The 72,089-nt window shown below is 33.7% G+C and overlaps 5 protein-coding genes across 6 annotated transcripts in view; all 5 read left to right on the forward strand.

Annotated features, from left to right (window-relative positions):
- The first annotated feature begins 14,074 nt into the window (after positions 1-14,074).
- Positions 14,075-36,567, forward strand: LOC111989557 (3beta-hydroxysteroid-dehydrogenase/decarboxylase). 2 transcript variants are annotated; one of them, XM_065772510.1, is made up of 14 exons: positions 14,075-14,294; positions 14,423-14,672; positions 14,779-14,802; positions 15,523-15,588; positions 15,729-15,862; positions 16,178-16,348; positions 16,838-16,963; positions 18,333-18,412; positions 19,566-19,764; positions 20,688-20,793; positions 26,027-26,201; positions 26,377-26,533; positions 31,099-31,165; positions 36,057-36,567. In XM_065772510.1, the coding sequence occupies exons 2-14, from the start codon at positions 14,429-14,431 to the stop codon at positions 36,206-36,208; spliced, it is 1,701 nt and encodes a 566-aa protein (XP_065628582.1). In that variant the 5' UTR covers positions 14,075-14,294; positions 14,423-14,428; the 3' UTR covers positions 36,209-36,567. The 2 variants fall into 2 exon arrangements, with proteins under 2 accessions (XP_065628582.1, XP_023877121.2); XM_024021353.2 differs by lacking the exon at positions 31,099-31,165 and adding an exon at positions 34,232-34,298 and having other exon boundaries at positions 14,078-14,294.
- Positions 36,568-40,940: 4,373 nt separating this feature from the next.
- Positions 40,941-42,904, forward strand: LOC136067146 (actin-depolymerizing factor 2). Its single transcript, XM_065772511.1, has 3 exons — positions 40,941-41,052; positions 42,225-42,490; positions 42,574-42,904. The coding sequence occupies exons 1-3, from the start codon at positions 41,050-41,052 to the stop codon at positions 42,722-42,724; spliced, it is 420 nt and encodes a 139-aa protein (XP_065628583.1). The 5' UTR covers positions 40,941-41,049; the 3' UTR covers positions 42,725-42,904.
- A 7,978-nt stretch (positions 42,905-50,882) lies between these two features.
- LOC111989512 (pentatricopeptide repeat-containing protein At3g53700, chloroplastic) lies at positions 50,883-53,925 on the forward strand. The gene has a single exon (XM_024021304.2). The coding sequence runs from the start codon at positions 51,014-51,016 to the stop codon at positions 53,330-53,332; it is 2,319 nt and encodes a 772-aa protein (XP_023877072.1). The 5' UTR covers positions 50,883-51,013; the 3' UTR covers positions 53,333-53,925.
- Positions 53,926-58,673: 4,748 nt separating this feature from the next.
- Positions 58,674-61,094, forward strand: LOC111989531 (uncharacterized). The gene is made up of 2 exons (XM_065772488.1): positions 58,674-59,020; positions 59,105-61,094. The coding sequence occupies exons 1-2, from the start codon at positions 58,674-58,676 to the stop codon at positions 61,092-61,094; spliced, it is 2,337 nt and encodes a 778-aa protein (XP_065628560.1).
- Positions 61,095-67,671: 6,577 nt separating this feature from the next.
- The window catches only part of LOC111989523 (eukaryotic translation initiation factor 3 subunit A), a 12,894-nt gene continuing 8,476 nt past the window's right edge, over positions 67,672-72,089 (forward strand). The window contains exons 1-3 of the mRNA XM_024021317.2: positions 67,672-67,850; positions 70,176-70,253; positions 71,498-71,979. Of these exons, the coding sequence (XP_023877085.2) occupies positions 70,208-70,253; positions 71,498-71,979 (528 nt within the window). The 5' untranslated portion in view covers positions 67,672-67,850; positions 70,176-70,207. The remainder of the gene's footprint in view (positions 67,851-70,175; positions 70,254-71,497; positions 71,980-72,089) is intronic.

Here is a 72,089-nt window from a genome sequence, read left to right on the forward strand (position 1 = left end):
AAAAAGGAGGAAAAAAAAGCACCAATGCCTTGTAGGGGCATTTATGCCATTATGAATTTTTTTTAATGTTTCATTGAAAATATTAATATGGTCCGATCTCGGAGAAATTATAATATCTACATGATGGACAAGTGATGTGATCCACCATTCTACTAAAAAACTTTCACCTGTTTAAAATTGTTAGTTAAAAATTTTTTTAAACAGAAATTAATTACTAACTTAGTAATTTTAAATAAGTGGAAGTTTTTCAGTATAATGGTGGACAAATGATGTGATCCACCAGAAGACTCTATAATTTCTTCCGATCTTAGTGCATGATATTTATCTTCCACTCAAAATAATAACTTATTTTTTTGTTTCTCTTTTAAATAGGGAGAGTTTGACCGGATTTAAGATACATAAATGAAGCATCACAAAGTCTATCACTTTAACCCAAAATAATAAATTAGGAATCTTATAAAGTGAGAGCTTTATACAAAGAAAATATATGTTTGGTGGATTCCGCTTCATGGGCGAAGTGCTTAGGAGTTTAAGGGTTAAAATATCTGACATTAAATATATGTGTTTCTAACAACCCCGAGGGAAAGGGAAAAAAAAGGATTATCAAGACGTTAAATGTTCATGCTTTGCAATTTGGAATTATTGCATCTTGTGCAAGATATTGCCCACGAATCTCGGTGCATATTGGATAACCCTTTTAAGACATTACCATATACAAAAGAAGTCAACTATGTATTGTGCAATATAAATCTAGTGAACCCCCACCGTCTCTCTCATCAGCCTCTCTTGCTTTCCTTCCTCAAACTCCCATATTTGTTTCTGTGATTCTTACCAGTTTGCTTGAAGAAAAAAATAAGAAGAAGAAGAAAAATGTCTCAGAAAGTAGGTCGCCACCAAAGGAAGCCATCACAGAGTGTGTTCATTTCCCTTGAAGACCTCTCAGCTCCTTCTTCGGACAATGCTGATGCAGACAAGGCTGTTCCACCTCCACCACCCCATCAGGCTCTGCCACCGCAGCAGACTCTTGCTCCTCCTCCAAGCACTCCGGCTCCACCATCGGCATCGACCGAGTCTTTGCCAAAAAATGATACCAAACCAGCAGATTTGGGAAACTAAAACTAGTATTGTGCTTTATTTTGAATGAATACAAACTAGCATTTGATTTGGGTTATGGAAGTATCTACACAGTTGGGAACGCTCATAGTGGTTAGCTTTAAACTTTGATGGTATAATACACAGTTGGAAATGTATTTCCTTTTCTATGTTTTGTTCTCTTTGCTGAAAGAAAAATCTGTGTTTGTTTTAGTACTGCTAACATATATATATATATATATATTGCTTGCTTAATTAGAATCATGCGTACGTTGTTTGTTTGGTTTTTATTTTTCCGAATAAACTCATATTATTAACGAAAAACATATATATAACAGATCTCAATCATTCCCCTTAAGCTTACAAAATCACGGGCTAAGAAATTGACTTCTCTTACAACATGACTAAAGGCCAGAGAGGAGAGAACCAAAAAATAAAAAATAACCAATCTAGTATCATCAACGTGGTACGTTGTTTAATGGTTCACGGCCGTACCTGTTTAATCTAACAATAGATGATGGTCAATGGAGACACAGATGATAATAATGATGATGATGATGATGATGTCCATATTGACTAAAGTACGATAGCAAGGATGTACAAGAGCAATTACCCTAATAAAAATTTTAAAAAGTTAATGTCTATTAATAATATTCGAAGACAGCAAATTTTTTTTTTTTTTTAAATTATTGATAACATAAAATATCGTTAAGACAAGATCGATCCTTTGAACCCATCCTTATATTTAAGTATATTATATCATACAATAAGGGTATTGGATCTATAAAATCAAGTCTTACTAATGTATGAACTCTTTAAGCTTTTAAGCTTTTGACATGATATGCGGTGTCAAAAAAAATGTCATTATGTTTTTATTTTTAGAAGAAGACGTGTTAAGTTAGTATAGGAAAAAAATTAAAAGATTGAAAATAAATCAAAGTGAATGTCTATTAATAACATTCAAAGACAACACGTTTTTATAATATTTTATTTTAATTTTGAATTATTGATGACCTAAAATATCGTTAAGACAAAATTCTTTGAACCCATCCTTATAGTTAAGTATATTATATCATACAAGAAGGGTCTTGGACCTATCATGTCCCATTAGTAATGCATGAACTCTTTAAGTTTTTGACATGAAAATATGTTGTTTCATAAAAAATATCATGATATTTTATTCTTTTTAGAAGTAGATGTGTTAAGTTAGTATACAGAAAAAATAGAAGATTGAAAATAAATTAAAGTTCCTTATATTATGTACTTATTATATAATAAAAGTTAAGTCTTAGAAGTTGTAGTTACATCTGTTGAATATCTTATTTGGTGTGGGTTCCAATTAGTTCAATTGGTAAAGTTTCTAATGGTTATATAAGAGATCTAGAGTTCAATCCTCGCTTACACCAAAAATTGATTGGTGTCTTGGTCTGATGATAAAGAGTTATCATAAGAAACGGAAGCCATAGGTTGAAACTCTCTAAAAAAAATATCTTATTTGATTACAGGAAAATTACTAGGTACTTCCGAAGTACCATAAATACGTAGTCCCCCTCTCACATGAATGATGGGTCTCACCATGAATTTAATTAGTGAGACTCACCATTCATGTGAGAGGAGGAAGTACACATTTATGGTACTCCGAGAGTATACAATAATTTCCCTTGATTATCATACCATTGCGCCGAATTGCAACAATTTTTTGGGATAAAATAACTGCTTAATTGTTTTATCAATTTTTGGATAAGTACAAAAGTTTAATTATTGTTTTGAAAGCTCACTACTTTGAGGTTAGATGCCAATATATATGGTATTACTTTGTTTTTGGTCATTAGTTATATGTCGAGATTTTGAATTATATATGGCTAGATTTTGTTGTTTGGAGATGCCTAATTTGGAGTTTTGAGAGTTTTGATACCATCTAGAAGACTAGAATACGTAAATTATGGTATGTTATGAATCACTGATAATCTTTTAGTGATTTTTTTTTTTTTTTTGAGAAGAAGTAGTGAAGGACTGATCATATTATTAGGGGATTGAGGCTGTCAAATCAGCTTTTGTAGTGATTTTTATTTGTTGAATTTTTCTCGCCCAATCATCTAATGTGGCCAAAAAAAAATCAGAGAGTAATCAATTTGTTGTTTGTCTATACTCTATATATATATATATGACTCGCTAGCTGAAGAGGTTATTATTTAGTATTTACTATTTGTATTACATATTTACATGTAGCTTGTGTATTTTGGAATAGGCAGTCATATATTAAAGAAAAATAATAATTAAATACTATCTAAAACAAAAGGAAAGACTCACGCTCACATAATTTGTTTTTCTCACATATTTACTTTTTTTTTTCAAAAAAAAAAAAAATTTAATGCTTCAATTCGCGACTTACTTTGTGTTTTGAGACTTTCATCAATTTCTCTGTATGTATATTAAAAATACTTGTATTCTTAAAAAAAAAAAAAAAAAAAAAAAAAAAAAAAAAAACTTACTTTTTGTGCAAGAATGAACTTTGTCCCTTGCCTCAAGATTTTTAGTTAAACTTGCTCCAGCATGCTCATCCATTGTGAGATAGTGCATTATTACAATAGAGTACAATTTTAGACTACATATATATAGTTATATTTCACCAAAAATCTTTTAATTCAACTAGTATCTCATAATATTTTTAATAGAAATGTACATGGCTCAACTCTCTCTCATGTCCTAATTGTTGTAACTATCAAAATTAAATAATAATAAAAACTTTAGTTATAATTCAATTGTTTTATGCATATTATCACGCAAAAATTGGTTGTAGGAAGTAACGTAATGTAACATTTTGATACATATTTGGTCATACAAAATACATTTCATCATATCACCAATAGACTATGTTTGGTAGTTTATAGAGAAATAAAATGGAAAAATTTGTGTTTGGAAATTTATAAGAGGTGTGCTACATCTACAACATTTTTATAATATTTTCACAACAAATTATAGATGGTTAGTTGTTATTAGTTCAAATTTGAACTTAACACTAAGATCATTTTTTTGCCTTAACAATAACAACTAGTAACAACCAGCCACTTATGATTTGTTATAAAAATGTTGTGGACATATTATTTCTCAATTTATAAATAAATACTTCTTTGGGTTAATTTTTGCTTTCCATGTTAAACTATATTGTATTTATAATGTGTATCCAAAATTTTAAAATCTTACGGCCAATATCCCAAATTAAGAATAATTTGTGATATACACCCTCCATCCAAAATTATGGCTTAAATCAATTATGCACATTACAATGCCCTCTACAACATGTAACCATTTTGTTAATTTTTTACACTAATTTATATTTGAGGTAGAAATTATAAATTAACATCAAATTAGGAAATGTATTGTAAAATTTAGAAATTTAGTCTACACATTGAAAATACCCTTATAGTTTAGGGTTGATTATTATAATGAACCCTATGTAGTTTAATTGTAGTCAATTACGCAATGTTTGTTTCAATGGAAAACTTTGTATATAAATAGTTTTTCATATTTTCCAGTATTTGGTAGCATCTAAAAAATGGAGTCAAAGGAAAATTATATTTAATTAACATAAAAACTATGGTTTATTTTTAGAGATTGTTTTCCACAAATATTTTTGGAAAAGCAACTCTATTTCAAAGCAAGATAAAATAAGGGAAGTTGAGAGTTTCTTTTTTTTTTTTTTTTTTTTTTAACCCATTTAAGGTTGCTACAAAATATAGGGAAGTTAGATATTTTATAGAAAATGTTTTTTGAAAAATGATTCATTTTCTATGAAACATTATTACTAAAACAAACAAAGCATTATTCATCTATTAAAGAAATGAGAATAAAAACATAATTTCATAGCAAATAATGAGAGGAATGATTCACTTTGCCAACATTTTGGATGTAACACATATAAAATAATAAAATGAATGGGTACTAATGCATAACCGTTATATTTCTTCCTACAAAACTCCCAAACAAGAGGAGATTTCTGAAATGTCTCTTATAAATTTATTCGATTTACCTCCCAAACATATGGCTCAAATATTTCTAATCGGTTTTCAAAGATTAAAAAAAGCTCATGGTAGGCTGAAGTTCACTATATGTATGACCTCTTTGGACCTTTTAGAACACAGTCTAGCTAAGTTTTATATGACCCAACTGTGGGCTAGATCCAAATCAGGTGACCATATTTAACCTATAGGCGGATGGATTGAACATGAAGGGATTGAATTGTAAGGAAATTGTTTCGATTGATGAAACATTTTTTAGCTGCTACTGATACGCCTTTCTTTCTGTACGGAACAAAAATCCCTTAATGTGACATGGATCCCTTAATGTGACATGGGCAAGTTGGGGTGGAAGCTAGCTAAAGATACTTTGATAAGTACTAAGGGCTTGTTTGGATTGAGGGGGGAAGGAGGGGGAGTGGAGGAGAGTAGAGTAGAGTTAGTTAAAAATAAGTTAATTTTGGGCTAATTCTACTATACTTTACTTTAATCCCCCTCAATTCAAACGGACCATAAGTTTTACAATATTTTTTTTTTGCACTAAATTCCTCAAAATAATAGTGATCATAATTGGCTTGTCTTAGCCAATGGCCCAATAGGACTGGTGGGTTTTTATAGGGTGTGTTTGGAAAACTTTTGGCAGGAATCATGCTTCAAAAGTAGGTTTTATGAGTGTGCTAGAGATTGTTTCCTTTGGTGGACTAATGGGATATACTCTAGAATGGTGTGCATGAGGTAATATGTGGGGGTCAGTTTCAATTGCAAATTTGTATGCAATTAAAAGTTGGTGAGGTACGGTAAATATTGATGTGAAGGGAGGTTGACACTTGATAGTGCTTGACAAGCTTTCTCTTTATGGAAAGTTGTACAAATCGATTGAAGGAAAGATTTCCTCAAGCACCTAGTTGATTTGTTACGAGTGATAGTGTGAAAATTTGGTTGATAAGGTGGTGGGGGAAGGTGATGGAGGCCAAACATTGTAGAGGTAATTTTGAATATTATAATGGTGCTCGATCCAAACCTTGTGGGGCTCAATATTGGGCTTATTGAACGACCCTTTCCCTTACTCCAATCATAATGATATATATATCGAACACCATATGACTTTGTTCATTAACATAAATAATTTATTGTTGTAAAATGGACTATTGCTTAAAGAATATTTTGCTTTAGTGACAAAAGATAATAGGTGTACCATGTAGCCAATGGCATTTATGGTAGAACCTTCTCTTCATTTTTGTTGTTGTCCAATAATGAATGAAGTATCTTTTTCCTTTTTCCTCTTAAATGTACCATTTCACCTATGAATGGCAAAAATTCTCCATCTTGATTAACTCACCCTGCCCTACCCTACACGGATTTTTCCTACCCTAAAAAGGTGATAGGGAAGGGATGGGTTGCCAACCCATGTAGTCCTGAATGTGCATACATATGTTTTTAGGCCAAAATATTGTTTTCATCCCTAAAGTTTGCATGATTTTTTTTTTTTTTTCATTCCTAATCTATCGAAAATGTTACATTTTCTATTTTTAGACTAAAGTATTTTCGTTATTGGTTTTATCCCTAGACTATTAAAAATTAAGTTATTTTTTCGTCCTCATTTGCTCCTAAATTATTGGGAAAAAAAATCCAAAATATTACAGGAGCAAAAAACAAACTTTTTAAAGTTACCTTTTTTTTCTTTTTTCTTTTTTTTTTTCTTTTTTTTTTATTTAGTATAATTTAATATTTTTATTTATTTATTATAACATATTCTATTACCATCCAAAAACACTTGCTTCATCTCTTTCGTATCACTCTCAAGATTGTTCCTCCCATTTTTATCTCATCACTACCTTGTTAATGTTGAAGTCATCTCATTAGGCATGACAAAAATACTTCCAACCCATCTCGAGCCTAGTTTGCCCCACTTCTACCTCACACGAGTTTCCCTATCCCAAAAAAGCTACGAAACACCCCTAATTTGACATACTTTTCATTTAATTAAATTATTGAAAACACTTGCAATTCAATAAAACTTTCAAAATTAGGTGATCACATGAAAGAACATGCTTGCAATATAATTAAAGTTAAATATTTGTATTTGGTAGTGTTTTTTTTGTTTTGTTTTGGTGAGAGTTACTAATTATTATTATTAACATATTATGTTATTTATTATCAAAATTCAATATTCTATTGTGTTGGGTCGATGCAGAAAAATAATCTTGATGGGCCCTCGCCCAAGCCAAGTTTGAAGGAAGTATCCAAAATTTTAGGATCACGATCAGTTCTACACCTCTTTTAATAATTTTTTCAATCGATATGTAGTATTTTCTCAAACTTATGATGTATGATGTAGGTAATTAGTTCTACACCCGTTTTAATAATTTTTTTAATAGATACATAGAATTCTCACACTTATGATGTGTGATGTAGGTGATTGTGAATTTTTGAATAAAAAAAAAAAAATTAGGAGCACAATCAATTCACAAAAAATCAAGACAAGATTCTAAGAATTGCCCTAAAAAAGGGCATTATGTTTTCTCAACAAATCAATGTTTCTTGGTGCTAGGAAAGATTCAGTCCTAAGCGCTTTTTAAGGGGTGAAGACCAGGAGGTGTTCAAAGAGGTTATTTGGCCTTGGTAGCAATGTGCTCCCCAGGTAGTTGCCATGGCCTTCGAGGGGTCCCAAGGGCATGCCAAGGCCTTGGCAATCCACCCACAGGGCACATAGCCTAAGCCATGGCGTGCCTCACGTGTGCACGCAGTCAAGGCCCTGGCATATACGCTGCCTAGGCAATGGTAGCCCAACATGGGCACGCGGCACACTTGTTTAAATAATTTTTTTAATAGATACGTAGTATTTCTCAAACTTATGATGTATGATGAGATGATTGTGAATTTTTGAAAAAAAAAATTAGGAGCACAATCAGTTCTACACCCGTTTTAATAAATTTTCAGTAGATACATTTATTTCTCAAACTTATGATGTATGACGTAGGTGGTTGTAAATTAAAAAAAAAATTTAGGACCACAATCCGTTCTACACTCATTTTAATAATTTTAATAAATACTTATTATTTCTCAAACTTATGAGGTATATACGATGTAAGTTGTGAATTTTTGAAAAATAATAATTTTAGGAGCATTTTTAGTTCTACACCCATCTATATATCTATATATATAATAATATGTGAAGCTGAGAGAAAATCCAATTAAATTTCAATTTTGCACTATGTGTTTTTTTTTTTTTTTTTTTTTTTTTTTTTTAACACATTTAAGGTTGCTACCAAATATAGGAAAGTTAGATAATTTTATAGAAAATGTTTTTTGAAAAATGATTCATTTTCTATGAAACATTAATACTAAAACAAACAAAGCATTATTCATCTATTAAAGAAATGAGAATAAAAACATAATTTCATAGCAAATAATGAGAGGAATGATTTACTTTGCCAACATTTTGGATGTAACACGTATAAAATAATAAAATGAATGGGTACTAATGCATAACCGTTATATTTCTTCCTACAAAACTCCCAAACAAGAGGAGGTTTCTGAAATGTCTCTTATAAATTTATTCGATTTACCTCCCAAACATATGGCTCAAATATTTCTAATCAATTTTCAAAGATTAAAAAAAGCTCATGGTAGGCTGAATTTCACTATATGTATGACCTCTTTGGACCTTTTAGAACACAGTCCAGCTAAGTTTTATATGACCCAACTGTGGGCTAGATCCAAATCAGGTGACCATATTTAACCTTTAGGTGGATGGATTGAACATGAAGAGATTGAATTGCAAGGAAATTGTTTCGATTGATGAAACATGTTTTAGCTGCTACTGATAGGCCTTTCTTTCTGCACGAAAGAAAAATCCCTTAATGTGACATGGATCCCTTAATGTGACATGGGCAAGTTGGGGTGGAAGCTAGCTAAAGATACTTCGATAAGTACTAAGGGCTTGTTTGGATTGAGGGGGGAAGGAGGGGGAGTGGAGGAGAGTAGAGTAGAGTTAGTTAAAAATAGGTTAGTTTTGGGCTAATTCTACTATACTTTACTCTACTCTCCCTCAATCCAAATGGACCATAAGTTTTACAATATTTTTTTTGCACTAAATTCCTCAAAATAATAGTGATCATAATTGGCTTGTCTTAGCCAATGGCCCAACAAAACTGGTGGGTTTTTATAGGGTGCATTTGGAAAACTTTTGGCAGGAATCATGCTTCAAAAGTAGGTTTTATGAGTGTGCTAGAGATTGTTTCCTTTGGTGGACTAATGGGATATACTCTAGAATGGTGTGCATGAGGTAATATGTGGGGGTCAGTTTCAATTGTAAATTTGTATGCAATTAAAAGTTGGTGAGGCACAATAAATATTGATGTGAAGGGAGGTTGACACTTGATAGTGCTTGACAAGCTTTCTCTTTATGGAAAGTTGTACAAATCGATTGAAGGAAAGATTTCCTCAAGCACCTAGTTGATTTGTTACAAGTGATAGTGTGAAAATTTGGTTAATAAGGTGGTGGGGGAAGGTGATGGAGGCCAAACATTGTAGAGGTAATTTTGAATATTATAATGGTGCTCGATCCAAACCTTGTGGGGCTCAATATTGGGATTATTGAACGACCCTTTCCCTTACTCCAACCATAATGATATATATATCGAATACCATATGACTTTGTTCATTAACATAAATAATTTATTATTGTAAAATGGACTATTGCTTAAAGAATATTTTGCTTTAGTGACAAAAGATAATAGGTGTACCATGTAGCCAGTGGCATTTATGGTAGAACCTTCTCTTCATTTTTGTTGTTGTCCAATAATGAATGAAGTATCTTTTTCCTTTTTCCTCTTAAATGTACCATTTCACCTATGAATGGCAAAAATTCTCCATCTCAATTGACTCACCCTGCCTTACCCTACGTGGATTTTTCCTACCCTAAAGAGGTGACAGGGAAGGGATGGGTTGCCAACCCATGTAGTCCTGAATGTGCACACTTATGTTTTTAGGCCAAAATATTGTTTTCATCCCTAAAGTTTGCATGAAATTTTTTTTTTCATTCCCAATCTATCGAAAATGTTACATTTTCTATTTTTAGACTAAAGTATTTTCTTTATTGGTTTTATCCCTAGACTATTAAAAATTAAGTTATTTTTTCGTCCTCATTTTGCTCTTAAATTATTGGGAAAAAAAAAATCCAAAATATTACAGGAGTAAAAAACAAACTTTTTAAAGTTACCTTTTTTTTTTTTTTTTTTTTATTTTATATATAATTAAAAATCTAGTATAATTTAATATTTTTATTTATTTATTATAACATATTCTATTACCATCCAAAAACACTTGCTTCATCTCTTTCGTATCACTCTCAAGATTGTTCCTCCCATTTTTATCTCATCACTACCTTGTTAATGTTGAAGTCATCTCATTAGGCATGACAAAAATACTTCCAACCCATCTCGAGCCTAGTTTGCCCCACTTCTACCTCACACGAGTTTCCCTATCCAAAAAAGCTACGAAACACCCCTAATTTGACATACTTTTCATTTAATTAAATTATTGAAAACACTTGCAATTCAATAAAACTTTCAAAATTAGGTGATCACATGAAAGAACATGCTTGCAATATAATTAAAGTTAAATATCTGTATTTGGTAGTGTTTTTTTTTTTTTTTTTTTTTTTTTTTTTTTTTTTGTGAGAGTTACTAATTATTATTATTAACTTATTATGTTATTTATTATCAAAATTCAATATTCTATTGTGTTGGGTCGATGCAGAAAAATAATCTTGATGGGCCCTCGCCCAAGCCAAGTTTGAAGGAAGTATCCAAAATTTTAGGATCACGATCAGTTCTACACCTCTTTTAATAATTTTTTCAATCAATATGTAGTATTTTCTCAAACTTATGATGTATGATGTAGGTAATTAGTTCTACACCTGTTTTAATACTTTTTTTAATAGATACATAGAATTCTCACACTTATGATGTGTGATGTAGGTGATTGTGAATTTTTGAATTAAAAAAAAAAATTGGAGCACAATCAATTCACAAAAAATCAAGACAAGATTCTAAGAATTGCCCTAAAAAAGGGCATTATGTTTTCTCAACAAATCAATGTTTCTTGGTGCTAGGAAAGATTCAATCCTAAGCGCTTTTTAAGGGGTGAAGACCAGGAGGTGTTCAAAGAGGTTATTTGGCCTTGGTAGCAGTGTGCTCCCCAGGTAGTTGCAATGGCCTTTGAGGGGTCCCAAGGGCATGCCAAGGCCTTGGCAATCCACCCATGGGGCACATAGCCTAAGCCATGGCATGCCTCGCGTGTGCACGCAGTCAAGGCCCTGGCATATACGCTGCCTAGGCAATGGTAGCCCAACATGGGCACGTGGCACACTTGTTTAAATAATTTTTTTAATAGATTCATAGTATTTCTCAAACTTATGATGTATGATGAGATGATTGTGAATTTTTGAAAAAAAAAAAATAGGAGCATAATCAGTTCTACACCCGTTTTAATAAATTTTCAGTAGATACATTTATTTCTCAAACTTATGATGTATGACGTAGGTGGTTGTAAATTTAAAAAAAAAAAAATTTAGGACCACAATCCGTTCTACACTCATTTTAATAATTTTTTAATAAATACTTATTATTTCTCAAACTTATGATGTATGATGTTAGTGATTGTAAATTTTTGAAAAAAAAAAAATTTAGGAGCAAATCAATTCTACACTAGTTTTAGTATATCTTTTTTAATTATAGATATGTAGTATTTCTCAAACTTATGAGGTATATATGATGTAAGTTGTGAATTTTTGTAAAAAAATAATTTTAGGAGCATTTTTAGTTCTACACCCATCTATATATCAATATATATATATAATAATAGGTGAAGCTGAGAGAAAATCCAATTAAATTTCAATTTTGCCTATGTGTTTTTTTTTTTGGTTAAGTGAGTTAATTAGATTCTCAATTTTGCGCCATGTGTCCTATCTAAATTTTTAAAATTGTTGTGCCAAAATAAATAATACATTAACACCTAATACAAAACCAAGAAAATCACAAATATAACCTAAACAAGAACATTTCACCTGGACACTTCTATGTAGACTCTCAACCTCCTCTCTCTCTCTCTCTTAAATGTTTCTCTAAATATAATATCAACCCCTAACCACCTGCTACCATCAACAAACAATTATTAACAACAAACCGGCAACCCCCCAAATGCACAACAAACATATTTGTAAGTAAACTTGCAGCCCATTTTCTCTTAATATTCATTGACTTATGAAACATTGTCAATTCCTTTTTTCACATTTTTTATTTTTTTTAATATTTTTTTACGGTTTACAACTCTTTTAGTTCATAACTAACCATTGAATTTAACAATATAAATATTCAAATGTATAAATGAAACTTAAATCCCGTATGAGGATTAAAATAATCAACCATACAAATTCAAAAAATATGGCTTTTGGAAACAATACTTCATTATAATGCAGTTTAAAATCATGAGTTGTTTTCCTTATACTATTTCTTACTATTACGTGGCTTTTATATATATAATAATAAGTAAAGCTAAGAGAAAATCCAATTAGATTTCAATTGAATTCTCAATTTTGTGCCACATGTTTTTTTTTTTTGGTCAAGTGAGTTAATTAGATTCTCAATTTTGCGCCATGTGTCTTATCTAAATTTTTAAAATTGTTGTGCCAAAAAAAAAAATAATACAACCTAATACAAAAACCAAGAAACCCACAAAAATAACCTAAACAAGAACATTTCACTTGGACACTTCTATGTAGACTCTCAACCTCCTCTCTCTCTCTCTCTCTTAAATGTTTCTCTAAATATAATCTCGACCCCTAACCACCTGCTACCATCAGCAAACAATTATTAATAACAAACCGGCAACCCCCCAATGCACAACAAACAGATTTGTAAGTAAACTTGCAGCCCCTTTTCTATTCATATTCATTGACTTATGAAACATTGTCAATTTATTTTCTTACATACATATATATATATATATATTTACAGTTTACAACTCTTTTGCTTCATAATTAATCATTGAATTTAACAATATCAATATTCAAATGTATAAATGAAACTTAAATCCCGTATGAGGATTAAAATAAGCAACCATACAAATTCGAAAAATATGGCTTTTGGAAACAATACTTCATTATAATGCAGTTTAAAATCATGAGCTGTTTTCCTTCTACTATTTCTTACTATTACGTGGCTTCTATATATATATATATATATAATAATAGGCGAAGCCGAGAGAAAATCCAATTAGATTTCAATTGAATTCTCAATTTTACGCCACATGTTTTTTTTTTTTGGGTCAAGTGAGTTAATTAGATTCTCAATTTTGCGCCATGTGTCCTATCTAAATTTTTTAAATTGTTGTGCCAAAATAAATAATACATTAACACCTAATACAAAAACTAAGAAGACCACAAAAATAACCTAAACAAGAACATTTTACATGGACACTTCTATGTAGACTCTCAAGCTCCTCTCTTTCTCTCTCTCTCTCTCTCTCTCTCTTAAATGTTTCTCTAAATATAGTCTCAACCTCTAACCACCAGCTACCATCAGCAAACAATTATTAATAACAAACCGGTAACCCCCCAATGCACAACAAACATGATTGGGTGTATAAGAATGCTAACAAAGCTACACGTCTTAGTAAGATGGTCTTTCAGTCTTTGTCAAACTTTTTTTCAAGTTATTTTGGTGAAAGAATTGGTCCCTTAAGAAATGTTGTCTTGGCATGACTAATTCTATTTTTACGTTTATTATTCTAAATGTTAATTTCAATTTATTTTTTAATTCATAATTAGTAAGTAAATAATTTTTAAATATATATATATATATATATTTGTGATTATGTTTAAATGCACTATGCATATACACAGAGTTACACGTTACTTTATATTCCCAAATTTATGATGTATGATGCAGCCATGCAGGTGATTGTGAATTTTTGAAAAAAAGAAAAGAAAAAAGAAAAAGAGTGATTTTATGTGAAAGTGAATTACTTTAGTGACTACAAAAACTCAAATTTTATACTACCAAATCCAAAGCCAACGACCACCTAATATCAGTCTGTGCAAATAGTACATCGACACTAGCTGAACTCGCTAAGCCAGCCCAGAATCAATTAAGATCCCATCGATCACTCCCTCACTGAAAGGTTTCTTCATAATTCTTCTTCCTTATCAAGATCTATGAAGCACATTACAAATACACACAATTAATGCTTTAGTCAGTCGGGTTTTTTTATTTTTATTTATTTATTTATTTATTTTTATGGTTTTGCAGAGAGAAATGGCATCTGGGGATGGTGGTACTGAGAGATGGTGCGTGGTGACAGGAGGTCGTGGTTTTGCTGCTCGTCATTTGGTTGAAAAGCTCATCTCATATAACATGTTCCTCGTCCGAATTGCCGATATGGGTCCCACCATTAGCCTTGACCCTCATGAGGAGAATGGAACTCTCGGCCAAGCCTTGCGCTCTGCTCAAGCTGTTTATGTTTCCATGGATCTTCGAAACAAGGCTCAAGTTCTCAAAGGTTTGCTCACCCCTTCCAACTGTTTGATAAAATGCCTAGCTGAAAATTTTTCTGCATAAGTTTTGAATTTTTTTTTTGTTTTTGTTTTAATAATGATAATAAACAGCATTGGAAGGAGCTGAGGTTGTGTTCCACATGGCTGCACCGAATTCTTCGTTATAACTGGGTTTTGGCAGGTTTGTTAAATGGAGATTGGTTTTGCAGGCATATTTTATTACCAACATGGAACGCATGAAATTTTGGGAGTTTGTCTCGATTGTCCTGGAAGGTCTTGGCTATGAAAGGTATTGCTTTTAATTAATACCTTTTCATTTTGTGCAAATGTGCTGTCATAATGTTGGTCCTCGTCTTCTTCTTCTTCTTTGATCTTTGTCTCATTTATGGTCAACTCAACCAGTTCTTTGTTATGTTAAATCTTCAACTTGTCATCTGCAGGTCAACATGACAAAGGTCATTTAGTTAGTTATGTTACATTTTTAAAGCTGTCATTTCTGTGTTAGAAGCAACAGATGCATCCTTATCCACTGCTATAAGGAAGAAAAAATTTATCCAAAGCTATAAGGAAGAAAAAACAAAACAAGTTAAAAATGAAACTGGTTCTATTTTCTATCAAGTTTGTCTAGATTAATGAATCATTTGTTTTAGTGGAAAATGTTCCACTCATTTTCCGGGATTTGGTATGGCAAAAAACTTTGGTCAATAGGAAACTAGTCAACTGAAAAAAGCGGAAAATGTTTTCCACCCTTTTACCTAAGCTGTCAGAGATAAAACACTAAAACAATTTCCATTTTGACATGTACTATTTTTATAGTTATTTAGATGGGGCAGAGCTAGGGGGTTTCCGCCCCCNTCCACATGGCTGCACCGAATTCTTCGATCAACAATTACCAGCTACATTATTCGGTCAATGTGGAAGGTACAGAGTGCTAGGCGTGATGGGTGTTTGCCTATTGGCTTTTTTTGATGTGCTTTTGGACTTTGTTGAATCTTTCTTTGTTTTGGGTGTTTGAGTTTGTTTGTCTTATTATGCTGTGGTTGGTTTATGATTTATTATAGGGACCAAGAATGTTATTGATGCTTGTATTGAGCATAAAGTGAAGAGACTGATCTATACTAGCTCTCCTAGTGTGGTCTTTGATGGGGTTCATGGCATTTTGGATGGGGATGAATCAGTGCCCTACCCGGCTAAGGTACTCACTTCACTTTAAAAGTGTTGAGTTTGTTGTTGTTGCTGCTGCTAACCCATACATGGCACCAAAAAGTTTGTCAAAAAATTTTAAATCTATTACTTATATTAGAATAAATCTAAAAATAAATAAAAATTAAAAGCTTTCAATTTATATTATTATGCTATTACTTATGAACATCGAACAATCTCTTTGCTTGTGTCTGTTTTTTGTGCTGATCTTGTAAACTTTAGTAATATTATCTATCCTCAATTTATAATGTCCTTTCTGTTGGTTAGAATGTCTACACAATGCTTATATTGTCTTCACCTGTTTCAGCACAATGATTCATATTCAGCAACTAAATCTGAAGGAGAGGCATTGGTTATCAAATCGAATGGGACTAATGGACTTTTAACATGCTGCATACGTCCTAGCAGCATTTTTGGTCCTGGAGATAAGTTGTTTGTTCCATCTTTAGTTGATGCTGCAAGGGCAGGGAAATTGAAGGTATGTATATATTCATTGTTCTTCTTAGTGATGAATTTGTCTCCATTTTTGTTTTCTGGTTGCGCATGTGATATACAACAAATTGGACATTATGATGGGTTCAGTCATCCACATCTATGATGTGATACGTGAATGACACAGATTTTGACTAAGACATTGATCAAATAATTATTTGACAAGAAATTTGACCACTAAAAACATTGATCAAATCATCATTTGATCATTTAATTGTGCCTCTCTGCTTGGTAGGAAGTTCAAGGTTTGGGTACAAGAATCTTCTAAATCATATAAAATTTGGGGTACTGAGTGGTGAATACATTTGGGCTAAATGTATGTAAATGTATACAAATGCAGACACTCACACACATACACATATTACGCTTGTCAAAAAAGAAGAAGATTATATTACACAGAAACACACACATAAGTGCATTACATTAACATTCAATAAAATCTATTATTGATTCCTTTCTTTTCTAAAATGATCAGTTCATTGTTGGAGATGGCAACAACATTTATGACTTCACTTATGTTGAAAATGTGGCACATGCCCATATATGTGCTGAGCGAGCTCTTGCATCAGAAGGGATGGTTGCAGAAAAAGCATCAGGCCAGGTTCATATATGTGTGTGTGTGTGTGTAGATAGAGAGAGCTTCTTCCATCAAATCCAATTGTCATCTATGGGGAAGATTTGAAAAGCAAAGTTACTGTTGGGGGGGGGGGTGGATTCTAAGTTTGAATGCATTTATTTTTTGTTCTCAAATGGGTTGTACTTCTTTGCTTATTCTGGTTGTGCTAGAACCAATTTTGATTTATCCAATTTATTGCATGTGACTATATTGTTGGAATCTTTGAGACTTAAAATATGAGATAGGCTGTATTGTCAAATATCCATAGATATAACAATGCAGTGTAGTGATAGGCTTTAGGTGGAGATGTATCATGCATCACTTAAAATGATTTGATGGTTGAAAAACACCAATTTGAGAGGAGAATTGACTGACCTGAGGAAGAAACTGGGAGGAGGCAGTTGAATGGGACCAAGGGGTAGCTTGGACCCATTGACTTGTGTGAGCGAGAACATGGCCTGAACAGACTCTAACTTCCGTAATTTATGGGGTGCATATGCTTGGTTTGGTGAGCTTATGGTGAAGCCCAAAGGCAAGAAAACCTCATTGGGGGTGGACTGGTGGAGGCAGTCTTGGTGACTTCCTGCACCATGATAGGTACTTTGAAGCTTTATGGTCCCTGTTCTGGATAGGCATTAGGCATAACAGTGCATTCTTTGCATCCTTAAGCAACTTTAAGATTGAACAAAGGTTTTTGCTTTAACTTTCTGTGTATGCAACCGCCTTCAATGGTATTTTATTTTTGGGCCGGCAAGGGACCGCCCCGGGGGGGTGGGGGGAGGGGATGGTTGTTTGTAATTCACTGTTGGAACTTTACTTGCAGCTAGAATTTTATTTTTATAGTTCTCTGTCAATTCCATTGAATTCTCTGATGGAATCATATCTTCTCAAAAATGGGTATACACTTATAGTGCCCCCCCTCCCCTTTTATCATCTGTACCAAGGCCCAGATGGCATGTTCTTGGGATTTTTAATGCATTTCGCAGGTGATGAAACAAAAATAGAATGCCAATGTGCAAGCTTTATGATTTGGAATCAACCTGCAAAAGGATTTATGCTGGACGGGTTCAAACATTTTTATTCAGATACTTATAAGAGAAGAAATTTGAAGTTTTTGGGGGATGATTATCAAAAAAACGTGTCAATATGTCTGAGTTAGTTTAGAGGCATACATCAATTTAATATTCTGTTTCATGGCATTTTCTTTACAATTGCAGATTTATGCCTCAAAATTTAATTGGAATGTCTCCTAGGAAAGTTAAACAAGAAGATAAATATATGAGTGAGGACATGTCCAACTAGGATATTATAACTGGGTTTTGGCAGGTTTGTTAAATGGAGATTGGTTTTGCAGGCATATTTTATTACCAACATGGAACGCTTGAAATTTTGGGAGTTTGTCTCGATTGTCCTGGAAGGTCTTGGCTATGAAAGGTATTGCTTTTAATTAATACCTTTTCATTTTGTGCAAATGTGCTGTCATAATGTTGGTCCTCGTCTTCTTCTTCTTCTTTGATCTTTGTCTCATTTATGGTCAACTCAACCAGTTCTTTGTTATGTTAAATCTTCAACTTGTCATCTGCAGGTCAACATGACAAAGGTCATTTAAGTTAGTTATGTTACATTTTTAAAGCTGTCATTTCTGTTTAGAAGCAACAGAAGGGGGGGGGGGGGGGGGGGTTGCCCCTCCCTGCCAAAGTTAAAAGAATACCTCTTAGGGTATAAGCAATTAAATATGGAAATAATTATATAACAAACTCCATAATTTGATATTGTTTTTGAGTTAAACTCTATTTTTTTAGCTTAAATATTTATGATATTGTTTAAATTGTTACAATTTGATCTTTTTCTGAGTTCAACAAAAAGTGATGTAATCCAATTACTAAGATAATTCCACGAGAATTGTAGAATTTTGATGCTGAAAAAATTGCAACACAACATATTCATATGCAAAATATTCCTAACAAATAAACTTAATATAACGGATATGCTATATTTTTATGGATTTTATAACGTCAAAATTCTGTTTAGTATTCTCATTAGTGGCGATATATATCATCTAGTATAGGCCAATGTTTTGGTTGGGACGGAACTAAGGGGTTCTTGTACCAGTTTGAGAATTAGTACTAAAAAATCTGGCCATATTGGTGATTGGGGAATGTTACTTATAACAAGGAAGCTTGGCTCAAGTGCTTAAGCCTTAAACAACTAATGATTACTCTTATCTGATTCACATTTTATGTTTCTTGCCCTAATAGTCCAGTCCCTTGGAAAGTTGCTCTTCCAACTATATGGCAAGAAAGGAATAGCAGGACCTTTGTTGGTGCTGAATGTTCCATTCACTTTATTGAACAATGCTTTTTATATTCTTTATATGATTGTATGAATGAATTAGGAAACATTTCTGTTGTATCTTTTCTTAGATTTACTAGACTCTGAAATTTCAGATTGTAACTGGTTAGGCTACTTAATACACACTCCATGTGATCCGACTAGTTCTTTATTTTATCCATTAAAAAGGAATAAAACATAGTTATTTAATTGTCGATTTCCCTTCATGTTTTGTCTGAACCAATGTAGTTTGCAGGCCAAGAATAAAGATTCCTGCCTTTGTGGTGATGCCAATTGCACATATGGTAGAGTGGGCATATAGGCTGTTAGGTCCATATGGGATGAAAGTTCCACAGTTGACACCTTCAAGAATAAGACTCCTCTCCTGCAGCAGATCTTTTAATTGTTCAAAAGCAAAGGATCTACTTGGCTATGCGCCTGTTGTACCACTTCAGGTTCTTTTTTGTTTCATTAGAAAAGATTAGTAAGTTGCTAAGAGAAAAAAAAAGGGATAGAAAAGAAAAGAAAAGACAAGAAAAGAGGTCGGGGGGGGGGGGTAAGAGTGAAGATACATTTGTTTTTCCATTATTAGAAAAGATTAGTAAGTTGCTAAGAGAAAAAAAAAGGGATAGAAAAGAAAAGAAAAGACAAGAAAAGAGGTCGGGGGGGGGGGGTAAGAGTGAAGATACATTTGTTTTTCCATGTGGAAATATTTTCTTGATTGTTTTGAATCTAGTTGCTTAATTCTTTGGTATTGGATGAAGTTGTATAAGGATTTACCAAAGTTCTCTGTTTAGTATATGTCATGTCTGCTGAACCTCATAACCCCTAGAGTTAACACAATTAGTTGGGGATCATGCCTGATGAACCAGCACTCACTCGTTTGAGTCTTCCCTTTCCTTCCCCTCATCTTGGGGCCAAAAAAAATTTATATATATGTATATATGTGTGTGTGTGTGTGTGTGTGTGTATGTATGTATGTATGTATAAGGAAATGTTTTTTGCTGATCCACATGGGTTAAGTAGCTATGGCCCCATGGTTTATCTTTGAACTCAACATCAAGGATTTGCTCTCATGAGCTGTGCAACCCTTATAATTGCTTGGCAATAACCTTTTAAAAAGAAATTTTTGGATTGCTGATGTAAATTTCCCATAATGATTTGTCTTCTACATATTTAGATAATTGTGATGTGGTCTATTTTTGTTGTCCGAGTCTTGAGTACATTATAAACTCTGGATAGTTCTGCTTGATAAACACTTACCAATAACACTGAGAAAGATCCATTCACCATTTATATTCCAAGTTAAGTCCTTGTGTTGGTATAATACATGTCACAATTAGATTATTATTATTATTATTATTTTTTTTTCCTGTAGGAGGGTCTAAAGAGGACAATTGAGTCATACTCACACTTGAGGGCTGAACATCTACCCAAAAGAGAGGGGCCTTCTAAAGCTTCCATATATCTTGGAAAAGGAATGGGTAAAAATCATCAATTTATATTCATGTTACTACGTTTTGGTATATTTGGCTATGTTGCATTCCCATATGCTATTCTTTGGACGTTCTGCTTATATTGGGTTGCAGAATGCAGTCATTCTGGGTTAACTTGAGTTGTAAATATGGATGATAGTTTACTTATAAAAAAATATAGATACAATTTTTTTGATAACATAACTCTATTAATGTAAAATAGAAGCCCATACACGCAAACTCTCCAGGTAAAATGGTTAATCATATAGAAGAGAGAAGTAAAAGAAAAGGATTTCAAATCTAGCAACCAATCAAACTTCAGATCAAGAATGGTCCATTCACAACCTTCGAAACTTATAGCATTTCATTCCTTCCAAATGCCCCACAGTAAACAATGAGGCACAACTTTCCAAATTGCTATGTTCTGATGAGGACCAAATCAGCAACCTTGCCAAGAAGCTAGTATATCCAAAACTCTTTTCGGCATAACCCAGTGATCTCCGAACCAAATACAATAGTCCACATCTTAGTAGCTAAGGGACAATGCATAAATAAATGGTCCAGTTTCCCCATTACATTTCACACATATAGCACCAATCTATCACACTAATACGTCTCCTTTGTAGATTGTCAATAAGTCAGAATTTTCCCCAAAGCTGCTGTCCAAGGAAAAAAGAAACTCTAGGTGGTACCCTTGATCTCCAAATAATTTTCCAGGGAAAAAACGCGTCAATTTTAGACATTAAAGATCAATAGTACCCTCCAACAGACACACCCTGATCCTTGGCCGCTTCCAGCAAGGATATTAAACTTATGCATAACTGCATAAGCAAGTTCCCATGAAAAGGTAACCATCATGGATAGAAAAGTCTAAATATTGTGCTTGTTGCCCACTCAATAATTCAGTGTATATGATGCTGACATCCTTACACAAAGGATCAAATCCAATCACTTGTACAGCCAATGAAGTACGGATATAGACCACCCGACTTAACGCATCTGCTACCCTATTCCCAATTCCAGCTTTGTGCTTGAGAACAAAAGTGTATTCTTGCAAAATGGAAACCCACTTTTCATGCCAATAATTCAACTTCTTTTGAGAGTAGATATATTTCAAATCTTCATAATTTGAGTAGAAAAACATTGGAATTGATTCTCTATTCATAAAAGAGCCTGCAAAGGTGGCTAAAATCTGATCCTCTGTCCTCTCCACATCCTCAAACACACGCCTATTATTTTGTGGAGCCTATGGCGGAAATGTGATAGGCAGACATTTGAGGATGTGTTTCTTGAGGTGTTGTAGTGACTGGATTGCTCTTTTATTTGGCCATAACAGCAAATACAACTCTACTTTTTTAACTCTTGCGTTCAAACTTTTATTGTTAAGAATGAAGAGATGCTTATTTTGAGTTTCAGCAATATTCTTGAGTTTTTTTATTTTATTTTATTTTATTATTTATTTATTATTTATTTTTTTATTTAGTTTCAGCAATATCCTTAGGCTTGACCACTTGTTTTAGAAATATGGTTACATTTTCAAGGGAACTAGCTTATGTTAGTTAAGAAGATGACAAAGAATAGATTTTGGATAGTGAAGAATTGGTGAAAAAGAGCACGTTTTGTCTTGCATACTTTTTATGGTTGGATGTCTGTGGCGAGTGACTTCTCATTTTCTTTGCTTATTGATTTTTAGATTTGTGTCCTTTTTGTTGATTTTCTTTGCCCTACCTAGTACACTACCGGTGTATATGGGGAGTGGTCTGTAATTTTTTTTTTCTCTCTGTTTTTAATAAAGTTCACATTGCTTGTAAAAACAATGGTGAAAAAGAATACTTCTGGCTGACCAACCCTGATTAGTCTGTTTAGAATCCGTAGTTGTGATCCCAAAATTTTGGGATTAAGGCTTGTTTGTTGTATCATACTCCTATTCTGTTGTATTTTAGTTTTTCTAGAATAACTATCTTACAATGTTTGTATCGTATTAGGCCAGGACTGTATCCATATTGGTGCTTCATAGCCTGTCATAATCTTGAGGCAACTAACAAGGAATCCATTCCATGTTATCACCATCGATTCTATGGCACCTACCTCATGTTCTTGTTATGTAAGCTAAAGGGTTTATTCAAGGTTCAAACGTCCAAAGGGATATTATATTCAATCTAGTTGTTGTGCAACGTTGTTCATGGACAATTTTTTTTTTTTTTTTTCCAAATGCCCCACATTAAACAATGAGGCACAACTTTCCAAATTGCTATGTTCTGATGAGGACCAAAGCAGCAACCTTGCCAAGAAGCTAGTATATCCAAAACTCTTTTCGGCATAACCCGGTGATCTCCGAACCAAATACAATAGTCCACATCTTAGTAGCTAAGGGGCAATGCATAAATAAATGGTCCAGTTTCCCCATTACATTTCACACATATAGCACCAATCTATCACACTAATACGTCTCCTTTGTAGATTGTCAATAAGTCAGAATTTTCCCCAAAGCTGCTGTCCAAGGAAAAAAGAAACTCTAGGTGGTACCCTCGATCTCCAAATAATTTTCCAGGGAAAAAATGCGTCAATTTTAGACATTAAAGATCAATAGTACCCTCCAACAGACACACCCTGATCCTTGGCCGCTTCCAGCAAGGATATTAAACTTATGCATAAGCAAGTTCCCATGAAAAGGTAACCATCATGGATAGAAAAGTCTAAATATTGTGCTCGTTGCCCACTCAATAATTCAGTGTATACGATGCTGACATCCTTACACAAAGGATCAAATCCAATCACTCGTACAGCCAATGAAGTACGGATATAGACCACCCGACTTAATGCATCTGCTACCCTATTCCCAATTCCAGCTTTGTGCTTGAGAACAAAAGTGTATTCTTGCAAAATGGAAACCCACTTTTCATGCCAATAATTCAACTTCTTTTGAGAGTAGATATATTTCAAAGCTTCATAATTTGAGTATAAAAACATTGGAATTGATTCTCTATTCATAAAAGAGCCTGCAAAGGTGGCTAAAATCTGATCCTCTGTCCTCTCCACATCCTCAAACACACGCCTATTATTTTGTGGAGCATATGGCGGAAATGTGATAGGCATACATTTGAGGATGTGTTTCTTGAGGTGTTGTAGTGATTGGATTGCTCTTTTATTTGGCCATAACAGCAAATACAACTCTACTTTTTTAACTCTTGCGTTCAAACTTTTATTGTTAAGAATGAAGAGATGCTTATTTTGAGTTTCAGCAATATTCTTGAGTTTTTTTTTTTTTTTTAGTTTCAGCAATATCCTTAGGCTTGACCTCTTGTTTTAGAAATATGGTTACATTTTCAAGGGAACTAGCTTATGTTAGTTAAGAAGATGACAAAGAATAGATTTTGGATAGTGAAGAATTGGTGAAAAAGAGCACGTTTTGTCTTGCATACTTTTTATGGTTGGATGTCTGTGGCGAGTGACCTCTCATTTTCTTTGCTTATTGATTTTTAGATTTGTGTTCTTTTTGTTGATTTTCTTGGCCCTTCCTAGTACACTACCGGTGTATATGGGGAGTGGTCTGTAATTTTTTTTTTTCTCTCTGTTTTTAATAAAGTTCACATTGCTTGTAAAAACAATGGTGAAAAAGAATACTTCTGGCTGACCAACCCTGATTTGTCTGTTTAGAATCCGTAGTTGTGATCCCAAAATTTTGGGATTAAGGCTTGTTTGTTGTATCATACTCCTATTCTGTTGTATTTTAGTTTTTCTAGAATAACTATCTTGCAATGTTTGTATCGTATTAGGCCAGGACTGTATCCATATTGGTGCTTCATAGCCCGTCATAATCTTGAGGCAACTAACAAGGAATCCATTCCATGTTATCACCATCGATTCTATGGCACCTACCTCATGTTCTTGTTATGTAAGCTAAAGGGTTTATTCAAGGTTCAAACGTCCAAAGGGATATTATATTCAATCTAGTTGTTGTGCAACGTTGTTCATGGACAATTTTTTTTTTTTTTTTTTAAAAAAGAAAAATCTGAAGAAGGCCCAATTTATCGATTTGGGTTTTCATATGACCTTAAATTAGGGGGTTTGAAGACTTAAAGATGGACAAGCCAACCCTGCGGATGTTGCAATTGAGTTGAAAAGAAAAGCATATAAAACTTGTATCTCTAATATGACCTGAAATTTGGGGATTTGATCAAAATGAACAGGCAAACTCTAAGGAGGTTTCAATTGAGTTCATAAAACAAAAGGCATATAGGAATTTGTTTCTAACATATATACGTGCAAGCATCCACATGCATATGAACATGTATGTATGCACTCTAGCGGAAGTAGTGAAAAACTTGCTACAAGTACATCCCAAGCCTTAGCCTTCTTAAGCCTTTCCTTCCTATGAGCTATACTCTAGATTACCGTAGCACGTGCAGCGAGAAAAATTTATTTAAGACCTTATTATTTTAGATTTTGTCATTTGAGATACCAAATTCACGTTTTGAATTATGAAATTGGGCTTTATTGCGGTTGTGGATTTCATGGATTGTTGTTAAGGATTTTATGAGATGTAATTGTGACTTGATTGGGAGTCCCCTTGTTGATGTAATCCTTGAAGCCTATTAAAAGAGGCTTCAGCAATAGTTTGGAATGGTGCAAGTTGAATACAATTTTTCCCAAGTTTGAGTTTTTCTACAGCTTGGTGGTGATTCCAAGTACCTCTAGATGGTGAAGCCTAAGGTTTTGGGCAGGGTAGTGAAGCCTAGGGTTGTTCAATTTTTCTAATTCTTTCTTATTCTCAGTCTCGTGCTCCATCAAAGACCTCCCTTCTTTCAAATGGAGAGATATAGACTTGGCAACAAGGACTGGTATAAACACATACATTTTAGTGTTTTCAAAATTCAACACAGTATGATTGTTGACAATTGACATGTCAAATGCTGACGCATTTAGCTGTCTGACAAACAGTACATATGTGCATTGAAAAGTGCTCAGATACCTTATTTATTTATTTCTTATGGTTTACAATATCAGATGCTGATGCATGTTGGAAATAAGTGCTTATATTTCTTATTAAGTTTATAAATTCTATTGTGTTTGGACATCTAGAGGAAACATAAGGATATTCTTATTTTATGGGACTTATGATTGTTGTACTTTTGTCAAAACATAGTTTTTAGCCCAAACATTGGGATTGAAGTTGTAATATACATCAATTCATTTAAATTTAATGATGAAGTAATCCATTAACTGCTATATCCTTTTGCAGTTGCTGACACATTACTCTGGAGGGACAAAAAAAGGACACTTACTGCATTGTTAGTTTTGGTTGCTATTTACTACAACTTCATTGCATCTGGATTCACCCTCCTGACTACCCTTTCAAAACTTCTCTTGGCAACATCAGTTTTCTTGTTTATCCATGGCATTTTACCAGAAAAAGTGTATGTCTGGCTATTCTCTTCTTGGACGTGTCAATATTCCATTTAACATGATTACTGCTGTTTAACATGTTTCACCCATGGTTGAAACTTGTTAATGTGTTCTGACTGGATGGGAGGCTGTCAGAACGTAGAAGCATATAACTGATGTTATTAAACGCATTGTCTACTATGGCAGATTGGGATATACAGTTGAGAAAATACCCCGGTCACGTTTTCACTTGTCAGAAGAGATGTCAAGAAGAGTTGCTTTGTCAGTGGCTTCATCTTGGAATGTTGCTGTTGATGTTTTAAAATCTCTTTCAACAGGACATGACTGGACTCTGTTCCTTAAGGTATTTAGCACTCTTTGTATGTTTACTTGCTATTTATCTCAACTAGCCGATGGATTGTGTGGTGCATCTTGAAATACTTTGTAAGAAATTATCTTATGACCCATGTATGATATTTATTATGTATGATAATGTTTGTGGAATTCACTTTAATCGTATTAGATGTCATTAAAAAAATAGGAAATGCAAATCTACTAATACAATTTTTTCTTACCTATCAAAAAAAAAAAAAAAAAAAAAAAGCATGAGAATAAATGCATTTGTCCTATTGATACTTTTTTTTAATCACAGTATGTAGTCCACTACAGTATTGTCCCCTTCCACCCCCCCCAACACACACACACACACACATATGTTGGATTAAGGTTACATATGGTATATCTTTTGTCAGTATTACACCGTGGAATAGCTTTTTATTGGATGTGTTTTTGACAAACCCTTTGCTGAATTACATTCACCTTTTACTCTACACCTTCATTTTCACCTTATACTCTACATGTTTGCAAAATATTAAGGTTATCAAAATCAATAACTATCTCACGAATAAAATGTTAAAATTTCAATTTTAGTGCACTTTAAAATTGTCGTATGAGTTTATGATTAGTGGCTGATGGTATCAGATTTTTATTTTTTTAAAATTAAAATTTATATAGTTATGATATGATTTAAACCTATGGTGTTCACTGCATGATGATTTCTTGTATCATCTTGCCCAAACACTACTTGGTTTTGGTGTAGGTGGGATTAAAACCTAAATCCCTTGTTCGATGACAAGAAACTTTATTTGTTGAGCTAACTAGAACTCATGTGAATAGTATCAAATTATCTCTAAATTTAGCTTGCATTTTAAAGCTAAAGTCTAATCCAATAGTAAGAATTTCAGAATATTAAATGCAACAAAAACTTCTTGACCCAACCTTATATTTTATATATATCACATGTAATTACAAGGAGTTTTGAAATGTGAATTGTTATGATTAATATAATTAAAAATATGAACATATCATTTAATTAAATTCATAAATATTTAAATATTTTGACTAATTTAAGCTCATAGTTATATTTTATTTTCCTAATTGCATGCGTTATTAAATTTGGTTTTGCCTTTTTATTTCAGTTGTTGCCAAGCAACTAAACATGACGAAGAATGCCGTATTCCAAATGAATTATTTTTTGATAATAAGTATTCCAAATAAATTGTTTTTTTTTTTTTTTTGCTAAACTAAATTGTTTCTTATTTAAATTTTATAAAATTAACCATATAAATTCCTTTTATATAAATAATTAGTGTATCTTCTATCGATAGTTGATAAATGAAAATAAATGCATCAATCCCATTAACACATAGCAATTAGCTAATACTGTGTCAGAAATGCAACGTTTTAGTGAGGTGACAGGCTAAAAGAAGAGAATTCTCTTTCCTTTTCGAGGATTGAGTCACATGGCAGAACCTTAGACTACTATAATTAAGGTTCTTTATATATATATATATAAAAGATGATTCTCTTCTTTAAACTGGACTTTTAAGCGGTTACCCTCATTAATGAAGGGTAACTTCTCTTAAAAATAGGATCATAAATGTTAAATAACAAATTTCATTTTAAATTAAAAAAGAGAACTTCTAAAATTTAAGATTTTTTCCCTTCAAGTTCATCTTTTTATTCCCTAAAATTTAGCCTGTTTATTCCTTTTTCATCCTAATAAAAGTAAAACACCCCCAATTTAAAAAATAAAAAATAAAAAACTAAAAGAACTCCTAAAATTTAGCCTTCGTTACCCTCAAGTTTATCTTATTTTTCCTATCCAAACTTTTCTCCATATCATTACACCACTTTCAACAACACATTTAAAAAGGAAATTATAGTTATTGCTTATCTTTAAAGTTTATTCTTCTTATTTGTTTAATTTTTTTTTTCAAATTATAATATATGCAAATTATTGACTTTTATAAAAATAAAAAAAATAGAAGATCCTCTGAGCACTCGCAATGCGCGTGCTTAGAGGCTAGTAGATATATAGGGTTGGGTTTAAATTACACCTGGTATAACTTTAAGTAATATTATATCACTCTATTTTTTAATTGAATGTGAATTTTGACAAATTCATTGTTAAATTACATTATCTTCATATATTTTCCATTCTCGCAAAATTTCAAGGTGATTAAAGATTAATAGTCATGTCATCAATCAATTATTTAAATTCAAGTTTTTATAGTTTAAAATAATGCTTAAAAGATGAATTTATGGATCGAATGGTAAATAACATCCAATTGACATGAAAATTGGTATGAATGTTAAGAACATATAGAACATGTAATTCAATGGTAAGATTTTCAAAATATGAATTTATAACAAGTTATTGGGTGGTGTAATATTGCTTAGAGTTACATCAGGTATAACTTGAATCCAATTCATATATATATATATATATATAAAAGCAAAGCCATCCTGTCAAAAGGAAAATTTAAAACCAAATATTGAAGTAGAATAAGTTTCTAGCTCTAGCTCAAATGATACCATCTTCCCATTAGAATGGGTGGAGGGTATGGTTGTGGGTTCACACTAGGTGCGTATGTAACTTACCAATAAAAAACTATTAATGACCACATTGTATTGGTGCATTGTCTTCTAACTTCTATGTTATAAACTGGCATAGGATGTGCGAAGCAGTTTTTTGATGATATTTATTTCAAAAAATTTCATTTAGGCAGACTAGTAGTGATAAAAGTTACGTTATTTAATATGAAAATGTAAACTGCCATAGCTGAGGGGTGTACTACACAAGACAAACAAAGAACTCAAAATGAAAAAGAGAAAAAAAGTTGAGTAGTATTAAAAGTTACTTTATTTAATATGAAAATGTAAACTGTCATAGCTGAGGGGTGTACTGCCCGGTCAAACAAAGAACTCAAAATGGAAAAGAGAGAAAAATAGTTGAGTATGTACTTTCTCATAAGGAATTCATAGGCTCTCAGAATGAGTACCTATATATGTGGCAAGTTTGGTTTTATTTCTATGAAGTCAACTTTAAAAGGTTTCTAGGGTAAAATTTGTGCAGCATGTCACTTGTTTTTTGGTTGATTTGATCCCCAAAAAAGAGAGAGAACATAGTTTAGTTGGTACTTGGACAGTTTTGGTAACCAATGGAATTTCAAGAAGGAAACTATTTGTTCTCATGTCCATAAATACACAGGGAAACCAATTCTGTCCCCATTTATGACTTTTTCAAAGTCATAGTCCAAACAATGCCTCACTCATAAATTCTAAGAATGAATATTGTGCCCCTTTCGTCTAGAACGAGTTGAAAGGTTTTTGATTCAATGTGAAAGATTCATAACCCTACCATGACATAAGAAAGTCTCTTGGCTAATTCAAGATAGTCGTGGCCTCTCTAATGGTGATGAGAGGGGGAGAGAGATAGAGTTGTTGGAGTCAGCTGCCAAAATTGATTTCTTGATAATTTGATATTTTACAACTGGGGGAGGGGGGGCATTCGAACCTTGGTTCTCTTAATAAAGGACAGCTAATTATGCAACCAAACTACAAGGGTTAGCTAATGGAACCACCATATTTGAGATGATTTTTTTTTTTTTTTTTTGGATGACGTAGGAGAACTTCACTCAGATTAGTTGCATATCGTAGAGCATACTGTAAAACAATCCTCACTGTTAATCAAACTTCTACAGGCAATTGACCCACCAGCCAAAATCAGTTACTAGGTAATCCAAGGACTTTTCACTTCTGAGAATAATTAGTTGTTTCATTCAACCAAAAGCATATGGTTGGAAGGGAACATTCAATAATGTGGACTAAATATTGGAGATGAAATCTTTGTTGGTCAGATTGTTGTTTGAATGGTCTAGGACCTGTGGAGCTAGTGATATGTGTTCTATTGTAGACATTATAGGCTTGTTGGTGGTGGATGAAATATTCACCAATAGAATTTGGTGGGAGGAGTACAAATGAAATTGTAACAATGTTGCAGACTCAGTGGTGGAGATGAAATCTTTGTTTGAGAGATTGTTCTTTGAATGGTCTAGGACCCTCGTGCTTGGTAATATGTGATATCGTAGACTTTGATCTCCTTTTGTAAATCTTTCATATTCCTAATTCTTTAGGAGATATTTTGTACGCATCCAGTGTACATAAATTTTTCCTCATTCCATTAAGATTTTATTACTTATTATACAAAAATAGTAGCGGTAATGATGAGGGGTGATGATGAGACACCACTCTACTCTTTGATGACATGGTATGTAGTAAAAGCATATGCCCCTATCGGATCCTTTCTTTCTTTTGTTTGCTTTCATATATTCTTTAGAGGAGTATGCACTGATAGATGATCACCATGTTTTTATTAGTATACTATTCATAATAAGGCAATGCCAGGGCCAGCACTAGAAAATAGTTAAAAGAGCTACTTTCCCAAGGTCCCCTGTTACTATCAGTTAATTCTATATTTGCTTCCAAATTGTTTAATGCATATATTATCTGGTTCATTTCAGTAATTCTGATTGGGGTTGTTGATTCACTTTAGCTGATACTTTTCTTTGCTCATGTTCATACTAGGTTGTTCTCTCCCTGTTGCTTCTTAGCTTACTTGGAGCCATTTCATTTCAGAGCCTTTTTGTTATAGGTTTGCGCTCTCTCTCTCTCACATGCATGCCTTTTTTCTGCAAAGTTTTTGGAAGGTATTGGCAGTTAATCTGATCTTGAAGCCATAGCTGTTGTTCCTGATGTTGTCAATCTAAGCTCAAACTCATTTAGTATAATTTAGTGTTGTTTTGGATAATTGTGATTAAAAAAAAGAAGTCAACACCACAAGTTAGAGTGTCCAAATTTTCTGGGAGAAACTGATATTAATTGGGTAAATTGCCTTTACTTCAGGAGTTCTGAGCACAGCACTCATGAATCTCAAACAACATTTGATGATTCTTGCCCATGAAATGTGTAATTCTGTAAATGAATTAGCTGGACGGTCTTGAGGGAAGCCTGCCATTTTTTATAAGTAAAAATGAAGCTGATGGTCCCAGATAAAAATGTTAAGGAAAATTGTACTTTAAACCTTATACTTTAGAGGTGATAACAAATTAAACCCAAAATTTTGAAAAGGAACAAATTAAACCTGAAGTCAAATTAATTTAACACCGTTAAGAGAAGGGGGGGGGGGGGGGGGGGGTTTCTAGTATATATATAGGGTTGGGTTTAAATAACACCTGGTATAACTTTAAGTAATGTTATATCATTCAATATTTTTTAATTGGATGTGAATTTTGACAAATTCATTGTTAGATTACATTATCTTCATATATTCTCCAGACTTGCAAAATTTCAAAGTGATTAAAGATTAATAGTCATGTTATCAATCAATTATTTAAATTCAAGTTTTTATAGTTTAAAATAATGCTTAAAAGATGAGTTTATGGATCGAATGATAAATAACATCTAATTGACATGAAAATTGGTATGAATGTTAAGAATATATAGAACATGTAATTCAATGATAAGATTTTCAAAATATGAATTTATAACAAGTTATTGAGTGGTGTAATATTGCTTAGAGTTATATCAGGTTTAACTTATATCCAATTCATATATATATAAAAGCAAAGCCATCCTGTCAAAAGGAAAATTTAAAACCAAATACTGAAGAAGAATTAAGTTTCTAGCTCTAGCTCAAATGATACCATCTTCCCATTAGAATGGGTGGAGGGTATGGTTGTGGGTTCACACTAGGAGCGTATGTAACTTACCAATAAAAAACTATTAATGACCGCATTGTATTGGTGCATTGTCTTCTAACTTCTATGTTATAAACTGGCATAGGATGTGCCAAGCAGTTTTTTGATGATATTTATTTCAAAAAATTTCATTTAGGCAGACTAGTAGTGATAAAAGTTACGTTATTTAATATGAAAATGTAAACTGCCATAGCTGAGGGGTGTACTACACAAGACAAACAAAGAACTCAAAATGAAAAAGAGAAAAAAAGTTGAGTAGTATTAAAAGTTACTTTATTTAATATGAAAATGTAAACTGGCATAGCTGAGGGGTGTACTGCACGGTCAAACAAAGAACTCAAAATGGAAAAGAGAGAAAAATAGTTGAGTATGTACTTTCTCAGAAGGAATTCATAGGCTCTCAGAATGAGTACCTATATATGTGGCAAGTTTGGTTTTATTTCTATGAAGTCAACTTTAAAAGGTTTCTAGGGTAAAATTTGTGCAGCATGTCACTTTTTTTTTGGTTGATTTGATCCTCAAAAAAGAGAGAGAACATAGTTTAGTTGGTACTTGGACAGTTTTGGTAACCAATGGAATTTCAAGAAGGAAACTATTTGTTCTCATGTCCATAAATACGCAGGGAAACCAATTCTGTCCCCATTTATGACTTTTTCAAAGTCATAGTCCAAACAATGCCTCACTCATAAATTCTAAGAATGAATACTGTGCCCCGTTCGTCTAGAACGAGTTGAAAGGTTTTTGATTCAATGTGAAAGATTCATAACCCTACCATGACATAAGAAAGTCTCTTGGCTAATTCAAGGTAGTCGTGGCCTCTCTAATGGTGATGAGAGGGGGAGAGAGATAGAGTTGTTGGAGTCAGCTGCCAAAATTGATTTCTTGATAATTTGATATTTTACAACTGGGGGAGGGGGGGCATTCGAACCTTGGTTCTCTTAATAAAGGACAGCTAATTATGCAACCGAACTACAAGGGTTAGCTAATGGAACCACCATATTTGAGGTGATTTTTTTTTTTTTTGGATGACGTAGGAGAACTTTACTCAGATTAGTTGCATATCGTAGAGCATACTGTACAACAATCCTCACTGTTAATCAAACTTTTACGGGCAATTGACCCACCAGCCAGAATCAGTTACTGGGTAATCCAAGGACTTTTCACTTCTGAGAATAATTAGTTGTTTCATTCAACCAAAAGCATATGTGTGGAAGGGAACATTCAATAATGTGGACTAAATATTGGAGATGAAATCTTTGTTGGTCAGATTGTTGTTTGAATGGTCTAGGACCTGTGGAGCTAGTGATATGTGATCTATTGTAGACATTATAGGCTTGTTGGTGGTGGATGAAATCTTCACCAATAGAATTTGGTGGGAGGAGTACAAATGAAATTGTAACAATGTTGCAGACTCAGTGGTGGAGATGAAATCTTTGTTTGAGAGATTGTTCTTTGAATGGTCTTGGACCCTCATGCTTGGTAATATGCGATATCGTAGACTTTGATCTCCTTTTGTAAATCTTTCATATTCCTAATTCTTTAGGAGATATTTTGTACGCATCCAGTGTACATAAATTTTTCCTCATTCCATTAAGATTTTATTACTTATTATACAAAAATAGTAGCGGTAATGATGAGGGGTGATGATGAGACACCACTCTACTCTTTGATGACATGGTATGTAGTAAAAGCATATGCCCCTATCGGATCCTTTCTTTCTTTTGTTTGCTTTCATATATTCTTTAGATGAGTATGCAATGATAGATGATCACCAATGCCGGGGCCAGCACTAGAAAATAGTTAAAAGAGCTACTTTCCCAAGGGCCCCTGTTACCATCAGTTAATTCCATATTTGCTTCCAAATTGTTTAATGCATATATTATCTGGTTCATTTCAGTAATTTTAATTGGGGTTATTGATTCACTTTAGCTGATACTTTTCTTTGCTCATGTTCATACTAGGTTGTTCTCTCCCTATTGCTTCTTAGCTTACTTGGAGCCGTTTCATTTCAGAGCCTTTTTGTTATAGGTTTGCGCTCTCTCTCTCTCTCTCATGCATGCCTTTTTTCTGCAAAGTTTTTGGAAGGTATTGGCATTTGATCTGATCTTGAAGCCATAGCTGTAGTTCCTGATGTTGTCAATCTAAGCTCAAACTCATTTAGTATAATTTAGTGTTGTTTTGGATAATTGTGATTAAAAAAAAGAAGTCAACACCACAAGTTAGAGTGTCCAAATTTTCTGGGAGAAACTGATATTAATTGGGTAAATTGCCTTTACTTCAGGAGTTCTGAGCATAGCACTCATGAATCTCAAACAACATTTGATGATTCTTGCCCATGAAATGTTAATTCTGTAAATGAATTAGCTGGACGGTCTTGAGGGAAGCCTGCCATTTTTTATAAGTAAAAATGAAGCTGATGGTCCCAGATAAAAATGTTAAGGAAAATTGTACTTTAAACCTTATACTTTAAAGGTGATAACAAATTAAACCCAAAATTTTGAAAAGGAACAAATTAAACCTGAAGTCAAATTAATTTAACACCGTTAAGAGAGGGGGGGGAGGGGGGGGGAAGAGTTTTTTTTTTTTTTTTAAAGAAACAGTTGAGAGAGATGCTGCCGCACCCCGCGAGCTGCATAACTCCTGCCACTGCACGCCATCCACTGCTTTTGGACCACTGACCACTAGCTCACAGCTAATCTCCACAGGTATGCACTGGGCATTTCACAAAATCTGGTCCTCCATTGCACAAACCTGTAAAAAATACTCAATCGCAAACCATGCTCTTCACAATAAAATCAATACCAATTTAGCTTTTTGTTAAGGAAAAACAAATCTTCAACTCAAACCCACTTTCTAAACAAAGCCCCAAACTGAAACTCCAAAATTGTCACTTAGAAATTCAACCAAATTTCCCAATTTGCATTCACATTACCAAAATAAACCATAAGTCTCTATGAATTACTAACATTTCCCAAAGCATGCACAATTAAAAATATACAATTAAAAAAAGGTTAAAGGGTTACATACCACAAAGAAAGAGGAGGGCTTTGCTTTGGTTGGACTGTTGAAGGATGGACCGTACAGGGGTCGTTGGACAAAATGGTGTTGCCATGAATGCTCAGAGAAGAGATTGAGAGAAATAAGCTCAGCAAATCTTTTCTTTCATTGGTACACCATGAAGGCTTTGAGAACAGAGAGAAATAAGCTGTTTATCAAAAAAGGAGAGAAATAAGCTTAGCAAAGTTTTTCTTTCATTGGTTAAAGATGGAGTTAGTGAGCGAGTATTTTCTTTTTGTAATTTCTTCTGGTTCGCTTCATGTTTGGTTTACTTGAAAAGAAAGAAAGAGCTTACCGGTGGGGGTGGGTGGTGGTTCGATGGTAGTGGGTGGTGAGAAGTGCTGAGGTGTGGTCACCTCTTGCTTGGTTTGCTTAAAAGACACCCCCTCCTCACGGTTTTAGATTAACTTGATGCCTGGTGTTTGTTGCAGTTTAAAAGTTTGAAGTTATATTTGTTATTTTTGAAACTTTTGGGTTTAATTTATTACCATCCCTAAAGTATAAGGTTTAAAGTGCAATATTCCCAAAATGTTATAATGGTTGTTACTCCATTAACAGACCATTTTCCACACTGGTTCCTTTTTATTTTAGTAGTTGAGGTCTGAATATGAGATCATTTCTGTCCTGCCTTGGACTGCATGCCACTTTCATATTGGACCAATTTTGTGACTTTATTCCATTCTGCATTGTCTTGTATAAGGGGGATTTTGTTCTCTGGATATTTTGCAGGACTTCCTGTTGCCTTTTTAGCCGTCTATGTATATGAGAAAAAGGAGCAGGAAATTGATGCTATGGTTTTGGATGCTCTCACTCTTGGATGCAAGTTAAAATCTGAAATAGTCAGAAAATTTGTTACTTCCAAGTCCAAGAAGGATCAGTGATAGCTGGTAGCCCAGAGTTTACATGGTGCGAGCATCTTCAATTTTCTCATATGGAGCCGTTTGCCGCATATTTTGACGATTCGAAAAGTGGGTACTGGCATGTAGCCTTGTAGGTGCTGTTAGTGTTAGTCTTTGAGATTTCTCAAGAGAAGGTGAGGGACTCCATGTTATGCTTGTGCAGCAGATGTGTTACTCTCTTCCCAATTAATGACGTTCTTTTAATTGATTTTTATTTTTATTTTGATAAGTGACGTTTTAATTGATTTGTAATAATACATTGTATTTTCTTATTGTGTAATATTGGTCTCTTTATTTCAATGTAAGATAACCCCTGAAGAAATATTTGGATTTTGCTTTAATTTGGTTATCTGATCTCTTATAATGTTTTACACGAATTCTTTTCTTAACTTGTCAGGCTTTTTCGAGTTGCTTATGGAGTTTTTCCCCCAAAAAAAAAAAAAAAAAAATCTCTCTCTCTCTCTCATACATTCAGAATCCAGGCAAAAGATTACTCACATTTTTGCTTGTAAAACTACTTAGACCTATTGAACTGAATATTTTTTGTTTATTTTCCCAGTGTCACTTGAGGCAACCCAGGGTGGAAACTAGCCAAAGATGCTACGGCGACTAAGTTTTACTATATCTTCTACACTAAAATTCTCAAAATAATACTGATCAGAAATGGATTGCCATAGCCAACAGGAATGGTAGGTTATTATAAGGTGGGGAGGCGCTACTTTTGGTGGGAATCATGCTTCAAAATTAGGTTTTTTTTAGTATACTAGAGGTTTTCTTTGTTCGGCTGATGGGACATACTCCAGAGTGGTGTGCGGGAGGTAACATGTGAGGGATAGGTTCATATTTATGCAATTGAAAGTTGGTGAGACACAATAAATACCTATGTGAATGAAGGTTGATGGTGCTCATTAGGCTTTTCATTTCAGAATATCTAAACTAACTGATTGAATGAAAAAATCCCCTTAGGCTACTAGTTGAGCTCTCTAAGTGATGTAGTTTGTTGCGGGTGATGATGTAGCTAGTTGATCGAGAATGTGGTGGAGGAAGGTAATGCAGGACAAACATTGTAGAAGTAATTTCGAATATTATAATGGTGCTCGATTGGAGATAATATTGGGCTTGATGACTTCAATTATGAGCTTATCAATCACCTCTCCCCTACTCCCAACCCTAACCACATATATTGTTCATTGAGTTGTTAAACCATTTATTGTTGAAAAATGGAGTATCACTTACGAAATATCTTGCTTAAGTGATAAAAGATAAAAGGATGTACTATGTAGCCAATGACATTTTTTGGTAGAATTTTCTCTTAATTGTTTTGTTGTCCAATAATGAATGAATTATCTTTTTTTTATTTTGCTTTCTCTCACCCCGCTTGACCTGCACTGTCACCCAAAGAGGTTATATGGAAGGGGCGGCTTTGCTCACCTGTCCCACCTTGAATATGCACATATGTGTTTTGATGCCAAAATATTGTTTTCATTCCTAAAGTTTGCCTTACATTTTTTTTTCTGTCCTTAATCTATTGAAAATGTTACATTTATCCTTAAAATTAAAAAAACCCCTTTTTTTAATCCCAAACTATTATAATTCTTTTTGTCCCTATTTTTGCCCTTATATTATTGAAAAATTTTCTAAAAATTTTAAGGACTAAAAACAATCTTTTTAAAGTTTAGGAACAAAAATAATATTTTTATGTTCAATTGCAATCCAAAAACACTTACATCCTCCCTCTCTTAGCACTCTTAAAACTGTTTCTTCGTTTTCAATCTCATTTATACCTTATTAATATTGAAGCCACCTCAAAAGAGAAAATAAATTATCTCCAATCCGTCTCCGATGTAACTTGCTCTAATCTTTCCTACACAAGTTTTCTTGCTCTAGAAAATAGATAAGACGAGAATGAGACACTCTTAATCCGACCCCAACATGTTTTGTTGTCATCCCTATTTTTACCCACTTTTGATACAATTCTTTTTTTTCTTTTTTTTTTTGCCGAATCACTTTTCATAGAAATCAATTATTGGAAACACCTGTAGTTTGATACAGCCATTAAAATTAGGTGATCATATGGAAGAATGTGCTTGCAATATTAATTTTAAGTTTAAATATCGATGGTAGCGTTGGGTTGACGCAGAAAGAGAATCTTGATGGACCCAAGCCAAGTGTTATTATGTTCCTTATATTTAAAGTGGAGAGAAATGGTTTGGTTTTGAGGGAAGTATTCAAATTTTACACTACAAAACATACAATGTCAACGACCACCAAATATCTGTCTGTGCAATTGTACATGTACACAGCTGAACTCGCCAAGCCAGCCCTTATGCGGCTTCCCAACTTTGGATATTTCTTAAAGGATCTTGCTCTGTTTTTTTTTTTTTTTAAATAATTTTTTTAAATTTTAAATTTTTTATGTTCTTCCCCCAATAGCTAGGATTGATTGCTATTGAAAATACCAGGATAATTTAATAAAGAATCAAAGTTATTCTGTTATTCATTAAAAAAAAAAAATCAAAGTTTACTAATCTAAAAATTGTCTTATCACAATGGAATATTAGTATATATTATTAGTTATTTCCCTCATTCAAGACTTAATAAAATAAAATAAAAAGGGCAATAATCACACTTTACAATTAAAAAAAACTGCAATAACCCAAAGTTAGATATTATTAAATAACTCAATTTATGTCTTATGAGATTGCTGTTGAGTTATTCTCAAAAAAAAAAAAAAAAAAAAAATTGGTATTGTAGTTGAGTAAACAAATATAATTTTGCCTCCATATAATTATCAATTAGATTTACTTCAATTGGATATCTTTTATGTGTGCATGTTGGAAAATTATTGTGTACTCCAAGAATATCGTAAATGCGTATTCTCTCATCTCACATGAATAGTAGGTCCCACTAATTAAATTCATGATGGGACTCACATTCATGTGAGAGGGGGGACTACGCATTTATGGTACTCCGGGAGTACCTAATTGTATGCCCTTGGAAATCTTGCCGATGTGGGATTCCAAGTCTTGGGGCTGAGACTATAAAATCCTCTTTGCTTGCCTAGACTTGCTACTGAGTACAAAACCGTGAGGGCTTGGTTCCCCAAAGCGGACAAAGTCCTTACATTAAAAGGGCATGTGAGTAGTGGTACACTAACGCAAGCTCCAAGGGCATATAAAGCGTTAATGGGAGAGGACTCTTGCTGATGTGGGATTCCAAGTCTTGGGGCTGAGACTATGAAACCCTCCTTGCTTGCCTGCACTCGATATTGAGTACAAAACCATGAGGGCTGGGCTCCCCAAAGCGGACAAAGTCCTTACATTAAGCTTCCTTTTATTGTGGGTACCTTAGGCATGCATAACAATATCCTAGGCATGTATGGCAACGTTCTAGGCCGTCCTCGGCATGCTTTGCAACATCCTAGGCATGCATAGCAATGTCCTAGACATGCTTGGCAACGTCCTCGGACGGAGTCCTAAGAGTCCCACATCGAAAGAGTATTCTCCCACTTTCTGCCTTATAATCAATTTGTTATAATTCATAACATTGTTTCTTAACATATCTACAAAAAATGTTATTGAGACTATAAACCTCAGTATCCCCTCCACCTAATTTTCAAGTCTATGTTATGTCAAATGTAAATGTCTTTTTAAGATCCCTTTCTTGTTGGGAATTTTGTTAAGTTTCTAGGATGTTAAACTTTTTGGCCCATAACATTGCTTCTTGGCCAACATTTTGTAATTGGGATGGACCTATAATCGTCCCTAATCTTCTTGATTGGATTTTCTGCCTAGAAGGTAGAGATGGGTTTGAGCCTGTTTCCCTACTCTCGTCTTAATATAATTATTCTTAATTATTAAAAAAAGTTATCTTTTCTCTTGAAAATAATGTTAATTATAAAATATTATAGAATATTTATGGAAAAAAAGCATTAAAATTATAAAATATTTAACATGGTAGTTCATAAAACCATATACATGTATTAAATCATATGATTGTTATTTAAATAATAATATTACATGCGTAAACTAATTTGAATTTCCACATAATAGTTTGGAGGAAGCCTTCAAATTAGTTTGAAGAAAAATTCTTTCTCCTGAATTGTCTTTGCTTAAATTAGATGCATTGATTTTAAAATTTCTTATTACTAAAATGTTTTTTTCCCCTTCATTTTATTATTTTCTGTGTCAAGAAAATCACTTTCAGAAGAAAGCAATAAATCTAGTGATACAATTTTTATTTAAGAAATACTCATATAACTTCTTGTGATTAGAGTATTTTTAAAAAAAAAATTGTGTCTTTGATAAGTCCATATGAAACTGATATTACTTAAATTACAATTTATCAATTTACAATGAGAATATTTGTATCTAGATTATTGTTTAAAAGAAAAATTTAAGAGTGGATTCCTATTAGTTCAACTGATAAAATTTATTATCATCAAATAAGATATTTGATATTTGATTCCTATCTATGCGAAAAACTAACTAATGTCTTGAGCTTCTTTAAAAAAAAAAAAAAAAAAATGTCGTAATCGTAGTCGTATTATACCACGATTGATACTTAAACTTAATTCTTGCCCACCAGAGAGAGAGAGCCACCTCTAAAAATCTACTACGTAATAAAAAGGGCATTTCAATATTCAACTTATTTAAGCAACCAGATATCAAGGAGAACACTCAAACCCAAACCCAAACCCAAACCCATAGCCTTCGTCATCGGACGATTCTCCCATCTCTCTTTCTCTCTCAACTTCTTATATCTTCTCTTCCTCAACTATCCACCGCAACAACAAAAAAGAAAGAAGAAGCCGAACAAACAAAATGGTCAGTCTCTCTATTTACTTCTTTTATCCTAGGGTTCTGACTTTACTACTCCGATCGTACTCAAAATTTTCTTTTTCTTTTCTCGCGGTTTCTTAGCAGCCAAACGGATCTTCGTTTTTTGAAAAAAAAAAGTTGTTGTTGAAGTCGGTGTTTGATCTGTGCTCGATCTGATTGTTTGAACTAAAAATTGACTGGAATTCTAGAAATCTGTGTGGATTTGTAGCTCCTTAACCGTTTTGTTGTACTTCGTTTGCTAGCAGATCTGATTTTCGTTCCGATGTTTAGTATACGATTCGCGATTTCTGTAGCGGACTATTCTTTTTTGTTTTTTGTTTTGTTTTGTTTTTTGTTTTTTGTTTTTTTATAAGTTTCTGATCAATGATTTCTCTCAAAATTTGAGTGATTGTAAATTGTATGGATCTACTGTCCTTAGTCAATGGATCGTCAATGGATCCTGCTTGCTTTGCTGTGCTTTCTGTTTAGATTTTCTTTTTTACTCTAGATATTTTTTTTTTTTGTATATGTGTGTGTGCTGGTTTTGGATGTAGTGAATGTGTGTTATCCTTTGAAAGCGGACGGTTCTGACTTTGCATTGCGTGTTAATTTATTTATTTTTTATTTTATTATTATTTTAAGATTATTTTAGTGATGGCTATGGAAGTGTATGCTTGTTTGATTTGAATTTCATATTTCTATAATATGAATATGTTTTCAGTTTTGAACCGAACCGGAACGCAGTAACCAAACGGGCACTATCTACCTTAAGCAGAAATGTTTGAGGATAAAGAAGGCTGAATTTTGTTTGTTAGAATTTTACAAAAACAAAGCCTTAGTCCCAAAATTTTGGGGTCGGCTATGGATTAGTTTGTTAGAATTTTACACTGATTTACAATTTATTTTCTGCAGTCCATAGTTCCTTTCTTTCAAGAAAGAAAGGATGGATCAAATTAGACTAGAATCTTTTTAATCATCGTGATTTTATTCTTGTCTATTATCTTTCTTTCTCTGTCATTCCAGCAATCAAATGTAGGGTAATAGAATTTAATATCTCGATGTTTTCAATATTTGGGAATGCTACTTATGTCAGTATTCTGCGTATCTTATGTGGGTCTTACCGAGTTACGGAATTATGTCAAGTATTTTATCTCTATGATGTGCATGCGATTCCTCAGGCCAACGCAGCTTCGGGTATGGCAGTGCATGATGACTGCAAGCTGAAGTTTTTGGAGCTTAAGGCAAAAAGGACCTATCGCTTCATTGTTTACAAGATTGAGGAGAAGCAAAAGCAAGTTGTTGTGGAGAAGGTTGGTGAGCCAAATCAAAGTTATGAGGATTTCACTGCAAGCCTTCCCGCTGAGGAGTGTCGTTATGCTGTCTACGATTTTGATTTTGTCACTGAAGAGAATTGCCAAAAGAGCAGGATTTTCTTCATTGCGTGGTAACTATGATCCGTCTTTACTTGATCTTTGATACCATGTTCTTGGTGGTTGTATGTTCTAATTCCTTTCCTGTTCTATGAAGGTCTCCTGATACGGCAAGGGTTAGAAGCAAGATGATTTATGCAAGCTCCAAGGATAGATTTAAGAGAGAGCTTGATGGAATTCAGATTGAGTTGCAAGCAACCGATCCAACTGAGATGGGTCTTGATGTCATTAAGAGCCGTGCCTGCTGAATACAAATTGTAGCCCTTGCGACAGGGAGTTCCTCCCTTCATCCCTTCTTTACTTAAGTGAATTGTTTATAGTTTGTGAGATGGTAAACTTGGCTAATTACGGTCTTAATTTCCAAGTTTTTCCGTGGAGTCTATTATTCATCTTGGACAAGTGTTTACCACCTCCTGCCTCCCTGGCGGGTCTGGTCTTGTGTAAACAAGTATCGCTGGTTTCTGAAATATCATGTTCATGTGATTTGTTATCTATAGAACCTATGTACTGTCGAGTGGCCTTTCATAGTCTTATTCCTACTAGCTAATATGTAACTGTTCGTGGGGGTTAGACAACACCTTTAGAGTTCATTTCAAGTTTTGAATTGATCCCTGTCATTTAACTTTGGAATGCTAAAGGCGAATGGTTTTAAATCTTCAAATTTGCTGATTTATTGGTTTGTTTTGTTTTACATAGATTAATGTTAAAATGTATCAAGAGAACTGATATCTGTTTTTGCAAAATTTTCTATATTTTTAAAAAACTATTTCTATTTTCTTCTTAAATAAATATTCTATTGAGTTATATTATGGGTTGCGGAACGGGGTTTGCTTACTTGTCGCTCTTTGAGAATTTTAAGGTCAATGACAGCTTCATCCCTATTATCTTACTGAATTCTGATGAGCCTTTGTTTGTGTTAATTGTTCAAATACCTACCTATAATTCCTAAAGAACAATTATAGGGACAAACCTAATCACACATTTAATTTTATTATATGTTGATGTGTGCGACTGTTGGTGGTGTGGTGTACATTTTTAGCCCACTCTTATTTACGTGGACTCACCACTTTTGGTTGATTATTTACAATTGTACAAGTCAGCAAGCTGTGAAAATGAGTGTCCATATTATTGTTTGTTAATTCCTAAATGATGGGGAAGCTTGTCTGTGTCGCGATGTGTCTACCACTCTATATACGCAGTCAAACTTTAATAGGAAAATGTTACCACTCTATATACGGAGTCAACTTTAATAGGAAAATGTTTTTGATGTAGACCAGGCTAGTATGACTAACCTATTCACCTATTGTTTCCCCATAGGCGGAGCCTATCCTTTACCCCCTCCTTACGGTATGCGTTGTGTTTCACCACTAGTATTGTTTCGTCTTCTTCTTTAATGAATCAAACTAATTTCATTAAAAAAAACCCAACTTACAGCACTCATAGGAACAGGTCAAAGACCCTGCTAGTACAACTTCATATTGAACTCTCAAGTACAAAATCAAGTGTAGTCAAAATAGCTATTTTTAGAACAAATAACTGCGAACCCCACTTGCAGTAGAGGACTCTGTTTAAGATAAAGTCATTGAATCCCCCAATGGCCATCACACGAGCTTTCACATCCCATCTTATGGACTGCAACACCTCTTCCTTAGTTTTAGAGTGACCATGATGAATTCTAGAATACCTATGTATTTATATGTTAGAATATGCAGCTCCCCAAGCAAATTTTCTTGTTTCTTTCAAACTACTGCCCTTCAATTTATGACCACCCTAGCATGCTAAATCTTCCCAACAAAACTCAAGGCTTAATGACAAGGCACCAGCCCATAATCTCCTTTCAAAGTATTCTTTGTAAAGTAACATAAAAAAAAATAAACCTACTCTTTGTATAGGCTTTGCAAAAAACACAGCATGACTCACCTTTTTATCTCCATTAGATCAATCTGTCTCTAGTAGTTAAACTGTTCTTGAAGTCCAGCTTGCACGTAAATGCATATGTTGGAAGCGCGAACCAGACCAACCTCCACCAATTCACCTCTGGTAGCTTGGTTCTAATTGCATTCTAGGTTTGGGTGCAGTTAAAGCCTCCAAATTTTGCAAAGCCATACATCGTATATTGTCTTTATTCTTTCTCATGTGCTTTTGTCCATTTTATTTTTCCTATTTTTGTACATTTTTATTAGTTGAGTTTAGGTGTCTCACTACTTGATGCCAGTAGAGATACTCTGTGCCTTTACGGCTGTACCTAACTAGAGATTTCATGCTCATTGGGGATCCTCACTAAAAGCCACCACCTCCATAAACCCCAAACCATCCCACACAAGACCCACACTATTGGCACTGACCCACTGCCGATTGAGATCCATACTACTTCAATCCCCATTCCTTATTTGCTTAAATACCAAAAACCGTCACATTCAAAAAAAAAAAAAAAAAACACCACCATGTGCTGATGATGAACATGGTTCGGGCAGCGATGCGATACGAGGGACGATGAGTTCATCCACAATCTAGCCCTATGGGCTAGGGAGCAAGATGGTGAAGGGGGTTGTCGGCAGGGAATGGCATCGTTGTCATTGAGAGGTCAATGTAGGGTGGGACGTGGGTGGAAAGGAAGAAGTTTGCAAAAGAAAAAGAAAAAGGAGAGGACAGAAGGGGGAATAGATGTAAAGTATACTTTTGGTGTTTAAAAGTAAAATTTCGTTAATTTTTTGGCGCAGTCTAAATTAAAAAAAAAAAAAAAAAAAAAAAAAAAAATTAGGGAGCAAGATGGTGAAGGGGGTTGTCGGCAGGGAATGGCATCGTTGTCATTGAGAGGTCAATGTAGGGTGGGACGCGGGTGGAGAGGAAGAAGTTTGAAAAAGAAAAAGAAAAAGGAGAGGACAGAAGGGGGAATAGATTTAAAGTATACTTTTGGTGTTTAAAAGTAAAATTTCGTTAATTTTTTGGCGCAGTCCAAATTTTTTTTATTAAAAAAAAAAACAATTTTGATTTTTTTTAAACATCTAAAAGGTAACAATTTAGTCATTTTGTTAATTTTTTTTGGTCTGCTTCTTTGCTTACAATATTTACGCTATCTAACCTATTCGAAGAAACCGACTGGATCTAAGTTGACCACTGGTTGACCTAGCTACTTCGATAGTTAGTGGTGGGTCTTTTCCTCTAGAAATTGACTCCAATAGGTCAGTTTAGGTTCTCCTCTCCTAAAACCCAAAAAACCCAAACCGACGGACTTACTAAGCAATTTTCAACAAAAATTTCTGGATTCAATGATATTTTAGCTAGATCTGACGAGATTTCGATCGGATCTGGCAAAATCTCATTGAATCCAGTGAGATTTCTACTAGATTTAGCAAAATTTTATCGAATCCAGTTAGATTTTCATTGGATTTGGCAAAATCTCATCGATTTCTTATCATTTTCTTATCATTTCCTAGATCTTTAACTCCGATTGACCCGCCTGCCACTTGTTGGAGGTCTGATTCGCTCGATCCGATCATCATCTCGATCAATGGCAAGTTGAGGGCTGCTCTACTCGACCAGGTTGGGTCGAATGCAGGTTAAGTCTAAACCTACTTCGACTCGACTTGTGGACTACCCTAGCTTATGTTACATGGCTGGAAATTTAGTCGCAATCTCTTGACATCCAAATTTCTAAACATCACATTTATGAGAATTTGATCAATAGGGCATAATAAATTTCCAAACTAAAGTTTAATGTCCAACTTATCAATCATAATTGTACTAAAGATACGAGTCATTTATGAATATATGATAATAATTATTTTTTTCATTTTCTTTATAAAATTAGTGATGTCTTTTATTTCTATTTTGAGCTAATCACAAAACTATAAAACAATGTCAAAAGTTTTGTAGTTTAGTGGCAGCATTGGTTTTTTTTTTTTTTTTTTTTTTTTTTTTTTTTTTCCCCCCCCCCCCCCCCCCCCCCCCCCCAAAAAAAAAAAAAAGCTCACTCAAAAATAAAAACATGATGTAACCAATCCCAAATTTTGCATTTTTCCCATAGTTATGAAATATAGTTTTCAATTAGGCAGCTGATTCGGGTATTTAATTAAACCCTTTTTGCAAGTGATTCACCTAGACCTAGTCAAACTTGGTGTTTTTGTGAGGGACCATTCAATCGGTTGTGCTTGTGATTTTTGAGAAAAGGAAGTTGTTTTATAAATTTCTGATAAAGGAAAGGGTTGACAAAAAGAAAACGAAAAAGAAGTTTAGGCTAGGAAAAGAAAATGCACTTGTTATTATTGTGGCGAATCACCCAACCTTAGATGTTGTTTCTTCTTAGTTTTCAAAGCTACTTTTCCCCAATATGCAATAAGATTCTTAAGAAGATATATATATTTTTTCTTTCTAAAAAGCAATTCTTACCATATTCTTAATCAAACAAAACATATGTAATTATATTCCCAGACATCCAAATTTCTATACATCACATTTATGAGAATTTGATCAATAGGGCATAATAAATTTCCCAAACTAAAGTTTAATGTCCAACTTATCAATCATAATTGTACTAAAGATACGAGTCATTTATGAATATATGATAATAATTATTTTTTCATTTTCTTTATAAAATTAGTGATGTCTTTTATTTCTATTTTGAGCTAATCACAAAACTATAAAACAATGTCAAAAGTTTTGTAGTTTAGTGGCAGCATTGGGTTTTTTTTTTTTTTTGGTGGTGAAAAGGGAAATTAGATTAGAACTAAGTTAATTAGTACAACTACAACCTAGATCACATGACACCCCAAGCATAAGCTAAGAGCCGGTACAAAATACAAGGAGGGGGATTATAGTACATTACAAAAATATCACTAGAATTGTTTCCTTCCTTCGCTAAAAGGTATGTGCACTATTCCCCTTCGCAATGGATGTAAGTTTTATCAAAAAGCTAAACTAGGGACTTGTAGTAAAAAATTAGGGCACTACAAGGATTAGAGGCATCAATCATAGGGCTATATGATGCGAGCATGCTAATAACACATTTTGCATCTATCTTTATAAGTAGCTTACAGATATTGAGGTTGTTTGCAAGGGCAAGTCCATCTTGAAGTCCCCAAAGCTCTATCACCATAGAGTGAGTGAGACCAATACTTCTAGAAAAGAAAGAAAGAGAGAAAGAAAGAACCCTCCATGCTCCTTTGCAATTTCTAATGAGGCCACCAGCAGTAGCCTTGCTCGAGTTTCCACAGGTAGACCCATCAATGTTGAGCTTGAAGAAACCCATTGGATGGGTTTCCAACCAATAAGATTGATGGCTTGACGATGCTTGCTTGTTTTGTAGGGTCAAGAGGAAAAAGAGAATCAATTACAAGAGATTTGATCACCTTTAAGATTGTGTGTGGCTCAAAAAGTTGATCTTCCTTAATTGTTTTATTACGGGCATGCCAACATTGGATTCTTTATCTTTGGTGTGGGTAGGGGTGTCCAGACTCGACCCACACCTGCCAGACCAACCAAACTGCCCGATCCCCACCCGATTTTAGCCTGAATCGACACTCTTGTTGGTTGGTGGCAGTTTTTGCGCCCAAGACCCAACGCCAGTGGGTCGAGTAGCAGGTTTTCTTCTCCAAAACTCGAGCCACTTGACCTGACCTATGTTATATACAAATTCGGCCAACTTCAACAAGATCAAACTCAGTTTCGAGGGGATTTGGCGAGATCTCAACCATATTTGGTGAGATTTAGCCAAACCCTAGCAAATTTAAGAGATTTTGGTGCAGATTTCGACGATTTCAATGCAGATCTAGTGAGTTTCTGCAAATTCTAGCGACTATTTTGCAGATTTCGTGGTATTTGCAAGCTCCTGCGACTTCCTCCACCGACTGAACTAACTTGAGCACCACCCGAACCCAAAATTGACTCGACCGATTGACGCTAGCGGTTGGTTTCGGGTCCCTCTGCCTTCCACCTGACACCAGCGTATCGGGTCCGGCCTGACCCGTGGACAACTTTAGGTGTGGGCTTCAATTAATTTAATTAATAAAGTCTCTTCTTGTTGAATAACTTAATTAGTAAAGTCTCTTCTTGTTGAATAACAAATTTTTAGGGTTTGAATCTCATCTATACTAAAACTTATTGGTGCTTTAGTTGAATGATAAAGAGTAATTATCATAGAATGAATGTGATAAGTTAAAATAAAAATATTACCATATCTATAATAATAATAATAATAATAATAACATCCTCCTTTAAAAAAATAATAATAATAAACGACAAAATATAAGTCTGCATTTCCTCTATGAAAACGGTGGGTCGTTACGAAAACTGCCAAACCCAAAACTCTATCACATTGTAAAGTCTTCTCTGCCAATTTCCTATCTACTCTCACCTCATCCGCCAGGTGCCACTCAACTCTCTGCACCTTACATGTTTGTATAATTGCCCAAATGGCTTTCTCTTCCTGTCTAAAATGCTACCCTTTGTCTCTCCCACATTCCATAAACTACCACCCATCACCGCTCTCATTCTCTCAGAAACCCACCTCCAATTCCTTCATCTCCTTCGCCTCCACACAACACCATGACCAAGTCACAGCCCCTTCTCCAGTCTCCAATTCAACTCCACCCACTACTCTCTCTCAGCTCCCTTCAGACTTCACCCCAAAGCAACTCCTTGACACCCTTCGCCGCCAAACCGACGAGTCTTCAGCCCTTCGCATATTCGAATGGGCCTCGAAGCAGTCCAGCTTCACACCCAGTTCGGCCATATACGAGGAGATTCTTCGTAAGCTTGGAAAGGTGGGGTCTTTCGAATCGATGAGAAGTGTCTTGGAAGAAATTTTTTTTTTTTTTTTTTTTTTTTTGTGGTGAAAAGGGAAATTAGATTAGAACTAAGTTAATTAGTACAACTACAACCTAGATCACATGACACCCCAAGCATAAGCTAAGAGCCGGTACAAAATACAAGGAGGGGGATTATAGTACATTACAAAAATATCACTAGAATTGTTTCCTTCCTTCGCTAAAAGGTATGTGCACTATTCCCCTTCGCAATGGATGTAAGTTTTATCAAAAAGCTAAACTAGGGACTTGTAGTAAAAAATTAGGGCACTACAAGGATTAGAGGCATCAATCATAGGGCTATATGATGCGAGCATGCTAATAACACATTTTGCATCTATCTTTATAAGTAGCTTACAGATATTGAGGTTGTTTGCAAGGGCAAGTCCATCTTGAAGTCCCCAAAGCTCTATCACCATAGAGTGAGTGAGACCAATACTTCTAGAAAAGAAAGAAAGAGAGAAAGAAAGAACCCTCCATGCTCCTTTGCAATTTCTAATGAGGCCACCAGCAGTAGCCTTGCTCGAGTTTCCACAGGTAGACCCATCAATGTTGAGCTTGAAGAAACCCATTGGATGGGTTTCCAACCAATAAGATTGATGGCTTGACGATGCTTGCTTGTTTTGTAGGGTCAAGAGGAAAAAGAGAATCAATTACAAGAGATTTGATCACCTTTAAGATTGTGTGTGGCTCAAAAAGTTGATCTTCCTTAATTGTTTTATTACGGGCATGCCAACATTGGATTCTTTATCTTTGGTGTGGGTAGGGGTGTCCAGACTCGACCCACACCTGCCAGACCAACCAAACTGCCCGATCCCCACCCGATTTTAGCCTGAATCGACACTCTTGTTGGTTGGTGGCAGTTTTTGCGCCCAAGACCCAACGCCAGTGGGTCGAGTAGCAGGTTTTCTTCTCCAAAACTCGAGCCACTTGACCTGACCTATGTTATATACAAATTCGGCCAACTTCAACAAGATCAAACTCAGTTTCGAGGGGATTTGGCGAGATCTCAACCATATTTGGTGAGATTTAGCCAAACCCTAGCAAATTTAAGAGATTTTGGTGCAGATTTCGACGATTTCAATGCAGATCTAGTGAGTTTCTGCAAATTCTAGCGACTATTTTGCAGATTTCGTGGTATTTGCAAGCTCCTGCGACTTCCTCCACCGACTGAACTAACTTGAGCACCACCCGAACCCAAAATTGACTCGACCGATTGACGCTAGCGGTTGGTTTCGGGTCCCTCTGCCTTCCACCTGACACCAGCGTATCGGGTCCGGCCTGACCCGTGGACAACTTTAGGTGTGGGCTTCAATTAATTTAATTAATAAAGTCTCTTCTTGTTGAATAACTTAATTAGTAAAGTCTCTTCTTGTTGAATAACAAATTTTTAGGGTTTGAATCTCATCTATACTAAAACTTATTGGTGCTTTAGTTGAATGATAAAGAGTAATTATCATAGAATGAATGTGATAAGTTAAAATAAAAATATTACCATATCTATAATAATAATAATAATAATAATAACATCCTCCTTTAAAAAAATAATAATAATAAACGACAAAATATAAGTCTGCATTTCCTCTATGAAAACGGTGGGTCGTTACGAAAACTGCCAAACCCAAAACTCTATCACATTGTAAAGTCTTCTCTGCCAATTTCCTATCTACTCTCACCTCATCCGCCAGGTGCCACTCAACTCTCTGCACCTTACATGTTTGTATAATTGCCCAAATGGCTTTCTCTTCCTGTCTAAAATGCTACCCTTTGTCTCTCCCACATTCCATAAACTACCACCCATCACCGCTCTCATTCTCTCAGAAACCCACCTCCAATTCCTTCATCTCCTTCGCCTCCACACAACACCATGACCAAGTCACAGCCCCTTCTCCAGTCTCCAATTCAACTCCACCCACTACTCTCTCTCAGCTCCCTTCAGACTTCACCCCAAAGCAACTCCTTGACACCCTTCGCCGCCAAACCGACGAGTCTTCAGCCCTTCGCATATTCGAATGGGCCTCGAAGCAGTCCAGCTTCACACCCAGTTCGGCCATATACGAGGAGATTCTTCGTAAGCTTGGAAAGGTGGGGTCTTTCGAATCGATGAGAAGTGTCTTGGAAGAAATGAAACTCGCGGGGTGTGAGATTAGTACAGGTACTTTCTTGATTTTTATTATGAGCTATGCAGAGTTTGAATTATATGATGAAATTGTTGGTGTTGTGGAAATGATGGAGAATGAGTTTGGCTTAAAACCTGACACGCATTTTTGTAACTTCTTGTTGAATGTTCTTGTTGATGGTAATAAGCTTAAACTAGTTGAAACCATGCATTCGAGTATGGTTAGTAGAGGAATTAAGCCAGATGTTTCCACCTTTAATGTATTGATAAAGGCTCTTTGTAAAGCTCATCAAATTAGGCCGGCCATTTTGATGATGGAAGAGATGCCAAACTATGGTTTGTCGCCGGATGAGAAAACGTTCACCACGCTAATGCAAGGGTATATCGAGGAAGGTAATATTAGTGGTGCATTGAGAATTAGAGAACAAATGGTAGAAGTTGGTTGCCCATGTACCAGTGTGACAGTTAATGTTTTGATTAATGGGTTATGCAAAGAGGGTAGGATTGAGGAAGCGTTGAGTTTTGTTCAGGAGATGTCAAATGAGGGCTTCCGTCCCGATCAGTTTACGTTCAACACTTTGGTTAATGGTTTGTGCCGGGCTGGACATGTCAAACATGCTTTAGAGGTTATGGATGTAATGCTGCAGGAAGGGTTTGATCCGGATATATTTACGTACAACTCTTTGATTTCTGGGTTGTGTAAATTGGGTGAAGTTGAAGAGGCAAAGGAAGTTCTTAATCAGATGGTTTTGAGGGATTGTTCCCCTAACACTATCACTTATAACACTCTAATTAGCACCTTGTGTAAGGAGAACCGAGTTGAAGAGGCCACTGAACTTATTCGTGTTCTTACAAGCAAGGGAATTTTACCTGATGTTTGTACGTTTAATTCTCTGATTCATGGACTCTGTTTGACTAGTAAGCATAGAATGGCAATGGAGCTATTTGAGGAGATGAAGAAGAAAGGGTGTCAACCTGATGAATTTACTTACAATATTTTGATTGACAGCCTCTGTTCTAGAGGGAAACTTGAGAAAGCTTTGAGCTTGCTGAAAGAGATGGAGTCAAGTGGTTGCTCACGGAATGTTTTTATATACAATACTTTGATAGATGGGTTTTGCAAAAACAAGCGAATTGAGGATGCGGAGGAAATTTTTGATCAGATGGAACTCCTAGGGGTTTCAAGAAATTCAGTGACCTACAACAGCCTTATTGATGGTCTTTGTAAGAGCAGGAGGATGGAAGAGGCTTCTCAGCTTATGGATCAGATGATAATGGAAGGATTGAAACCTGACAAGTTCACATACAATTCCCTGCTCACATACTTCTGCAGAGATGGTGATATAAAGAAGGCAGCAGATATTGTTCAAAGTATGACTTCAAATGGGTGTGAACCAGACATTGTCACTTATGGGACTCTTATTGGGGGCTTGTGCAGGGCAGGTAGAATTGAGGTTGCAAGTAGGCTCCTCAGAACTGTTCAGATGAAAGGAATGGTCCCGACTCCACCGGCTTATAATCCTGTAATTCAAGCACTATTTAAACGAAAGAGAGCAAAAGAAGGCATGATGCTTTTTAGAGAAATGATGGAGAAGGGTGATCCTCCTGATGCCGTTACGTATAAAATTGTTTTTCGTGGGCTTTGCAATGGTGGAGGACCAATTGGAGAAGCTGTTGATTTTGTGGTTGAGATGATGGAGAAAGGATTTGTTCCACAATTTTCATCATTCATTTTGCTGGCTGAAGGACTTTGTGCTTTAGCCATGGAGGACACCCTAATCAAACTTGTTGATATGGTCATGGAGAAAGCAGGCTTCTCAGACAGTGAAGTTTCCATGATAAGGGGGTTTCTCAAAATCCGTAAATTTCAAGATGCCTTGGCCACTCTTGGTGATATCTTAGATAGCCGAAATCCCAGAAAAGCTTACAGATGAAGATGCAATTAAAATGCTACATGCTAGTTGGTAGGAGGATAGAGGCCATGTTTCCTGGTTTGTAATTTGAAAATTTTGGATTACCTTCAGTCCAGTAGGTTATGCTGTGCAAAGGTGAAGCTAATGAAAGGGATTTTAGAGGATGACATGCTGGACTTGTAAGGGGTTGAGTTAATATAATAGTAATGTTGGTTCTCTTTGGTTGGCCTCATGGAGGAGACTCCCTCCTACATATTCATCTGAAAAAAGACTTCCTCTTGCAACTTCAGTGTCAACATTTGCAGAAGAAGAAGATCAGAAATTGTCGTTGTATTAAGTTGGCACGTGTACCATTTCAGAACGAATACCATTGTTTCTGGCCCTGAATTTCTTGTAATAATGTATGAATGCATTCAGGCTGTAGGGTCAACTTGTGGATTGGTACAAAAGCATTGCCTATCAACAGGTTCAAGCTTCCAGTTATACCCATGAGGATTACGTAAATTAGACATAAATATTAAAAAAGAACGAATTTATCAAGCTTGATCGCGTAGCATGTAGTATGTCTTAGGCATTACTCCCTTCTCTTCAATGCATAATTTGTTATTTACTTATTTACGGGTTTGGATTATATTTTTCACTGTTTGCTGTTCTGTTGGTCAGCTTCCTAATACATATTCGTGTGTGTGTGTGAGATTTGCACCCATTTTGGAATCTTTTGGCTGAGTGCCAAAGAATGGTCGAATTTTTGAATCTATGACCTTTTATCATGTATCATAAAATGAGTACAGCAGAAATGAAAAAATTATGATGGATTAGCGGGAATACACCGAAAGATAGGATTTGAAAAAAAAGAGAATCCACTTAAAGATAGCGGTAGCCTAAAGATGAGGGAGAGCCGCTTGAGATAGTTTGGTCATGTTAAAAAGAGAGCAAGTAATGAACCGGTAAGAAAAAGTAAGTTGATCCAAGTTGAGAGAACGGAAAAATATTGAGGAATGTAAAAAATAACATTAGTGAAAGTAAATAATAAAAAATGACTTGTTAATTAGGAAAGTAAAAGAGAGCATGACTTCAAATAGAATAGAAGAGAGAAAAAGATTTGTATTAACTCAAGATTTACATTCTCCTGAAAATGTATGCAGTACAATTCTTGTCCATACATAGTAGCACATGTAAACGAGATTAAAGTACATGGCAAAGAGTTACCGGAACTCTGAACCAACTTTCTTCATCTCTCACCGTTTTGAGTCATGGGTCAAAGCAAAAGCCATAAGCTGTAAATTGGTCAATAGAAGTTTCTGTTTTATATAATATTGATCTTAAGGACGAAAATAAAATCTTTCAAGCATCATGTTTGAGTAAATTTGAACAGAATGTACTTATCAAAATAAACAATTTGAACAGAATACTCAACCTCCGTTCTCTGTCTTTGGCTGTTATCTTTACTCATGCACGATAGATCATCCCAGTAGCGGTTCTAGGAATATTTTTTAGGGTGGTTACTAAGAATTTTAAATTACCACAATATTTCTATTGGTACAATTTTTTTTAAAGAAAAATGAAATTAGAAATTATTTTTATTGAATAAGTTGAACTGAGTTACAAATTTTATCTTTTTATTTTATAATAGGCTTTTTGTTGAGTAATTTTTTCAATTGTTGTTGTTTGATCTTGTCTTGTTTTTGCTTGATTTATGTTTGTTGTTATTTGAGCTAATATTTATTGTTGTCATTTAAGCTTTAAAAAAAAAAGGATTAAGAATTATGTTTGGAGGCAAAATTAATTTTGGAGTAATGCTACGTCCACAACATTTTTACAATAAATCTTATGCAAAAAGTTTTTATTGTTGGAGAAAAAATTAATATTAGTATTTGGTCCAAATTAGAATCAGTAACAGCTTACTACATTATATTTGTTGTAAAATTATTGTAAAAATGTTGTGAATGTAGTAGCATTACTTTTATTTTTGTTGAATCCAAATTTTTGTAATTCTCAAGTTAGGGTGTTCAAAATTTTTATTAGAGTAGTCATAATAGGATAATTTAACATATAATATTTTTTTGACAAGTGTATATATACATTTTTTTATAAGTCAAGGTGATCCTGTGACTACCCTGGCTTGCATGTAGAACCACCACTGCTTCATTCCGTATTTGCTACCCGCAAAAATTGCGGTCTTATCAGAGATTGGCACCCTGCTCCATTCCATTTTCCCCACTATCATTTTTCTATTTTCCTTCTTTTAGGCTCCTGTGAAATGCTAAGTTTCCAAAGAATAGAAAAATTCTGTTGTTCAAAATTTATCCTTTGAAGGACATAAGATAAGAATTTAAGAATGGTCTTCTAAATCAACTTGTAATTCCTAGTATTATCATTAAAAACTTCAGGGTTTAAATCCTTTATTTCCCAATCATCAAATTATCCATGAATCAAAGAATCTATTGAAGATGCTCTTAGAGACCATCTGATCAAAACTCTAATCCTTCAAATTCTTATAACAACGAGGTGGTATCTCATGTATCATATACATGCAATATCTCTTTCAAATAAAACAATCTCCAAAATAAAAGTTTTACTATAACACTTCAGAATGAAATTGAATGGTGTAGGGGCTTTTTTTTTTTTTTGCCAAAATACATGTGTCGGAATATTTGTGGACACTTCTTGAACAAAGGCTCGCGGGGTTCAAAATTGGGCTTGGTTCATTTTGCCGAATTAGCCCAGCTAGAAATGGTCTTGATATGTCCTGTAGAATTGGCTCCGCTGAACCAGTCGATAGCAGAACAAACACTCCAAACAAATAATAAAATACAAAAGCTCATAGCAAAATCAACATATTAGTAAGTGTTTAATGACTATATTTTGTAGCATATATATAGACAAAGGACTATTATTTGCTGAGTAGAACTTAGCCTAAGACAGATCTTTGCTCCAACTCTCATAGTCTTATTGCTTAAAGTCAACACAAAACTATGGATTTTGGAACTTGAGTCAACCTTGGCTGTGGAGAAGAAGCCCAAAGAGCAGTGTCTTTTTGTGAGAGAGGGAATACTTTAGTGGTGCATGCCAAAAACCAAAAGACTCCCTCCCCTCCACCAAGCCACAACTCCCGAGTTTCAATTAGTGGTAAGTCCTCCTCTCTTTTCGGGTTTGGGATGCGAAGGAGCAGGATTCATCCTAGGCCTCTACTGATTTCCTCATTTTAAGATATATTACAACAAACCCTTTTCTTTGGTTACTTAGCTAGCTTGGTTAGGACGTGGGTCTAGTAATAGGTTTTTCAAGCCCTTTCTTCCTTGCTTTTCTTTAGTGGGCTTGGGACTTTATTTGCCAGCCCATAGCGTAAAAAAATGGGTACCAACAAATGGAATGGATAAGTCATAAATGAATGGAATAAAATTGAATTGAATAAAACGTATTTAAGTAATGAAAAATAAATGAATTAAATAGAATTATTAATCATTGTTTGGAAGTTTTAGAATAAAGGAATGAAAGTTAATTGTATTTAAGAGTTATGTAAAGTAAAATAAATTGAATCATTAATCACAATATAATTATTAGACTCTAATTTTAAAAATGTAAGACTTAGTTACAGTACTTATGTGCTGTTTTTTAGGTTCTTATTTTAAAGTTTTGTTATGTGATTTTTTTTTCTCATGGAATGGATGCATATTATTTAGTTAAGTAGTTATATAACAAAATCTTAAGAAGGGAACCTAAGGTACTGTATATAAGTTTTTTCCGTTTTAAAATAAAAAATTAAATATATATAAGAGTATTTTTGAAATTTTAGTGAAAATTTAAGATTTTGAGAGAATAAAAAAAAATGTGTGTTTCCTTAAATTCCTCTGGCCCGTTCCATTTTCTGAGTTCTCTCTTGCTTAAACTTTCAAACAATAAAATAGGCTATATTCTATCCATTAAAGCCACTGAATAAATTCCATTTTATTCTTTTCCCTCCCCTCAAACGATGAGATTTTCCATTGAATTATATATAGTTTTCCTTCGACCTATTTTTTTCAATACTACCTAAAACACACAGAACGCCGAAATATAAAAAAAAATTACGATTAGAATAAACCCCAATATTGTTCCTTTCTAATAGTAAAAAACTCATCAAGTGCCAATCAGCGTTACTTTTTTTTACAACACAGTCGCCATTATAGTTCTCTTGGCATTTCCTTTCGAGCAGGTAAACCCTCAAATGAATGCTGAAAACACCATTCATGTCTTAGGATGTTTTTTTTTTTTTTAATGATATTTTTGATGTGGATATTTACGAATTTACGTTGGTGTTATGCTAGTAAAGCTTAACATCATCTCTCTTTAAGCAAAGTCTTTCAAATTAGTGTCATTGTTACTGCAAAACGCTTTGGATATATGTTCTTAACACTGTTACTAATTCAAAGTTAATCTCAGAGGTGAATACTACAAAGCATACATTTTTTGGGGGTGTTTGGTTGGTAAACTTGTATGTTTTTTCAATTTTGTAGTGGCTGATAGAAAAAGGATTCCAGAATATTTTCACATGGCAAATGTCAACTGTATTTTGTTGTGGGAACTCTAATAAATTACTGATTGTCTACAAGCTTAAACTCCCTTTTAACATTCCCCCTCACTTGTGGGGCTCAAATTCCCTTTTAATATGTGACTCTTAATGCATGAGATTTTAAATGTGAGGTAGAGTGGAGAAGACAGAAATCGAACTCTAAATTTTTTATTGTTCTAAAAGTTTAAGCTATTGGGATATGATAAATTTAATCATTTAACCACATATTTTTAACATGCTTTTTTGTAATCATTAGGAGTTCTTGACTTCCTTGTGTGCAATTAGTTTATTTATGTAATCTTTGGCTTGATTAATTTAATTATGATTGGTAAATTACATAGCTGATGGGTCTGGAAGCCTTGTCCTCACCATTCACCTTACACTAGAGGAGGTGCCACTAAAACTAGAGCTCATTGGCTAGTTGTGCATATTTTTTCAATACAAATTTAACTAACTTTATAAATATTAAAGTAATCTCAAGCTACCAGAATTGGCGCTATGAAAACATGAAGTGCCAGCATTGGAATTAGTGACTATTGTTATTCTCATCTTCAGGCTCCTCTGTGATCATTTGCCCTTGTATCCCTCTTAATAGTTACAAGGAAAAGGCTCATAAGTCTTACTGTTCAACTTACTTTTCTTGTTCATTATCATGTTTTCTATAATGCTTGTTTTGAGGGTGTCTTGATTGTGAAGTAACGTAGTCCCTAATCTAATGTGATGATGTGAATTATTCTATTCTTTCGTTGTTTTTGACACACGTGTGAACGTATGATTAACATAACTAAGTATCATGTTAACCAGAACAGCATGGTGCTGCAAAGAGTGGAAAAAACTTTATTTTGCTACTGTCATTTTGGGGGAGAGCTAGTGGTGAAGAAAGATAGATCTGTTTTATATAAAGGTGGTTTGGTAGATGGCTTAGTGATTGATCAAGACACCGCATATGAAACATTTGTGGGTGAGATATGTGAACAACTTTGTATAACTCCTACTGGAAAGTTATTTCAATACTCAGTTAAATTTGACAAATCATGTCTGTTGCCCCTCAAAGATCAGAATGGCTTGAATAACTTGTTATATTTCAATGAGGGTGTTGGATATGTATACGTGGTTGAAGCAGCAGAAGTTGCAAACCCTACACTTATAAGCAACAGGTATATTAATTTGTTGTATTGATTTTTCCATGTATGTCAATTTTGTCTATATGACTTGAATTTGGAAAAACATTTTATTTTTAGGTCATCTAACAAAGAAAGCCCATTGACGTCAGATCAGGATACTGAAGTTGAGTATGCTGATAGAGATCCAGTCAGGTACTCCAACACTGAGAGCCAAGATCAACATGATGAGGCTGAGTATGCTGATAGAGATTTAGCCGGGTGCTCTGACACAGAGAACCATTTAACTTCGGACCAACATGGTGATGAGCAGTATACTAATGCTGATGATAACTACGCCCATAGAGCTCAACCAGTGTCAATGCAGTGCACAACTAGTGAGAAATCACCATTTTTGCTTAATGAGTGGGAAAGAGAGCTAATTGGAGGAGGTCAGCAATTTCAGAGTCCTGCTGCTTTCCGTTTAGCTTTATACAAGTATTCTGTTGCAAAATGCTTTAAATACAAGTTTAAAAGAAATACTTCTAAAAAAATACTTGTGAGGTGTGCAGTTGATCGGTGCCCATGGAAAGTGACAGCTTATGGCGTGAGAAACACTAACTTAATTAGAGTAAATACATTAATTGATAAGCATGAACACTTGGTACAAGGTCAAACCAATTTGAAGCCTTCGTTGAAAACTAGGTTGGTTGCAGAAATGATTAAAGAGAATATGAAAGAAAGTCCAGATCATGTATCTAGACAAACTTGCATGGATTTCCCAGGTGACCTTTCTGTACCATCAACTTATTTCTACTCATCTAGAAAGGAACAGTTGATTCATGGAATGAAGAACGTTGCATACAAGTTAATACCATCGATGTGCCAACATATAATGGATGTAATGCCAGGGTCAATTGCTACATGGTCATCAACTGAAGATAATCAATTTAGGCAGTTGTTTGTTGCTTATGGTTGTTCAATTCGAGGATTTCAGCTTGGATGTAGGCCGCTGTTATTTATAGATGACTATCATTTAAGTATACCATTTAGAGGCACTTTATGGTCTGTGACTGCGCTGGATGCAAATGATGGAATATATCCAGTAGCTTATTGGATAGTTGCTACAGATAATGATGTGGATTGGTCATGGTTCTTTGAGAAACTTAAGTTGATTGTCGGTATGCGTGAGATTGCAATAATATCGGACAGAAATCAAAGCCTGCTAAATAGGCTCAATAAGGTGTTTGGTTTTGAAACTCATTCTTATTGTTATCGCCGCCTAAAGCAAAGTTTCAGCTCTTACTTCCAATTGCAATCCAATTGGGAGCAAACTGCACTTCAACTTTTGGATGATATTGCTTTTGCAAGATTAGGTGCAGAATATGAAAAGGCCTTAGTTACCCAGCATCGGTATTGTAAGGAAATGTATGAGTGGGTTATGGCCAATCACCCAGAGCATTGGGCTAATGCACAATTTAAAAGAAAGCGATGGGACAAGTTGAATGCTGATGAAACAGATGTGTTTTATTCATGGATGTGGAAAGAGTGTCAAAAGCCAATTTTAGAATTTATGAAAGCACATCAATGCAAGTTGTCGAATTTGCTACTTGGTAGACAAAGGGATGTTATGACTTGGAAAAGTCCAGTTGGCTACAAAATTGAACAGAAAATAAGAGAGAATATGTCTAAAGCAGAGAGTCTAGTGGGCAGTCAAATGTCTGAGTTTGTATTTGAGTTTGAACTGCAAAGCTGTAAGTTTAAGGTGGACTTGTCAAGAATGGATTGTACATGCCTTGAATGGCAGATGACAGGCATCCCTTGTCTACATGCATGTAGTGCACTTCAACATGCAAATCGTGATGTGTACGAGTTTGTTGAGAAGTGGTATCATAGAGACACTCAGCAGACTTTATACACAGAGGTAATGCCTGATTTTTCAACCCATGATATGCCTATTTTAAGGCCTATTGATAGCAAAGGACCACAACCTGGGTTTTCACACAAAGGGCAAACTGAGTCACAATTGAAGCAAATATCGCAAATCAAGTTCAAGAAATCAACATGCTGTTCTTGTTGTAATAAAAGTGGCCACAATCGGAAAACTTGTAAGAGCACATTGCAAGAGTAATTAAATTGAATGCTTCTAACTATAGCATCATTTTCTCTCTAACTATGGGATGCATAATTCTCTCCATATACCTGCATTAGTCTAGTAGAATGCCTACGGCACAATTACATTTTTCTAAAAAAATTGCATTTTTTTATTATATTGAAACTTTTAGTGAAAGGTCGCAAATTCTTTTTTTTTTTTGTCAATAATAAAGTGATTTCCCAATTTTTATTTTCTTATATAAATACTTAATTTTACATGCATATAATCCTATTTCAAATCATATATGTATAATATATTAAAAAGGAAGCTCAATAATCCAAATTAGATTCTAATTGCATCCCAATTTTGTACAAAGTGTTTTTTAAATTGACTATAATTTGATGCCAAATGTCTTTTGATTTTAAGTGTGCTCAAATTTCTTTTATGGTAGAATGTGCGCTCCAATTTCATACCAAGTATCATTCAAATTTGTATCAATTACATTTATATACAAATTCATGCATCTAAAATTATAAAATATAAACAAACTCAATTTGGATTTATTATGCTTCTGTGTAATACTATGAATGTATGTTACTTATTAGGTAGAAACGTTTTATATATAGGTAAATTTAAGGTATAAAGGAACCGTACCTTAATTTTACCTTTATTTCAAATCTTTTTGTAAGCTTTTTCCAAACATTGCAATATTTACTAATTTAAAAATCCAAAATTTTCCATGCCATCATTCCAAAATGTATTTCTAATTTGGTTTTCAGAGTTACAAATAATGCTAAATAATGCTAGTTTAAATTAATTAAAATCACTATATTAAATCATGTTTAAACTTTAAACTTCTCTAATTAAAGTAGGTGTGATCTTTTATAATCAAATTATAATTAGGTAGTTTATTTTCTACAAGTTATCTAATTTTACCTTTTCATTTGTTAATTCTGATTAATTTCACGTGTATTTTATGAATTAGTGACTAATTTTATATAGAATTTAGATCCAAAAATAAGGATACACATCATTGTGAGTCATGTCCTTTTATTGTTGTGACATGTGTCATTTAAAATGTCTTCAAAACTACCTCATCTTGATGTATCTTTTATCTTAGATAAGCATCGTGGTTTACATAAAATATTAATGGTCTGTGGGTTTCAATTTGCCAAACTGGGAAGTTTTGATAGTTGAATAAGAGATTAGGGTTCAATTACTGCTTGCACCAAAATCAATTGGTGTCTTAGTTTGATGATAAAAAGTTATCATTAAGAGCGGATGTCATAGGTTAAAACTCTAAAAAAAAAAAGAAGTTAATGGTCTATTTGGTTGGGTAGAAAAGGGGAAAGCTAGAAAATGAGAGCTTTCCATTATTTAGTGTTATGAAAATGAGGGAGGTTGCGAAAGGAGGTCGGTAGAATTTTCCACTCAAGTCCACCAAAAACCATCCTCTTATATTATGAGGAAAATATGGAGAGAAAATGGTTCTTAAATGGAATCTACTATTTTGCCCCTCTTAATTCTGTTTTTTCTAGGAGAATATTTTCTTTTAATGTAATAAATGTATAACAGTAAATTTATTCAAATAAATATTTTTTTTCCACATTTTCATCTTCCTTGCCAAACACACGTGAGAGAAGCTACAACATTTTCTATCATTCCTACATTTCTATTCTCTAACTTTCTATATCCATCCTCCCAACCAAACCTACCTAAAAACTTAGAAAACTTCAATGATTCAAATTCTCCAATGTTAATGCACTTCAAATTCCCTTCAACTTCTCCACCGCAAAAAATGCCAACTTTAAATTATTTTATTAGTGTAATTTGTCACTAAACATTGTTTTATTTTAATCTTATTTAATACTTTCTAGAAAGGATCCATTCTATTTAAATTCTCTTATTTTAATCCAGATATAAGATACATGATATTTGAACAATCAAGTGGTCATGAAACGTCCAAATTTCAAATCATTCACCATTCATTTGTGCATGTGTATGTATATAAAGTGATCATAAAACACCCAAATAAACCACAAAATCAAATAACTCTCACGTGTCGCTCATTTAACAAATAATTGGAGGGAATTAAAAGATTTAAATGATTAGAGATCATATTCTAATACTTTTTATCCCAAAAAATCTACAAAAATATAAATGTTGAGATCTTATTCTAGTACTTTTTACCACAAAAACTCTACTACAACAATCTCATACAAACTTTAAGTAAATGAAAGATATGAATGAATAAAGCTTATGGATACTAGTCCAAACTTACCACAAAATGACTACATTAAGCCTCTAACTCATAGTTTAGACACTTGTCTAAATTGAGACACTTATAATCACATATCCTCACTTGCCTCTTAGCCGAGGCTTCATTTTATTTTATTTATTTTTATTTTTTTAAGTTTACCTCTAAGCTGCTTTTTTCATCTTACTACGTGGTGGTTTAAAAGATTAACCACATGTATTTTTAATTACATAACATTTTTAGTAAGTTATATAATTAATTTAATTAATATACATGGATATTTTGCCCCACATGGTTGGAGGAAATTCCTTCAAGCCAATTCGAAGGAAAACCTTGTCCTAAAAATATACATATTAAGATTTCATATTTATAATAATTTTTAGGGTAAAATATCATTTTCGTCTCTAAACTATCATAAAAGTTCGTTTTTCGTCCCTAAACTTTCAAAAGTTCTATTTTCGTCCCTAAACTATCACAAAAGTTCGTTTTTTATCCCTAAACTTTTAAAAGTTCTATTTTCGTCCTTAAACTTCTCCAAACGTATTGATTTTCGTCCTTCCCACGTCAGTACTCTGTCAAGCCATGTCAGCACTCCGTCAGAACTTTTGAAAATTTAGGGACGAAAATAGAACTTTTGAAAGTTTAAGGACGAAAAACAAACTTTTGTGATAGTTTAGGGACGAAAATAGAACTTTTGAAAGTTTAGGGACGAAAAACGAACTTTTATGATAGTTTAGGGACAAAAATGATATTTTACCCTAATTTTTAAAACAATATGCTACATATTGAAGTTTCAAATATCTAGTCTAGCATATTGTTGGTATGCTCCCTAAAAGTAAGGTTTGAATCCCCTTGGCTGCAAACAATTTTCTAGGGGCCACGTCCCTGAAGCCGATAACTTACTTCATCCATGTGATGTGGGCATGCTAAATGAATCCAGGATTTAACTAGGTAAAAAGATACTATACTTTGCACTGTCTCTAAGGTTCCTTGTCATATATAAAAAAAAAAAAATCTAAATATTGAAGGACTTAAAATCAAGGTTTTATATGGAATGCAGCCAACTTGCCAAAACCAACCGACCTGATCCAACCCAATTTACGATGTTAAGTTAGTTTTTAGGGATTGCTGGGCTGGATTGGGTTGTGAGAATTTTTTTACAATGGGTCGGGTTGGGTTCGAGTCATAAGATTCACAAATCCATCTAACCCGACCCAACCCGCTTATATTTAATATATATTTAAAATTTAAAAATATATTAAAAAAGATATTACGTAATTTTGTTATTTACTTTTTTGCCAATTTTCCTAAATAAAACCCAAATGCTAAAAGTTTTCCTTGTATAGTTTGTGTTGGTTTGGTGTTATGCTTAAAATTATTTGGTTATAAATTTGATCTTATATGTGGTGGGGTTGTTCTAATACTCAATTTAATAATAATAATAGTAATTAAAAAAAACTAGTCGCTAACCCGTGCGATGCACGGGATAGTTAAATAAAAATTAAAAAAACTTATTTTGCTTAAAGGCTATGACTTAATTTAAAAAAATGTATAACTTGAAAATGAATGAAAATAAATATTTTTTGTTAAAAATAATGGTTTATAAAAATTCTTTTTCTTTCACATCATTGGTTCTACATAACACATTTCGGTGTGGTCTATTCTATGGTGATAACTTCACATAATACTCAACTGCAATTAAATCTACTATCCACCGCCAATCTAATCTATGTTATCTTGATAGTAGATCTACAAATTGCATTCTTATATCCTTAGAGCGTGTCACATCATTATTATTATCTATATATAATATAAAATCAAAGTTTTTTACTTTTTGAGAAACTTATGTTGGTTAAAAAAATAATTATAATTTTTTTTTTTAATTAGACCTCACATTAGATTTTTTTTTTTTTAAAAGGACTCACTTTAGGTTTGAAAAAAAAAAAGACTTGCGTAAAAAAAAAAAAAAAAAACTTTAGGATTAAGGAAAAAAGAGAGAGAGACTCTTGTTAGGACCCTCTCACCATTTATTATTATTTTTTTTTAAAAACCACACGTTAGAATTTTTTTTTTTTTTAAAAGACTCACTTTAGGTTTCAAAAAAAAAAAAAAAAACAAAAGACTCACTTAAAAAAAAAAAAAATTGTATTAAGGAAAAAAGAGAGAAAGACTCATGTTAGGACTCTCTCACTATTTAGTTTAAAAAATTAAAAAAAAAAATTATATAAGAAAAGACTCACGTAAAAAAAAAAAAAAACTTTAGGATTAAGGAAAAAAAATAGAGAAAGGCTCCTATTAGGACTCTCTCATTATTTAGTTTAAAAAATTAAAAAAAAAATTATTTAAAAAAAGAAAGAAAGAAAGACTCAAGTAATAAAAAAAAAAAAAAAAACTTTAGAATTAAGGAAAAAAGAAAGAGACTCCTATTAGGACTCTCTCACTATTTAGTTTAAAATAATTTTTATAAAATCCTAACTTGATTATGAAACTATACAATCCATTACTTGAACGTGTAATGGCTTGCAAATAATTTGCTAGACATTTTTAGACATTGCAAAAAAAAAAATTCAAAAATTCAAATATATAAACTTCCAAAATGCCAAAAAAATATTAAAGAATCAAAAGATTCACTATCTATAACTTATTGAAACAAAACAAAATATATATGTGACTACACAATAGAAAAACATAATAGAAAAATGTGTTATCTTAAAAAAAATAACCTATGGTTATAAAAGTTGAAATTTGCCAAATTGTTTTAGATATTACCCAAAAATATTGATGTTAAAACTTCCAAAATGACAAAAAAAATTAAAGAATCAAAATAGTCAAAACCTACAAATTATAGAAACAACATAAAAAAATGTGACTATAGTGTTACCTTTAAAAGAAATAATTTATCACTATAGTCGTGGAAATCTGTCAAATAATTTCAATATTGCAAAATGATATCTCAAAAATTCATATGTTAAAACTTCTGAAATACCAAAAAATATTAAAGAATTAAACTGAAAACAATTAAATAAATGTTCTAAGGCATCCTATAAAGGAAGAGACAATCTTATAATGATGTAGCCTATAATAAGATTCACAAGTAATAGAGATAACAATGATTTATAACATGATCCCATAAAGAGCTTTTAGACCTTCCACCGCAGCATTTGAGCCATTGTGTTTTCAGCTAAAAAATTAGTTTATTAGCTGAAAACAAAACCATCGGACGAACGCACCTTCAACTTATTTGTATTAATAAGAATCTTGAAATTAATGTTTGATATGTCAAAACTCATAGAGTCCAGTAAAAGATGGATTTCAGTTAGAGGAAGAACTACCCCTCCATAGCTTTGTATATTTTCCATTAATGTAGCTAAACAATAACTTAACATAAAACGGCCATACATATAAATATAAGACATGGACCAATCTTTATAAAAAGATATCAGTTTCAATATTCACTTTGTGGTGAGGGTTCTCAAACATCATCTTCTCTGCAAATAGTTTTGGGATTTTAAGTCTTTTACACATCTTAAATAGGAGAGCGTAGAGGCTATGGGAGAATGTTATTGTATTTGGCTAGAAGTCTAATTTGCATTGTGAGTTATTTTTGTTATAGAATTTTTGTTGAAGTAGAATCTTCAAGCTCTTGAAATATATATCTAATAGAGTTTTACTTAAATTAAACTATTGTAACACGATAATTACATGTTGAAAATAAATAATAAATATATATGATATAAAACCTAAAAGAAAAAGAAAAAGAAAATAGTGATAACGTGAAAAATTGTAAGAGGACCAATCTTTATAAAAAGATATCAGTTTCAATATTCACTTCGTGGCGAGGGTTCTCAAACATCATCTTCTCCGCAAATAGTTTTGGGGTTTTAAGTCTTTTATGCAAGTAGTTCTTAAATAGGAGAGAGTAGAGGCTGTGGGAGAATGTTATTGTATTTGGCTAGAAGTCTAATTTACATTAGGAGTTATTTTTGTTATAGAATTTTAGTTGAAGTAGAATCTTTAAGCTCTTGAAATATATATCTAATAGAGTTTTACTTAAATTAAACTATTGTAAACGATAATTATATGTTTAAAATAAATAATAAATATATATGATATAAAACCTAAAAAAAAAGAAAAAAAATAATGATAACGTAAAAAATTGTGAAAGTTTCAAAAGTTTCAGTTATATATATATTAATTATCCAACTCATGGATCCAACTTGATCCACGTTGGGTTGAAAAAACCCTCATCCTTTATCTAAACTTTATAAATTAATAAAAAAAATCCTTAAATTTTAGCTAAATTATATAATTTGCCCATGAAAAAATTACATTTTCTTGGATGAAGCCCCTGGATCGGTCACTGCTCGGAGTAACTGGTTTTATCTTTTCTTTATTTATATAAAGGCAACTAAAAGCTGTCCATTCCTTTCATCGTCTTCGGTTGGGTTTTAGGGCAACCTCGTCAGACAGACAGAACTACACGAAGAAGCGCCTCAGTAAAAACATCCTGCTCTAAACCAATAGCGTAAACCCAGGTCTCTCTCTCTCTCCGAAACCTATGAATTGAAATAATTAACGTTAACTTATAGATCCGATTGTTACGAAATACTGCGTTTTCTATTTGTCTCTACCCAGTCTTAGGATTATAATAATAATAATAATAATAATAATAAAAATCTACGGATTCGTTCATGATAAACATGCACTTCATATCATCAACTAGTTCTTTGTTTGTTTGTGTGTGTTTTGTTTTGTTTCGGATTTCAAAGAATTGTATTTTTTTTTTTTTTTTTTTTATATAGAAATCTAATTCTGTGAAATCTACAACACTCTCATCCCAATTGATATGGGGAGAAAACACAACATTTATTGTGTTCTTTAATTTATGTCTTTCAATCAAAAAGATATTCTAGATGTTAACTTAGCTATCTCATAATGGACGTGAAGTCACAGATCTTTGGGAAAAAGGATTTTGTTTGTGTTTTATTAGTATTTGATTATTTTTAGTTATATTCACTTGCAATGTTAGGCCATGATTTGATCCTGAAAATTGAGTATAGTACTAGTAGTGGAGTGTGATGATGATCCCACTTTAGTTGGCTCCCGCGAAGAATAAGTGTTCGGTGCACATAATAAAAATGGACTTAATAGTTAAATTATCTAACACCAAAGATTTAGGATTTGCATATGCTGATAGTTTTTCAAGCAACAGTGACTGTGTGGTAGTGGCATTGTGCATAATTTGCACAATGTATCATTTAGGGTATGCCTAGTGCAGGCTTTGGTAAACACAATGCTACATGATCATTCATTAGTGCAAATGGCCAGACCTAGTCGATGCTATATGTACTCATTTGTTGGTTAATTCACTTAAATAAAAATTAATGGTTTGTTTTACTTTATAAGCAATTGTTGTAGCGATGACATCTTTTATGCAGTTTTGCACAAAATTGACACTACAACAAAATAATTTAACTATTAAGTCCATTTTTATTATGTGCACCCAAAGCATATTCTTTGCGGGAACCAATTAAAGTGGGATCATCGACGCACTCCACTACTAGACTCAATTTTCAGAATCAAATCATGGCCTAACATTGCAAGTGGATATAATTAAGAATAATCAAATACTAATAAAAAAAAAACAAAATCCTTTTTCCCAAAGATCTGTGACTTCACGTCCATTATAAGATAGCTGAGTTAACATCTAGAATATCTTTTTGATTGAAAGACATAAATTAAAGAACACAATAAATGTTGTGTTTTCTCAACAAAACTGCATATAGCATCTTTTATGCAGTTTTATGATGACATCTGTCCCCTGCTCGCCTGGGGGTACATGGTCTGGGTAGTAATCCTCTATATGAATTTTTTCCTCTCTCACTTATGTTCTAATTTTCTGCCCCTTGTTTCTACTTAAGTTCACATTGCTAAAGAAGTTTTTATGTTCTTTTGTACATAATTCTTTTGTATTTTTTTGTAATTCTTTACTGTAGTTTATGTACATTGAACATGATGTAGTCTCTGTTTAATAAAATTATTCTTGCTTATCAAAAAAAAAAAATGCTAAAGAAGTTTTTGTAAAAGAAAACAAGAAAAAGAGACTCCAATAGTATACAATCAATTTCCCAAAATTTTCTTAGCCACCAATGAAGTAACATATTCTTAAAGTGGTCTTATGCAGTTTTATGATGACATCTGTCCCCTGCTCGCCTGGGGGTACATGGTCTGGGTAGTAATCCTCTATATGAATTTTTTCCTCTCTCACTTATGTTCTAATTTTCTGCCCCTTGTTTCTACTTAAGTTCACATTGCTAAAGAAGTTTTTATGTTCTTTTGTACATAATTCTTTTGTATTTTTTTGTAATTCTTTACTGTAGTTTATGTACATTGAACATGATGTAGTCTCTGTTTAATAAAATTATTCTTACTTATCAAAAAAAAAAAAAAAATGCTAAAGAAGTTTTTGTAAAAGAAAACAAGAAAAAGAGACTCCAATAGTATACAATCAATTTCCCAAAATTTTCTTAGCCACCAATGAAGTAACATATTCTTAAAGTGGTCTCGGTACTTCACTGATTTTAGTTACAGTAATATTTTTATTCATCCATGTCAAAGATGGGGGTAAATGGATCGCATAAATCAATTGTCTGGAGCCCCTTTTTGCATGTGAATATTGATGTCATCAACTTGGCCTTTTAAACCAGACAATTCTTCCCTTTCTCAGGGGTATCAGTGCAGATGCTTTGTTTTTTTTTTTTTTTGGGTAGATCATGAGTTTGGTTGACTTGAAGTAATAATGTAATTTACATAATTTATATCTTTTATTAATTTGATGTTCCATGCTGTCCTTTGAGCAGGCAAGGAATCTGATCTGCTCGATTTGATTGATATGTCGAATTTTGCGAAACCAGAAAATGCTTTGAAACGAGCTGAAGGTAAGTGACAGATATTATTTTGCGTTTGCTATGTGGTAGTACCATGTTTTGGGATAATTTCTTTAAATGATGGATCTTTATCTTGAAATGTCACTGTATTGCTTGGAACTATAGGTAAATATTCAAAATCAAAAGAACAAGACTATTTATGGTATGTTTTATGGTGTAATTCATGGGATGTCATTTTCCCCTTATCATTATTTATATACCTTGGCATAGGACAAGGAGGAATCCAAATCAGATTTTGAGGTTATGGATATCTAGGATTTTGAAGAATTAGGGTTAGGGATTGGTAGGAAAAAAGCTGGTAAGTAGTAAGGAATGTAGGGTTTCTAATGGTGAAAAAAAGAATAGTCAGATTTGGGGATGAAACAAAGGGGAAGGTCTTGGTTGCCGTTTCAGGGCTGTGAACATTAACATGTGAACAGTACTTTGTCTTCTGTGGGTTTTTTGATGGGTAGTTTAGGATTTTGAAGTTTTGAATATTAGGGTTTTAAAAATGACAACTCAATGTTTGGTTGCTAGGGGTCCAGTTGCTGATTTAGGGATAAAAAAACAAAAAAGCTTCTAGACTTCCTAAGCATTGCACCTAGCATCACACCTCAAAGAAGATTTTATCACACAAATCTTAGACAGAGCTTTATAGCCTTTGAGAATTTAGAAAACATATTATTTCCCCCCTAAAGAGAAAGCTTACATTCATATAAATAGATGACTAATACCTAACCCTAATAGGACTCGGACTCCTTGGGCTTTGATTACTAAGTCCAAACTAAATGACTAAACTCACAAGTAAAATCCAATAAAATATTCAAACCCCAAAATAAGACCTACTAGGCCAATATTTCAACCCGCATCCAGGTACCAGAAAATTATAGAACTGCTCTTGACACTTAAACATAAATGGTATAAAATAAAAGTGAAATTGGATTCACGCTACCTGCGTTACCTTTCTTTTGGCCTGACTGCAAGCTTAAAATAACTTCTACTTGTGTTTCTGAATACCACATGGGTTGGCAATTTTTCCTTTTTTAGTTGATAGACTCTTCAGCTCTTTTTTGTCATGTTCCTGTAGATTGAAATTGGAGATTGCATCTTTTCTTCTTCTGTAGTGCATTAGTTCTTCTGCTATGTATGCATTTTAGCACTTGATGTAGTGCCTTCACTGAACAAATAAGGACTCATTTGTGGCTTGGTCATATTTTATATTCTTGAACTGATCCACTTTGGTATTCACGGTGCAGAGTTAATAAATGTTGGACAAAAGCAAGATGCATTGCAAACACTTCATGGCCTTTTCACCTCAAGGAGACACAGAGCATGGCAAAAGCCACTTGAAAGGAGTATGTTTAAGTATATAGAGCTGTGTGTAGACTTGCGGAGAGGTCGGTTTGCCAAGGATGGACTCATTCAGTATCGTATCATATGTCAGCAAGTAAATGTTAGTTCTTTGGAGGAGGTAATCAAGCATTTCATGCATCTATCAACTGAGCGAGCTGAGCAAGCTCGTAGCCAGGCACAAGCTTTAGAAGAAGCTCTTGATGTTGAAGATCTAGAAGCAGATAAAAGACCAGAAGACTTAATGCTAAGCTACGTGAGTGGAGAGAAAGGGAAAGATAGATCTGATCGAGAGCTTGTGACCCCATGGTTTAAATTTCTATGGGAAACGTATAGAACAGTGCTTGAAATCTTACGGAACAATTCAAAATTGGAAGCACTGTATGCGGTGAGCAAATAGAATCCTTCTTTTTGTTAGTGTTGTTGCTAGGAGTTGCATTTTGCTAATTTTTAATGGAGAAGGGGAAAAAAAGAAGGTCATGTGGATTATTATTATGT

The sequence above is a fragment of the Quercus suber genome, unplaced genomic scaffold (assembly GCF_002906115.3).
Source record: "Quercus suber isolate HL8 unplaced genomic scaffold, Cork oak 2.0 scaffold_60, whole genome shotgun sequence".
Taxonomy (NCBI): domain Eukaryota; kingdom Viridiplantae; phylum Streptophyta; class Magnoliopsida; order Fagales; family Fagaceae; genus Quercus; species Quercus suber.

Coding starts and splice junctions, on each gene's coding strand:
- LOC111989512 (XM_024021304.2), top strand. CDS start 51,014: ATGGCTTTCTCTTCCTGTCTAAAATGCTACCCTTTGTCTCTCCCACAT.
- LOC111989557 (XM_065772510.1), top strand. CDS start 14,429: ATGGCATCTGGGGATGGTGGTACTGAGAGATGGTGCGTGGTGACAGGA. Junction 16,349..16,837: donor CAAGGGCAGGGAAATTGAAG/GTATGTATATAT, acceptor TAAAATGATCAG/TTCATTGTTGGAGATGGCAA. Junction 20,794..26,026: donor ATATCTTGGAAAAGGAATGG/GTAAAAATCATC, acceptor ATCCTTTTGCAG/TTGCTGACACATTACTCTGG.
- LOC111989531 (XM_065772488.1), top strand. CDS start 58,674: ATGGTGCTGCAAAGAGTGGAAAAAACTTTATTTTGCTACTGTCATTTT. Junction 59,021..59,104: donor CCTACACTTATAAGCAACAG/GTATATTAATTT, acceptor TTTTATTTTTAG/GTCATCTAACAAAGAAAGCC.
- LOC136067146 (XM_065772511.1), top strand. Junction 42,491..42,573: donor AGGATTTTCTTCATTGCGTG/GTAACTATGATC, acceptor TGTTCTATGAAG/GTCTCCTGATACGGCAAGGG.